Below are 72,089 nucleotides of genomic sequence, written 5' to 3' on the forward strand. Positions count from 1 at the left end.
TTGGACCGGTACCGAATGACGTCGCCCCACGTTGGGCGCCAATTGGAGTTCTGGACTTTTTGGTTCCGTCCAGAGGTGTCAGGGAACAACACCCAAAGACCCCGGAGTTCCACCTGCCTTGGTGCACAAATGAACAGAAACACGGGCTTCTCGATGGTGGCGTCAAAGACCAAAGGTTTATTACTGCAGGGACACAGAAGTCACAGAAACCACACATGGGCGGATTCTAGGAGCCTGTTCAAATTGTACAAAGAGGGTTGCTCCTTATATACTAAATTTTAAGCTGGGGGCGAATTCTTTACATGTAATACATTCTCAAAACCTTTGTGTCTAAAACAATAAATATTTGGTGTTACACAGGAACCGTTGATAATATCTGATGCCAAACATTACGAAGAGGGGTTCCCACTAGTTCATCACAATCCCTTGTCAATATTGCATTCAAGAGCCGGACCGCCTCATCGTAAATTTCGTTACCTCCCCCTAATAAAGATTCAGAAAGAAAGGAACGGAGCCAGGTGTGGAAGATAGGAAAGCGGGATAAGAGATGTTTGTGGGTTGTAAATGGGCAAGGCTACCGGCTTCGGCCGCCTAATCGTGATCAGGACAATGGACACGAAGACCAGTTTAGCAGGACTGGCCTCGGGCAGAGGAGGCAGCCTTTGTCGAGTCATGCAGCTACAGCATGATCTGGTTTAAGGTGCACGTGTCATGAAAGAGGTGAATCTCCGGCTAAGGCTACGTGTCCTTAATCGAAATGAAGTGATCAGAGGTTATTGCGTATGTGAGGGCAAGAAACACAAAATGGCTGCCATGATCTAAGATGGATGCCGTGGGTAGATCAGAAATGTGTTCATAACAGGAGCGCTCTTGCTCGTAGCGTAGCGAAAACACCAGGATATGCTAAATGGATCATTTGCGGTTCGCTGATACCAATATTATGTATTTCCGACAATACTGAAAACACGGGTTCAAATCGTCACGGAACCTCAAAGCATGGAGTGGTGGTGCTGTGGAATCATGGGGGAGTGGTGCTGTGGAAGCATGGGGGAGTGGTGCTGTAGAAGGATGGCGCAGTGGTGCTGTAGAAGGATTGCGCGGTGGTGCTGTAGATGGATGGCGCGGTGGTGCTGTAGAAGGATGGCGCGGTGGTGCTGTGGAAGGATGGTGCTGTGGAAGGATAGAGTGGTGGTGCTATGGAAGCATGGAGTGGTGGTGCTGTTCAATCATGTGGGAGTGGTGCTGTAGAAGGATGGCGCAGTGGTGCTGTAGAAGGATGGCGCAGTGGTGCTGTAGAAGGATGGCGCGGTGGTGCTGTAGAAGGATGGCACTGTGGTGCTGTAGAAGGATGGCGCGGTGGTGCTGTAGAAGGATGGCACTTGGATGCCTGTGGGCACGCGTACACTGCACACACATCATCATTGCCCCCTCACATCCCAGACCAGCGGTCACCTCGCCTGACCCCAGCATTCGTGCTCCCAGGGACCGGGTGCCAAGGTGCTTTCCCTCGAGACATTGGAAATTGCTGACAGACCACAGCTGCACTGGAAGACACATTCCAGACACGACAAAGCGCTAAGAGGCCACGCCAGTGGTAGACATGCTCTCTATATATACACACCACTAACGTTTTCTGACACACAGGGTTCTATAAATTGAGTTAAAATACAGCCCCCCTCCCTGCAGTTTTCTTGGGGAGGAGGCAGCGAGGAGTTAAATTGTTAAGTTAGGGGTAGCGCTGGGAGGGCCGCATTTCGGCTCTTTTGGCCACTGGAGGTTCGTGGTCAGGATGGAGGAAACGTATTTGGGGTTGGGACTGAGGTGAGCCAGGGGGTGCGGTGGGGGAGGTGCCGGTAAATTGGACAGCTGGGGAAGAGGTAGCGAGGGGTCTGGTGGCAGGACAGATGGGGGGGCAAGGCCGTAGCTAGAGGGGACAAATGCGGCTGGGGGGAATGGGGGGGGAGAGGAGTAGATGTAATGACAATGCTCGTTCGGGTTGGGGATTACGGAATGAGCCGAAAAACAAGTTCTGCCCTGAGAAGTGGGGAGTGTTTAGGATCTGCGTGGCCTGTTGTGCAGGGCGCGCGAGGGACGGGAGTGTCTGTTCCTGCTGCTGAAAGTGTGCGCACTGCAGGCCGCTGCCGTGAACCATCACTGCGGCGGGCGGTGGGGTTTGGAGAGTCAGTCACTCACCTGGAGCGCTTCCTGCCCCGCAGTGTCCCACGTCTGCAGCTTGACCCGCACGCCGGGCGCCAGCATCTTCACGTGGAACTCCATGCCCAGGGTGCACACTGGCTGCTCCAGGGAGGACTTCACTGTGTAGGCTGCAGCAGCGACGTCTTCCCCCCCGTGGTGTCCCCCAGCAGGATGACTCGGAACTGGTAGTGCCAGTCGGCTGCGCAGACGGGGGCCAGGGCGGTGCAGTGGTGGCGGTCCATGCCTGCAGAGCGCCAGGGGGCTCAAAACAACTCGACAAAGCCCCTCCCTCCCCACACTTCTCGCTCTGCCCACTCTCCCTGTTTCCCATGGCTTTCCTCTCTTTCTTTCCACCATAGAGAGCCAGTTTGCTTTACCGTGTTTGCTTTTTGTGAGCACAGTTACACTACACACGGACACATTCATTTTTTAGGTACGGGGAGGATAAGTTATTTGCCCAGAATCACAGGCTGTTGAGGCAACGCTGATACTAAAACCTTGTTTTAGCAGTAATACGGTCGGCAGCTCTGGGTGAAACGCCCGCCCGCGGGCCTCATATTTCTCCTTCCTCGTTGTTCATTGCAGATTTCCAGTTGACTTGTTTCCTCAGCAGCACATGAATGATTATAGGAACCCATTGAATATGAAATATGCCTAGTTGTCCCAGCGCAAGGGGGAAAGGACCACCATCTTTCTTCGAGGCGAGGCAGAAATGCCTCGGAGAAAGCATCGTCATTTTGGGATTCGAGGGCGTGGTTTTCGTTCTCTCCTCTTCCCATTGGCTGGAGGAGAGAACGAAAACAAGAAAGAAGAGAGAAAACACGCCCCCGAATCTGGAAAAGACGGGGCTTGAACCGAGTGATGCCCCTCTCGTCCAATGGCTGGCCTCCGTTTAGGAATCCAGCCAATGGAGAAGAGTAGCGGGTTCAAGCCTCCTACTAAGAGACATTAATTCTCGGTTGCGCGAGCACTGCTGCGCAGTGCAACGCTAGTCCGAGACCTAAAAAAGGAGTGAAATGAAAACAAAATAATTGCCCAGGATCATTCAATTTGGTCAAGTGAAGAAGCCGGGATTCATCCTAGGTTTTCTGGTTTCATATTGCACAATTTCATTCAGCCACGAAATATACATGCTTTGCTTCCCCTACACTGACTTTAAAACCCCCGTTGCCATCAGTGCGGCCTGGTCACACCAACGACCAAACTTTGCGGCCCCAAGGAAAATGTGAGTACCCATGCTCTATACCTATGCCTGGTCAGTACCATAAACTTTAAACAAAATATCTCAGAATGGACAATCAAGTAAAGTAACCAGCTAAGCAGAGTATGGTCAAAAAATACCATAAAATGACCTACAGAGCTACTCAAAGCTGGCAGCTTACTGAAATCATATTTTTTTTTTAGAGGTTTATATAGGGCGAACTAGACCTGAAGATATCAGGTATCAAAGCGCTTTACATGAGCACCAGTTTCGTTACACAAGGACACATTCATTTCTGTTAGGCACAGGGATATTAAGCGATTTGCCCAGAATCACAGGATGTTGAGCGTGGTTCAGTGGCGGTGGGTCCATTGGGGGCGTTGGGGCATTGCCCCACTAGCCACCGTCATCACGTCATGCATTCAATTAGAAGTATGTGATGATTCAAAAATAAATTATCCTAAGAAGCGCACTCACAGTCTGCGTCAATGAGAGCCAGTTGTACCGGGACAAGCCCGACAGAATCGGACATCGTGGAAGGGTGTGGGGGCGGGGCTGCGGGAGTGAGTGACAGCGCCAGCTGAGCAGAAACAGCGCAGCAGGCAGCACAGTGTGTGTGCATTTTGGACTAGTCGTTTTTACGACTGGCCCACGCATGCGCACACGGAGTAGTCCCTTCCATCCTCCTCCTCCCCTCTAGCTTGCAGACAGGCAGGGACCCGGGTCTCATATGGGCAGTATTAACCCTGCTCTTTATCCAATCCTGGCGCAGTGGCGCTGTTAAGCTGCGCCTTGATTGGCTGAGTAATACACCGCGCAGAGTTCAGCACTGGTGCCGCGCGTGAGTGGTGGCTGTGCTAAGTATGACTAATCATATGTGGCTTTGCACGTGACGTCACTGCGCCTGGCGTACCACAACAACACGACGAGGCAGAGTCACGAGGAGAGTGTGTATACAGACACTTGTAGTAGACCTCGTGACTCGTGTCGTGACCACTGCTTGTCGTGAGTCTTGCGGCGTGCCTGCCTGCTGCAGTGAGTCAGTAGTGTCTTCTCTGACTTCTTCATCTTGTCCAGTGTCCAGTCGACACAATTTCTCCTCTAACCGTAACGTAAGTTTTTTTGTAATAGTATTGACCAGTCAGTGACTGTGTACAAAAAGTGCGTGTGGTGTGCGGTGTGCGTGGCGGTGGCCCAGGCAGTCAGTGATCATGATGATACTAGATTGATGAACTGGCTGGCAGTGGCACTTGACACAGATAGATTTTATTTTACGCGCACAGAAGCCACAGCCAGCCAGTTAGCTAGGCCTCGGAGGAGGCACCCCTTAGCCCCGGCCCCCGGCACCTCCCCCCCCTCATTTTCAATTTCACCCCGATACCTGCAGCGCCGACAGCGCGGCCGTTCTGGGGAATCTGACCCGGGTCAGGCTCTCCTCCCGACTCCTGGGCCTGCGTTCATGCGTTGGGGTTATTTATTTATTATTTATGCATTTTTAAATATAGTGCAGACTTTACCCGAAGGTGTCAGATCGCTTCACAATAGGAACAGAACTGAAACATGAGAAGTGAGAACATTACAAGTGAACAAATTACAAAAGCAAAAGTTACATTACATGAGGCGAAAGTGATAATCGCGAACAAACAAAATACAAGAGGTAGCAAACGGTGCAGGAGGAAAAAGTGACGTGTGCAGGTTACAAAAAGCGTACAAAGTACAAGTAGAGGTATAATACTGCAGTCAATGGAGGACACTCAAACACAAGAACAAACATTACGTAGGCAGTGGTGGTACTTGTGCAAGTATCGAAAGCAAACAAAATATAAGAGGTAGCAAACAGTGTGTTACAAGAGAACAGTGACGTGTGCATGTTGCAAAAGAGTACCAAATACAGGTAAAGGGTATTACTGCAATAAATGGCAGTCTCTCAAAGCACACAAACACACTGGGAAGGCACTTCCATAGTCATGGAGATTAGAACATAATTTTATTTTAATACAGTCACTGTCTGTCAGTGACTGTGTACAAGAAGTGCCTGTTGGCGTGTGGTGTGTGGTGTGCGGTGTGCGTGGCCCAGGCAATCAGTGATAGATTGATGATGAACTGGCTGGCACTTTTCACTGAATGTAAATTACGTAATGGGATAGTCAGCGCCGACAGCACGGCCGTCCTCCTGGGCATCTGACCCGGGTCCGGCTCTCCTCCTGACTCCTGGGCCTGCGTTTGGGTCGGTGATCGGATCCTAAGTTGCACCGCCATTATTCATCATAAAACGATTTTTTTTAATACAGTCACTGTCTGTCAGAGTGACTGTGTCCAAGAAGTGCATGTTGGCGTGTGGTGTGCGGTGTGCGTGGCCCAGGCAATCAGTGATAGATTGATGATAAACTGGCTGGCTGGCACTTGACAGATTTTATGCGCCCTGAAGCCAGTTAGCTGCTAGCTAGAACTCGGAGGGAGGCGGCACCTCCCTCCCCCCCCTCATTTTCACCCCAACGAGATCTGCACGGTGCACGCACATATAGCCATCCTGCTGAGATATTGCAGGCGCAGCCTTTCACTGAATGTCAGCGCCGACAGCGCTGCTGTCCTGGGCATCTGACGCGGGTTCAGCTCTCCTGGGCCTGCGTTGGGGTCAGAGATTGGATCCTTCTTGCTCCTCCTGGAGTAAACAAGCGTTTTACGCCCCACCACTTTCAAATGTCACAGTCTGCCACTGGCGTGGTTGCCGAGACTCGAACCTGGTTCCCTAGCTTCGAGGTCGACCACTCAAGCCGTAAGGCTATATCCTCTCCCCGTCATTAAACTGTGCGCCTCTGTCTCACAATTCTTCAGCCATCACACTGCTAAGGGCTGAGACCATGACACGATATCAGTACCTCAATGGTCATCACACACAACACTGAAACACTTCCTACATAGGATCAAAACAAAGACACCATACTTCCAGCCACACGCCCCACATGGTGAATCATGCTACCCTTCTAAGCAAGTGCATTAGCACCCCACACAAAGGTAGTAAGCGCAATATAAACATTACAGTACAATACTAAACTCTTCTGGGTGCGCTAATGCAAGATTCTTCCCTTGTAGACTGGATTCAGGTTGCCTGCTGTCATCGGGCCACTCACAGGATGTTGAGCGTGGTTGCCGAGACTCGAACCTGGTTCCCCAGCTTCGAGGTTGACCACTCAAGCCGTAAGGCTACATCCTTTCCCCATCATTAAACTGTGCGCCTCTGCCTCACAATTCTTCATCCATCACACTGCTAAGGGCTGCGACCATGACACGATGACAGTACCTCAATGGTCATCACACACAACACTGAAACACTTCCTACATAGGATCAAAACACAGACACCATACTTCCAGCCACACACCCCACATGGTGAATCATGCTACCCTTCTAAGCAAGTGCATTAGCACCCCATATAAAGGTAGTAAGCGCTATATAAACATTACAGTACAATATTAACTCTTCTGGGTGCACTAATGCAAGTTTCTTCCCTTGTAGACTGGATTCAGATTGCCTGCTGTCATTGGGCCACGCAGGAACCACCAACCACCTACACCATAAGCACACATGGACATAAGAAAATTCTGCTCTCATGGAACAAGTTTTCTTTTTCTCCAAGGCTGAAGACAAATCACTAAAAGATGAGGTAAGATCAGAGAGGCGAAGAGACTCGTATATGCGCCACTGTGGCTATGACGTACATAGCCTTGCCAACTAGCCACTGGTAAATCTGCCGGGGGACAAAGCATTACTGCACAATATTATCCAGGGTGGGTTTATCGGCTGCCTCCGTTTCCTTTGTAAGAATGGGAAATAACATGCCGCTTCTGCCTTCCTGACTGACAGAAGCTGGCAGTATGCCACTTTATGCTCTGTTTTTCCCAAACAAATTCCTACAAGTGTTACCTGAATGGAATTTTCGCAGGAACGCAAGCACAATCCCTCCTAAATTCAGAAAAGTTAAATAAATCCCAAACACGGTTTCTGCTCGACTTGCTCGTCAAGCGGGATGGTTTTTAGTGGAAGACTTTAGAACTAGCTCTCATGATGTCATGTCAGGATGTCATGTTGGGAGTGAGTAAAAAAAAAAAAGCAGTATTTTTTGTGTGAAAAAGGCCGCTTTATTGGAACAGGTGCACATCACAATACAAAAACCTCGGCCAAAGCCTTACAAAACTAAGCCTCACTAAGTAAGACACTTACCTAAACCCTATTCCACGCCCCTAACAGTTATTTGCACCCCGCCCCACCCCAGCATTAAACCATTACAAAATACAATATCATAATTCAATACATAACACATATGCTTATAAAACTAAACATCTATTATACCAACAATACCCTGCCTGCCCCTTCACCACTTTACGATCACCCCACCTCTGTAAATGCCCCAACAATCAACCTGCCCAAACAATCCCTGTCGATGACCCAACTTTAACTGTCCACCACAAAACTCAGCCAACCCTGGCAAAACTTCCACCAATCCCCGCACTGAAAACAATGCACCTGCTCCAAGCGACAATACAACAAAACTACCCTGCGCACCAGAACCAACAAACAAGCCATAATAAACAAGCATTTGCAATGCAATAGGTCTCGCATTAGGAAAGTTTGAGCTATTGGTCTTGTAAATGACAATTTTTTATTTGTGTGTTGTTTTTGAAAATAGCTAAATTAATAGCTTTGTCATTTACAATGCCAATAGTTATAACTTTCGCTAATGTGACACCTATAGCATTTGTAATGCAACATGTTTTGTATTTACGTGACTTAGATGTATTGATATTACAAATAACAATGGCTTTTAATTTTTTTAAACAATTAATACTTAAATAATTTATTTAATTTATAATGGCAATAGCTTAAACTTTTGTAAATAACTTTTGCGAAGATTATGTTCAGTGTATTTTATTGTGACGAAAATCCAAGAACAGAAGTGAAATATTAACATATTTTTGTGACATTTGTAATAAAGCTTGAAATATTGAGAGAACATATTTGAACAAGTGATACTGTGGTGGTGCTGAGTGGTGCTGTGGTTGCACTGAGTGATGCTTTGGTTGCTCTGAGTGATGCTGTGGTTGCGCTGAGTGGTGCTGTGGTTGCACTGAGTGGTGCTGTGGTTGCGCTGAGTGGTGCTGTGGTTGCGCTGAGTGGTGCTGGAGTTGCGCTGAGGGGTGCTGTGGTTGCGCTGAGTGGTGCTGTGGTTGCGCTGAGTGGTGCTGTGGTTGTGTTGAGTGGTGCTGTGGTTACGTTGAGTGGTGCTGTGGTGGTGCTGAGTGGTGCTGTGGTGGTGCTGTGATGGTGCTGAGTAGTGCTGAGAGGTGCTGTGGATGAGCTGAGTGATGCTATGGTTGCCCTGAGTGGTGCTGTGGTGGTGCTGAGTGGCGCTGTGGTTGCGCTGAGTGGTGCTGTGGTGATGCTGAGTGGTGCTGAGTGATGCAGTGGTGGTGCTGAGTGGTGCTGTGGTGGTGCTGAGTGGTGCTGTCGTGGTGCTGAGTGGTGGTGTGGTGGTGCTGTAGTGGTGCTGTGGTGGTGCTGAGTGATAATGTGGTGGTGCTGAGTGATAATGTGGTGGTGTTGAGTGATAATGTGGTGGTGCTGAGTGGTAATGTGGTGGTGCTGAGTGGTGCTGTGGTGGTGCTGAGTGGTGCTGTGGTGGTGCTGTAGTGGTGCTGAGTGATGCTGTGATGGTGCCGAGTGGTGCTGTTGTGGTGCCAAGTGGTGCTGTGGTGGTGCTGAATGATAATGTGGTGGTGCTGAGTGGTGCTGCTGAGTGATGTGGTGGTGCTGAGTGGTGCTGTGGTGGTGCTGGGTGGTGCTGTGGTGGCGCTGAGTGGTGCTGTGGTGGTGCTGAATGATAATGTGGTGGTGCTGAGTGATAATGTGGTGGTGCTGAGTGGTGCTGTGGTGGTGCTGAGTGATAATGTGGTGGTGCTGAGTGATAATGTGGTGGTGCTGAGTGATAATGTGGTGGTGCTGAGTGATAATGTGGTGGTGCTGAGTGGTGCTGTGGTGGTGCTGAGTGGTGCTGTGGTGGTGCTGAATGATAATGTGGTGGTGCTGAGTGATAATGTGGTGCTGAGTGATAATGTGGTGCTGAGTGATAATGTGGTGGTGCTGAGTGATAATGTGGTGGTGCTGAGTGATAATGTGGTGGTTCTGAGTGATAGTGTGGTGGTGCTGAGTGATAATGTGGTGGTGCTGAGTGATGCTGGGGTAGTGCTGAGTGATGATGTGGTGATGCAGAGGGCAGAAAGGCACAAAAAACGAGTCTAACAGAGGGCAGAAGGGCACAAAAAATGAGTCTAACAGGGGGCAGAAAGGCACCAACAAGGAAGCGGAAGGGGGGAAACAGAGAGAAAAGAAGAACGGAGAAAGAGAAGAGAACGAATAAATGGGAAAAGAAAAGTCACCTAATCAAGTTAAATGTAGTATTGTGGCATATATATACACACTTATTCTGGATTAAATTAAAACGGAAAAGAAGAACTAGACGGTCTAACTACTTAAGATCCAGAGTAAAAATGGTGTGTGGTGTGCGGTGTGCGTGGCCCAGTAAAAATGTATGCACCCCGTCTCCTGCGAGGATTTATAAAAACAAAAAGTGTTTGCTTTTTAGGTGTGCGAGCGTGAAAAACATCTGTAAGGAAGTATGATCGGAAGTTATTATTATTTTTGTTCCTGTGCTGTACTGGCACATATCGGGTGAATTCCGACCCTGCCCAGTCTTCTACAAATCCAGTCTGCAAAATAAACCAGCAGGCAAAGAACAACAAGGGAGGAAGGGTGGCGAGACGCATGGGGAGCAGCAGCCTTTGATGTGCCGGCCGGCCATGCAGTGAATAATTAGGGGAGGAGAAATGCCGGCCTGAGGCCGAGCGCAAAGCAACAGATAGCATTTCTCCTCCCCTAATTATTCACTGCATGGCCAGCCGGCACATCAAAGGCTGCTGCTCCCCATGCGGCTCGGGCGGATAGAAGCGTGTTCACGAGACCTCATCGAGGTCTTGTGAACTTCTGGAAATCCGCGTGTGTGTCTATTCCTAAATATCGTACACCCAACCGACATTACCAGGAGTGTTTATTAAGTTTCCATTTCTCTGTAAAACATACAGATGAAGCCGAACTGCAGAGAGGATCGTATTTTTGCTAGGTGTGTGTGCTATTACAAGCTTTCCCTTCTCATACTCGGGAACCGCTGTATGGGAGCAAATTAGACACACAAAGAATTCCAAAGTAAATAAACAGATAACTTCAAATAACGATATTACCAACAACAAACAAGATTAATATTGAATAGGAAAACCGCATTCAGAGAGCTGCTGCACTGTGCGTGAGGCATTCACCGATGCGATCAAGCATGATTACTGTATAGTTCACCCTCTCAAGCTACCATGTCTTTAGATAAGAACCGTTTGTAGCGCGATGTGCGACAGCTGCTGTCTGCTTGCGAAGTGCTAAGAAAGAATCCAATGTACAAGATGTCGCCCTAGGGAAAGTATTTCCGTCTTAGACTTCAGAAATCAAGTTTCTAAATACATCATGCTACAGGAAATGAGACAACACCTTTCCTTTGAACGACTGGGCACAAAACTGTTCTCACGATAAGTGAGGAGGGGGAGGGGTTGACTTCCTGCTATTCACACTGTTCATGTTCTCTAATGACATTTGTAACACACTGTAGGGAAAAGCATAATAGAAATATTTTATAAAAATAAAAAAACAATCATTGGACTTAAGTTATTTTGAGAGCTGACCACGACAATACTGCAATGCAGATCAAACCACAAACAGGTGGATGAAAGAGTGCAAATATAGACACACTCATGTTGTGTGTGGGATGCTGCTATCAGCTCTTGAGGGCTTTTAAATGTGTGTCTCGGCTCTGCGAGGCATTTAAAGCCTGGCGCATACCCCTGTGAGTGGCACATCGGGGATGAATACATTACAGACTGTGTTTAAAACACGAGTATTACTCAGAGCAAACAGAGGCCGGGAGCGAGCTGGCGCAAATTCGAGAAGCAAACAGAGGCCGGGAGCGAGCCAGCGCTAATTCGAGAAGCAAACAGAGGCCAGGAACGAGCCAGCGCTAATTCGAGATAAGATAAACCAGTTTGTGGTTTGTAACGAAATGTAAGAAACTATTAATTCGGCTTGGTGTTTAAGTTCACAGTTTTTTGTTCAATTGTGTGAAAATGCTTCACTGAGCACGAACATTAAAACAAGAAAGAACGTAACAACCAAATCTATGGGCTTATAAAAAGGCATGGCGTTTGTGCGTCTGAAAGTGTGTTTAAGTTGACAGTTTTTTTTAATTGTGTGAAAATGCTTCACTGAGCACGAACATTAAAACAAGAAAGAACGTAACAACCAAATCTATGGGCTTATAAAAAGACGTGGCGTTTTTGCGTCTTAAAGTGAAAGAGTGAAGCAGGGGGTGGGATCGGATCTCTTTGAAGTAGCTCACGGCTCAAGGCCGTGAAAGTTAAAGCAATTAGGGGGGAGGTGGGAGGGAGGCTGACAGGCAGAATGCTCTGGCAAGCTTGTGCACGAGAGCACATGCACTCGTGGAAATCCGCTTTGGGAGAGCTTAGTTTACCTTCTTGGTTTCACTGCTATAGACTCGTCCTATTCATTCCTGCGGAATGGAATAGGCCGAGACCTAAAAAGGGGGGGGGGGGGAAAGGAGGGGCCCTAAAGGAAAAAAACGCCGAAAAAGAGAAAGATAGGAAACTAATGGAAAAACAAAAAACCCATAAAAGGAAAAAAGGAAAACGAAGGGGAAGGAGGGCGGGCCAAAAATTCCCAGCTACTCTCCCAGCCACCAGGTCACCAATGACAAAATGGTGGCCGGGAGAGGCAGCCCAACGCATTTAAACGTTGGGCTGCCTTTGGGCTATCCCAAAAAGAAGCCCAAAACGTAAAATGTCCGCTCGAGCTCTGAGCCCCCTCACCCCCGCCCCTCCCAAACAGCCCGGGGGGGACATCCTGCTGGTTGGTCACCCCCCCAAACCCCTTTGGGAGGGAGGGGTGGGGGGGAGCAGACCACAAACAGCTTGTGAGTGTGAAAAAGGCCGCTTTATTGGAACAGGTGCACATCACAACACAAAAACCTCAGCCAATGCCTTACAAAACTAAGCCTCACTAAATAAGACACTTACCTAAACCCTATTCCCCCCCGCCCCTAACAGTTATTTGCACCCTGCCCCCACCCCAGCATTACAACATTACAAAATACAATATCATAATTCAATACATAACACATATGCTTATAAAACTAAACATCTATCATACCAACAATCCCCTGCCTGCCCCTTCGCCACTTTACGATCACCCTACTTCTATAAATGCCCCAACAATCAACCTGCCCAAACAATCCCTGTTGATGACCCAACTTTAACTGTCCACCTCAAATCGCAGCCAACCCTGGCAAAACTTCCACCAATCCCCGCCACCCAGAAAGCCGGGGGGGGGGGAGCAAAACTACCCCCCCTTTCTGCCCCCCAACCAAAACAGTAAGAACGCCTGACGAAGGACCATGAACACCAATTACATGTAAACACACAATTACAATGCCCCAGAATGGACCTGTACATTAAGACATCTGGAAAGCACTTCTCTCAATTCAAGTAAATAAAGGTCCATACCTACTCTAGATAAATGGACACCATCACTCCTGAAAAACTCCACTGACTCAAACTTAATGTCCCTATGACAAACTCTACCAAATCTTAATGACCTGCAAAATCTAGAAATTTCCAGATTGACCTTCCTGAGCTCTCTATCAACCGCCCTAGGATTCCTCGCACCGCTCCAAATCCTGCGCGGCACCACCTCGGTCCACAAAACGTGGCAACCAGACCACTTCTCCTTCAATAGAGCCAGGTCTCTCTTTATAATTCTTAACAAAACAACTACCTTCATCCCACAAAGGTCATTTTCACCCAAATGGATTAGCAAAACATCCGGACATTGACCCCCAACTAACCATTTATTCAAAGACGGGACCAACTCCCTCCATAACATTCCCCCCTTCCCCTTCCAAACAATTTTAAACAAGCGTTCATTGAAACCCATTATCCTCCCGAAATAACAACTGCCAGCTTGTACATGGGCCCATTTAAGAAAAGAATGCCCCACTATCCAAATGGTCAATTCCTGGTAGTGGGGGCCCACTACAGAACCTTAAACAAGAAAAAACAATATGAGCATCATGAAAAGGAGGTGGACGCAAGCACTTCATCTGCATCGCTCCGCACATAGCGTTCAAATCAGTTGGAGGACCAGCACCCCAGCCGCATAATATCCCCCCTTGACTAACCTCGATTAACAGCTTCAGTTGCTGCCCTGATCCTAAAAGAATGAGTCCCAAATTGTGCCCCATCCAGGCCAATCTCATTCAATGCTTTGTGCATCACCATCCTAAGCTGATAATCAGTCACCCTGCCCCGTCAGCATGATGAAAAACCCTAGAACCAGCCTCTCCCCCAGACGTTCTCTTCCAAAGCCTAGCCCAATGTAAGGTGCAGGTAGACACCGGCGAAGCTGCCTCCAACCAAACCCCCTTACCACGACTCCTCTGATCAGTTTTGGCACTAGTCAACCAAATATAAACACCATTCTCCGCGAAAGAAAAACCTCCTGCCAAGTTAGACCTACTCTTAACCTAAACCCTAATAACTCAGAAACTCGAAAAGCACCAAAAAACATCCCGACCATGAGCCTGGAAAACAAACAAGCCTCAAAACCATCTCTACAAACAGTATGGAGTACTGCCAACAAACGCGCTAAAATCTGCCAAGATAGCGGCCTACGAGACAAGCATACCCTGCCCCGCTCCCTATCCCAACCTTCCAACGTTCTTTTCCCTACCTCTCCTGCAGAAGGGGACTAACTACACAAAAGCTTTCCCATAAAGGAAATACCTGCCAATTTTCCAGCAATGGTGACCTTTGAAAGGCCTTTCCCAATCAACTCAAGCAGGAACTGAATTACATCTTCAGAGCGTCTCCACGATTCCGCCCTCCTACAGGCACCCGATGCTAAGAATTCCTTCCAGGCTAATGCATAGGCTGCGCGAGTAGAAACCGATAAAGAACCTACCACCAGTTGTACAACCATATGTTGCCTACATATCACAGATGTTCCGGCATTGGTGTCGGTGTCCTGTCCGCCTCCTAGGCCAGCCATGGAATCTCTCCCACTGCGAACGAGACAAAGCATCCGCAATGTCATTGTCCACCCTAGGAATATGCAGAGCCCTGAATGCAATATCATGTCTCAGGCAACCAAGGACAAACACCCGCATCAGCTTCAAAACCTGCTCGTCCCTGGCCGACTGTCTGTTGATGATTTGGACCACAGCCATGTTATCAATCCTGAACAACACCTTCTTATGAGCCAGTTCCTTGCCCCACAAAGTCAATGCTACCAACACCGGGAAAATCTCCAGAAAAGCAATGCTCCTCCCACCATTCTTCCACTGTTCAGGCCAACTCTTTGCACACCACTTGCCCTGCCAGTATATACCAAAACCATCACTGCCTGCCGCATCCGAACAAATTATCCCATTGAAAATCATCTTCCCTGACCAATGGTATACCATTAAAGGAATGCAGGAATGTTCTCCACATACGAAGATCTTCCTTCACCCCCACTGACAAGCGTACATGATGGTGAGGCAGATGTTGTCCTGACAAAGCACGTCCGAGTCTCCTGCAAAAAGTCCTACCCGCCCTGATGACCCAGCAGACGAAATTGAGATGTCCCAACAGAACCTGTATGTCCTTCACCGTTACCTTGTGTTTTGAAAGCATTTCTTCCAACAACAAGAGCATCGTCTCGTTCTTTTCCACTGGCAATCGCGCCTGCATTCCAACAGAATCAATTTGAATGCCCAAGAAAGACATGGTTGTACATTCACCCATCGTTTTTTCTGGTGCCAAGGGCACACCCAGCCCACCCATAACCTCCTGGAATCTATCCAACGGCAATTGGCACTCTGCTGAGCCCGGGGAACCCACAAAAAGAAGTTGTTTAAATAATGTGTGACCAGCCGCAAACCAGTGTGTTGTATGAAATACCACTGTAGAAAGGTACTGAAACACTCAAACAGAGCATAAGACATGGAACAAGCCATCGGTAAAGCCTTATCCACGTACCATTGACCTTCAAACTGGACTCCCAAAAGATTCCAATCATCCTGGTGTACGGGAAGCAAACGAAATGCAGATTTTATGTCGCATTTGCCATCTCTGCAGTCGCGCCCGTGGTCACAACAAGTGACATGGCAACGTCAACTGAGGAATAGGACACTGAGGCTGCCTCTTCGTTAATAAAATCATTGACAGAAAACACCTCAGGCCACGATAGGTGTTGAATTAGTCTGTACTGCCCGACTTCTTTTTTGGGCACCACCCCAATCGGAGACACAATCAAATCTTCCAGTGACCAATCATGAAATGGACCCGCCATCCTACCCTCTCGCACTTCCTTATTCAATTTTTCTTGAACCACTGACTTGTGTTCAAAGGCTGATTTCAAGTTTCTTGCTCACCGCCACTGCTGAGGCCCTTCATAACCTAAACAAAACCCTGGTTCAAAATCCTCCAACAGTACCTGTTTGGCTCTCAAATCTTCATAAACCTGCAGACCCGCCCTCAAAACTGCCAATCTAACTGGCGTAGGAGCCCTTGAGCCCAGACCCCTGAGATCCCTTACCTCCCCTAGTACTTTGGAACTGCTGTGAAGGCCCTGCTGAGTTTCCGCCTGCCTGTGGCCACTGTTGATTTCCCTGCGGCCTGAGTCCCCACCATCTAACCAAAGGGTGCTTTCTTCCACACTGAGAGCATTCATGCTTGAATCTACAATACTCTCTTGTGCACATGCCCTTATTAAACTCCCAACATGCTCCTGACCCCACCTGAGTGGCTGATGCAGATCCCACCCCTCCCCGGGTGGGTTTCCCTTGAAAGGGCAGGTACACCAAAGGTAAACTGCTTGCAGTGAATATCGTCTTACCCCCAGCTGCTGCCCCCATAGTGTGCTGCCATATATCCGAATCTAATTCACCCCACTTCGCCTCTGGGTCCCAAGCCATCTGAGCCCTGAACTCCTCAACATACTGGGCCCATGCATAACCACTCCCCGTAATCTGCGCTTTCCGAATCACATCCATATATTTAAATATGGCTACACAGCACTCAGAAAACTTCTCACAATATACACTAGCATATATTAGAAAAGCTGTCGTCCAATTTTCGATCGTTAGCGGCACCTTATGCCGCTTGGCCAGTTCATGCTCTTCCTCCTTAGACCCTTCTTTAGAGCGCAGTTCTCTGTGCAGTAGCTTTAAAATCTCTACATATTCCCCTTTCCATATTCGCTCTTTTGTAGCGAGCATCAAATGAGCCCCCAGGGGCTTCGTAACACCCATATATGGTAACTTTTTAAACTTTAATTCTTTACTCGGTATTGGGTCTTTACCTGACACTTCTGGCTCTGTATTTATCCCAGTCTCCACTTTACAGCTTTGCACCACGTTCCCCACAGTCCCAACTACCTGATCTTTAACATACTTTCCCTTATGGAGCTTACCACCCAGCTCCTCCAGTACATCATCACCCCCTGTCCCCACCGACACCATCTTTGGTTTGGCCCGTAGGACAGCACGCTCACCTGGCTCTAGCAAGGGTGCCCGACCAGTTGCCGCTCTCCATGCCAACTGTTCAACTGGGTCCACCGTTCGAGGAGGCTTCGCTGAGGGGCCGTGCTCTCTCCTGGGTCCCAACGACATCGCCCTCCTGCGCTGCACCACCTGCATTGCCTGTAAAACACTAGCAGACATATGAGAAGGAACCCCCCCCTCCTCATCATCTCTCAACTCCCCTTCTTCTGGGCTGTCGTCATCATAGTCTAATACAATTGCTTCCTCCATCTGTAGAGGATCTGACACAAAACCAACACTACGGGCCTTACTTGACCCAACATTGCGGACACCAGCCCTAGTGGCCCCTGAAGTAAATCCAATTGGGGGAGCCGACTGTACTCGCCGATACTCCCCCCTGCGTTGACCTTCTTGAAGAGTGCTATCCAGTGTGCCAGCTGACCAATGGGTCCTGCTGGTTGTTGGGGCTAGCGAAGTCGCGCCGGACCTTCGTGCGCTGGCCGCATCGGGCCCCGCCGGTACGGGACGTGCCGCGCTAGGCTTCACCCTCCCTTCTCCTCGGCGCAGCTGGGCCACACCACGCCCTACTGAGTTTGCTGTCGCCCGACGATCCCTACCCTGTGAAAAGAAACATTGGACTGGTGTGCTGGGAGCAGGCCACTAACTCGCTGACCTATCCTTCTGACCACACCAAAAAGTTCCCCCCCATAACCTGCGCTGCCTTGACCCGCAGAAAACGCCTTAACGTTACTTACCCGGGGCCAACCATGGGGGAGGGGGTCCCCCTCCTGCTCACCCTCACTCTACTCTAAGCCATTCAGCGCTGCTGGTGCAGAAACTGTGGCCGACTGAACACCCTTCCCTAACCTCACCCCCAACCCTGAAGAATCAGCCTGAACCTTCTCTGAGCCCTGTATGTGGCCAGTCAAACTAAGGGCGCCTCTGTCACGAAAGAGAGTCGTGGAATCATCGCGCTTATCTTCCTCGAGGCCCCGTACTCCTTTCGCCAACACAGAAAAACATCCAAACCCTCCCACGCTTGATCCCCCCCGCCAGATCCCGGTCCTCATCTGATAAATCATATGCCCTTAAATCACCCACATCTGCCCCCTCCAACTGACCCTGACCCATCTCTGAGGGCTGCAACCCCCCCCCCCCACCCCCGACCTGGGCCCATTCCCCCTCCCCAAGGGAGCTACCCCCTACTGAAATGCCTTCCCTCCAGCCAGAGACGGAGAAAACAGAAGAGGGCTAAATGAATCTCTCTCCCCCTGCCCTCCCAGCTAGGCCCTGCACCTGCACCCCTGTCTCTCTGGTCACATACCACCTTCCTTGAACCATCTAGGAAACCAGCCTCCGTGGCCCAATCCACCCCCTCTCTTAACCACTGCCACCTCTGAATGCTCCCCGAAAAACTGATGGGGTGACCTCTGGCCTTGTGAGTCCACAACTTGCTTCCTACTGAAAAGCGGCAAAGTCTCTAACCCCCCCAAGTGCCCTAACTGTTGTTGCTGCTCATCCCTGTGAAACATGTTTATTTGCTGAGGAGCACCGAGGGGGACTGCGGGACTGCAACGTCAACCCCCTGCTCCTCCTCCACTCTCGCCTCCGCACTTCCCTTTACAGACAGGGACGCGGAGCGCTTCTTCCCAACTCGGCCCCCGCGCTTAGCTCCCGCCCGGGGGCCAATAGAGCCCTCTGCTCCTAAACAAAAAACGCCGCCGGCTCCATTGCAGGCACAACCTCAACGGTCCCTCTGCCTGAGCCCCTCCCAACCTCCCGCTCACCAAAGCCCACCTCCTCATCAGCTCTTGCACCATCACCTTGTACTCGCCGCACCGGGGCGACTTCCGCGCACGCGGGCTGCCCCTTCCCACCGCTGCAGTCACTCTGGGCTTCTTCGGCGATGTACACGCCGCTGCCGCCGCAGCGACCCCCGCCGAGGCCCGCCGTGCCGAGTGCGGCAGCCCCGCCACGTCACCCAGCAAAAGTTCCATACGGCTGGCTCCGCTCAAAAGCCGAAGGGCCTCTAACACCTGGACATCATCTGTTGCCATGATCCACCGGTAAGCAGAAACAAGCCCGCAACTAAATAAGGTACTAATAAAACACTATAAACACGCTCACTAAAAGTACACAAAAATTCCCAACTACTCTCCCAGCCACCAGGTCACCAATGACAAAATGGCAACGCATTTAAACGTTGGGCTGCCTTTAGGCTATCCCAAAAAGAAGCCCAAAACGTAAAATGTCCGCTCGCACTCTGAGCCCCCTCCCCTCCTAAACAGCCCAGGGGGGGTGTGGGACCTCCAGCTGGTCGGTCACCCCCCCCAAGTCCCCCTTTTCCACAAGGACGCAAAGTCACAGGTCAAAAGTGATAAAAAACCGCTTGCATAACTGGAAGGTGAAGGGGGTAAACCGTCACAAAGTCACAGGTGATAAAAGCCCGCTTGCATAACAGAGAGGTGACGGCGGTAATCTCGTCTGCGAGTGAGCGACCACAGCTGTGCATATCAACAGAATGTTCACGAGCCCCCAGACTGGAGACACGCGGGCGGAGCACGCACCCCCTTGCGAAATCTGCACCCTTTGTTTACAGACAAGTACACTCCCAGACTGACCCAGCCCTGCTGCTGCTGGCTTGCAGCATTGCTGATTTTTAAACCAATTTCTCTGCGTAGTGTGTGAATACCTGGGCGATTTTGCTTATGCGCTAAAGCGGCGCGACAGACTAACTGTAGGTCGAGCACTGACACCAAACTTCTATGTATGTAACAAGAAAAAACAAGCATGAGCAACGAGGGGGGGGGCAGGACAGCAAGCACTCACCTGAGGACGACTTCTTGCGGCGGCGGTCGGGCTGAAACGGCTTCAGCAAAGCGCCGACATTTTCTGATTCGGGGGCGTGGTGTACGTTCTCTCCTCTTCCCATTTGCTGGAGGGTACAATTCCAGCCAATGGGAAGAGGAGAGAACAAAACAAGAAAGAAGAGAAAAAACACGCCCCCTAATCTGGAAAAGACGGGGCTTGAACCGAGTGATGCCCTCTCCTCCAATGGCTGGCCTCCGTTTAGGAAGCCAGCCAATGGAGAAGAGGGGCGGGTTCAAGCCCCCTTCTAAGAGACATTAATTCTCGGCTGCGCGGGCACTGCTGCGCAGTGCAACGCTAGTCCGAGACCTAAAAAGAAGTGATATATTTTACTCTGAAGTTGTGCGATTTGGAATAAATCGGTTCAGTAGTTTTTGAGAAATTAGCATTTAAAGAGGTGGTCTGGTTGGGCATGAAGGGGTTAACCAACAGAATAAGTTATAGATACATGGACCGTTAATTCACGAAGATACAGTGGAACCAGTGACCGAGTACTTCCGCTGAGCCAAAATTCAAAATCTGCTTATTTCTGATTGGCCACAGGCGCTTTTTCTCCTGTCGTCCATTTTGCTACAGCAAATCCAGAGAAGGATGGTATGGGAATGCTCTGATTGGCTGACTGCAAGATGAGAGAAATGTTGCGGCCACTATTACAAGACTCGGGTACAAAGTCTGGAAAAAAAGTAAAAAGTCATAGCAGAGGGGCAAGGGGAGCATGCATTGATCCAATGTGGGGTGTCCCAAAGGGACTCTACCTTAGGTTAAGTTATATCAATAAAAAAAAAAAAAATATATATATATATATATATATATATATATATATATATCTGCAAATACCTCGCAGCAGCGCTCCTTCCAAAGGAAACTCGAGGCAAGGACCAACTTTCTTTTTCAGCATTCTTTATTTAGCCATTAGGTAGTCTGTCATGACGCGTTTCAGCCGTCCCAGCGGCCTTGGTCACATATATATATATATATATATATATATATATATATTCCTGCTCCAAACACCAAGGTAGCGAGTCACTTGTCAGGCGGGTGCTGCGGCGCGTTGGTGTGCCGCGACAAATATAGAAGCTCAAAATCCTCCCCAATCTACGGGAAAGAAGGCAGCACTCTCGGGAATGTTAGCAAAGCGGTATTTTATTGCACAGACCATTGCGGCTTTGCACATTGGAACCCTTCGGGCACTATGCCCTTTATCCAGACTTGAATGAATGAAGTATGTCTTCACTATCTATGATTTTTGAAAAAAATGCAATTTGCACAGGTGTAACTAATCATGTACTTGCACTTTAAAACCCTCGTTTGTGTCCATGACACTTTATGTGAGCAAGCCTCTCTCGAGGTGAAACGCGTCATGGCGGTGTTGCAGGCTTTAATTTTGGCACGGAATAAATCACTCTAAGAAACTGCACTTACCTTGTGGTCTCGCTTCCTTCGTTGTTCTGCAGAAGGCAGAGTATACTGCGACCTTTGGACATATATATATATATATATATACATATATATATATATATATATATATATATATTCCTGCTCCAAACACCAAGGTAGCGAGTCACTTGTCAGGCGGGTGCTGCGGCGCGTTGGTGTGCCGCGACAAATATAGAAGCTCAAAATCCTCCCCAATCTACGGGAAAGAAGGCAGCACTCTCGGGAATGTTAGCAAAGCGGTATTTTATTGCACAGACAGACACGTTTTGGATGAACTCCCTTCTTCCGTGTCTGAATGTAACGCACTGCGCGGCGCCATCTTAATAGCAGGCAAAACATACTGAAAACAAACGAGAGATATATCGACGACTTGTTCATGGTGTGGAACGGTTCTGTGAATGAGGCAATATGTAAGACTACTTAATATGAATAACATCAATTTAAGATTTACGGGCCAGGTTAGTTTGGTGGCAGCAAGCTACCTGGACCTCAAGGTAGAAATACATGAGGGAAAGATCAAAACAGCTCTTTATAGATATGCCAACAGCGGGGAACAGTATGCTTCATGCGTCAATCAGCCATCTCCAAAGCTTGATTAACAGCATCCCCTATGGGGAGTTTCTCAGGTTGAGACGCAATTGTTCGATTAAATGTGATTTTGTTGATGCTGCCTGGGATAGTTTTGACAGATTTCTGGCAAGAGGTCGCTTTCACCGCACCACTCGTCCCCGGTGCCATCCGCGCGGTGGTTGAGTTGCTATATATTGCTCCACGATAGCACAATTCAGGCAACAAACGGACGCACTCACGGATAGATTTCCTGCAGTTACTTTATTGTGCGGACCCCAGCCCCCGCACCAACAGATGCGTTTCGGCGTGATGTTGGTGTTTTCAAACAATTATTTTGTTTATGTACAAGCCCATTTAGTGTCTCATGATCAACATAAAGATTAGAAAACGGTTTTGTTGCCTTAATTCATGGCAGCCTTCTTTTAACATGCAAAAAAACAATAAATGATTGCAGTAAATTGTGCAAAAACAATAATAAAACCAAAATAAGTATTTGATTAAGAGCTCTATAACGAGTAAACCAAAGTTAAGGACTCCCTGGTGAACAATGCCACCCAACTAAGAGCTCTAGAATGTAAAGTACTTCCCAGTGAATAATTTAGCACTATTAAGAGATCTATGAAGAGTATCCCCTGATGAATAATTCCATCCAATTAGGAACAGTCGAAGGAGAACTAACCCTGTTGAATCATTCCAGTAAAGAAGGCACTTGCTGATGGACAGAGTGTGTACTATATTGCGTTGCCCGGTACATAACCATTAACATGGCCCCCATGTTATGGATCAAATGGACTAACTATCCTGATGTGACTAATGTCATTTCCTGAATAGGAAGCATGGCTGACCTGGGCCTGCTGAAGGCAGTGCTTTATCTGATCCGGTGGTTTCCGGTGCTCGGCACTGACACTTAATTGTCCACACCAGCGCTATTAACAGTTTGCCACAAGGTGGTGCTGCCTGGCTAATTTAGATATGACCACAACAACAGGTTATTAATTCATTTTTTTGTATTTGTTTTTTATTATTTTTATTGGTTTTCTCCCCATTTTATACAAGGCACATTCTATATACAAGGTTATGGCACATTCGTCATCAAGTGTGCGAAACAAAATACAATGCCCAGCTTAGGCTAGCGAGAGAAGAAAAAAATAAAGAGAAAGACTGCATGATTCTCAGATACAGCCGGTATTTAAATCAACATCCTCTATCCCCCCTGAAAATAGAAAACTACAGTAATTAAACAGCCGCAAACATCAGATACTGATAACAAAATATTATTATACCCTTCCTACGTTTGCTGTACCCAATTTGTAAATGGATCCCAAATTTGAGATCCCAAGGCCCTTCCTCTGACCTCTTACTTTATAAATTAGGGATTATAAATGATAAATAGCCAGCGGACTTGACCGCCAGTTAATAAACGTAGGAGGATCGGGGCTTATCCATTCCGAAGTTATGAATAAGCGAATCATAGCCATAGCAATAAACAGAATTGCAGTAATAGATCTCGGCCTAGCATTTCCTTCCCTGTTAAATCCTACACCCAAAATTACCAAGTCAGCAGTAATGCTTTTTGGGGTTCCAAGAATAATAGCAAAAAAAATTCAATCTCTTGGGAAAATAAACAATCTAGGACAGGAAAAGAACATGTGAACTGAGTCTGCTGCTTGTAATCCACACCTATTACTCCCCCGTGCCCCCCGCCCATTTAACAATCTTCCCAGGAGTATAATAAAGATCAAAGATAGAGATAAAATGCTGGCTCCTGAATCTTCCAGTTATTAAAATCTGATTCACCAAGTCCAAAGAGTCCTCTATATTTATTCCGATATTCCCCAACTTATTTTACCACTTTATATTCCAAGTACCTATATCATCCAGGAATACTTCCAGTAAATGTTGATAAATATGTCCTATTGAAGACTTTTTCCTAATATTTCGATCAGGGGGATCTTTTCCAACCATAGCTCTGAGCCTTGCATGTCTCTCCCTAGAAAGCTGTGAATCTGTAGCAATTAAAAAAAATATTGATTGGATAAACCAAATTTCCCCTTCAAATTCAGAAATGATAGGAGTTGGCCACCATCAAGTAAATTACCCAAAAAGAAAAGTCCCCTCGTCCTCCATCTAAATGTGGCTTGATCCTGAAAAACCGATGGAAGAATGCCGGAGGCCGACAAAGGGGTATAGACACTTATATTTGGGAACTTCATCTTTCGCCTAATTTGTTTCCAAACTAAAAAGGCAGCTTTGAGTACCTTAAACATGGTCTTTTTATAACAACTGTTTACTTCATCCCCCAGCCCAAATTCGTAGATGGTTGGTCTGCTAGCTAACGGAATTTCAGCCATGGCCCCAACTAAAGGGTCCCCATATGTTGTAACATGGATGCCCAATAATATAACAAAAAATATTGGATCTCCCATCCTCCTCAATGTCTCAGAAGAATCATCCATTTAAGCGCCCTTCTCGGTCTCCGATAACTCCAAAAGAATCTGGAACAGATCCGCTATACCTTTGCTAGACAGGAAACAGAAAACTCAAGGGGGATAGTCCTCAATAAATATAAAAATTTGAGAAGGACCATCATTTTTAAGACATTACAGTGCCCATGAAGAGAAAGATGTAAATTGTCTAATCTCTCCAGTTTTCTGTTAACAGTATCCATCACAGATGTAATATTGAAATCCGGAATTTGATTTCCTAACGGTGTGATCTTAATTCCCAAATACGTTGCTTCAGTAGTTATTGGCAAATCTACCGGGTATTTGAAATGTGAATGAAGCGTCTGTTTTTTTTCTCCACATTTAGGGGCCGATTATGATCGCGGACAGACGTGAGTCTGTCCGCGACCCCTGAGGAGGAGGGAACGTCCGCAGGGGCTGCGGCGTTCCCTCCGAGCAGATTAGCATGGGTGGTGGTCACATCCTCTATCTTTAACATTGCGACGGGTGGAGCTTCAAGCTGCATCCGCCGCAATGTTAAAAATGCATGCCTCTCATTTGCATGCACAAAGCGGCAGGCACCGTGCAGTGCCTGCTGCTTTGTGCACGCAAATGCAGGGGGGTACCATAGGTACCCCCCATGTGCACCCCTCAGCCCCCCTTCACCCAGGGGGCCCGCAACGGGCCCCCGAAGTGAAAGTCCGTATGCTTTTCCAAGGCGGAAAAGCCGCCGCGGAAAAGCATGTCATTCCCACCATCCTAATATGGCTGGCAGTGTCTGATAGACACCACCAGCCATGTTAGAGCTTTTCCGCCGCGGTCGGAAGGCGACAGCGGCGGAAATGCTGCAGACGGAATTCCAGACCCACCAGCCATCCTAATATGGCGGTGGGTCTTTGGAGGCTCCGCAGCAGTTTTTCCGCATCCTCCGGGCCGGCGGTGGCTTCCGCCGGCCCGGAGGATGCGGAAAAACCGCACTCATAATCGGCCCCTAAGTTTGTAGCCTGAAAAACAACCAAACTGTTCTGCCAGAATCCTAACTGCTGGAAGCGCTGAAGAGGTATCGCTAGTGAGGACCACAATATCATCAGCATAGGCCTATGTTCTTTACTCCATATTGTGTACTCTAACTGGTCTGATATTAATACTCAAATTCAGCTTATTAAGAAATGGATCAATATATAATGCGAACAGCAAGGGAGAGCATGGGCACCCCTGCCTGGTGCCTCTGCTGATGCTAAATAATCTTGACTCCTGTCCAGAGATACGGATAACAGCTTCTGGACATACATATAGAGCCTTGACTACTTGGATAAATTCCAAACAGAACCCCTTCCATTGCAGGACGCACCAGAGGAACCGAAAGGAGACCCTGTCGAATGCTTTCTCAGTGTCCAAAAGGATCACCCCTAACGGAGACTCTGTTGCCGGAGCCCAGTCAAGAAGAGCAATTACAAGTCTCACATGATCAGCTGCATCCCTTCCCGGAATAAATCCATGCTGGTGGACTGATACCAAGGGAGTAACAATTTCAGCTAGCCAACATGCCAAGATCTTAGAGAAAATCTTACTATCGGTATTAAAAAGTGAGATGTGTCTGTACGAAGAAGGGTTCAACTCGGGCTTGTCTTCTAAAAAAATATGATTTTTTTTTTGCCAGGAGTCAGGGATAGAGCTCCTTTGGGCAGATTGAAATAGCATCATAAGATCTTGTTGAAGTACCTGCCAAAATGTCCTAACAAGTTCCAGGGGGATGCCACCCAGACCAACTGCCTTTCCAGTAGCTAGGGACAATATAGCCCCCTCCACTTCTTCCCAAGTAATTGGTGCTGCTAAAACCTCTTTCTGATCATTCTTGACCTTAGTTGCCTCTAGTACTGAACATAATTCCTGCATTCGATCTTCTCATCCTACAATCTTTCCCTCTGTATACAATTGATGATAATACCTATTGAACACATTAAAAATGTCTGCCGGGGAATCCTGTATCTGGTCAAAATGGTCTTTAATCCTGTGGATTCGATTAGCAACTTCCCTCTGCTGTAATCGTTTTGCTAAGACCCTTCCTGGATTTTCTCCTAATTCATATATTTCAGCCCTATAATGCGCATATTTATCACCTTTAACCGCATCGCTGCTGCGGTGAATTTTGCGCTGTGCGGCTGTTTTCCCTTTTCCGCATTACATGACGAGCTCAGCTCGTCATCAGCACACGCCACCCGTGGCTGATGACGAGCTGAGCTCGTCATCAGCATCGAAGGGGTTAAAATAGCAATAGCCTTTTGGGATTCCTCTATGTTTAAACTCCTTGCTATTTTTCCCATGAGTTCGATTTCCACTAATCTTAACTGTTCAATCCAGCCCTTAATTTCGCCCAGTATTTTTCTCTGATTAGATATAGAAAACTAAGAGTCTCCCCACGTACCCTGGCCTTAAAGGCATCCCAGACCATAGAACCGGAGGCTGTGTTTCTATTAATCTTTTAAAAATCTTCAATGCAGCTCATATGAGCACAACATGCTTGACTTACCATCAATTTTTTTCAAAAGTCCCAGACTTCTGTTTAGTCTTGGTGCTCATTGGTAATTCTAATATTACCAGGTTATGATCAGAGATAACCCTAGGTAAGATCTCGATCTTAGCCATCTCTGCAGTTTGGGTGGAAATAAAAAAAGAATCCAAACTAATTTCTTATGTGGGTTGAATAAAAGGTAACCCCTGGATCGTCTTTGTTGTGCCTATACCACACATCCACCAACCCATGCTCCCTAATTAGACTTTGAGTAGCTTTAAAGACTTTGCCTTTTTTACCCTGATATGGGAGATTACTAGTTATATCGAAATCACTTTCTAAATTAATATTGAAATCGCCACAGAGAATTAGAGGGTGAGGTCATGATGGATGCTCAAGTAATGCATCACATCCGGATCCTCTGAATTGGACCCATAAATAGAGCAAATTGAAAAAGGAGAGTCGTTAATCATAATTTCCGTGACAACCCACCACCTTAAAGTTTCCTTTACACGCTTACAAACTCCAATACTGCGTTTTGCCAGAATGGCTACCCTTTTAGTGGTTGTACCCTGTCTGGTACAAGCTAGCACGTCGAAGCCCAGATCCCTCAGCCAGCCCTGATTATTCCAGGATATATGGGTCTCTTGCAGACATAACAAATTAATTTGCATGAACTGAAGAATTTTGGTGGTCAAACCTCTCTTTTTCCTGTCATTCAGGCCACATATGTTCCATGAACAAATACGAATTCTACCCATCATCCCTACATCTAAGATATTCAAACTCAAATCTTCCCAGCCCAAACCCGAAACCAGACTCAATAATAACAAAAGATTTGTTTTTCCTCCCATAGACATGAGCACCATAACAATAGCTAATAAAAAACAGCAAAAAACAACAGTGCCACCCTCTTGCCCCTCCTCCGCTCCCCCACCTCAAGACCAGTCACCCACCCCCTGCCACCTTCCCCCCTCCTCCCATATGAGGCATAAGGACCTAGGTCCTCTGGTGATGGGAAGCAGTTAGTCGACCCCCCCGGCTCCCTCCCCACAGAGCACAAAAAGGGGTTCGAAAAAAAGAAAGAGACATCAGATAGAAAAAAGCATACAAAAAAGACATCTTATCATAGCATTAAACCAAAACCAACATTGGCAATGAGGCGCCTTATATATGTCAGTACATTTATTTTGTTCGGTTATATCCAAATATCCACCTCAGATTGAGATAAAAAATTCTTTAGGTAGGATTTCCGAAGAAAAAAATTGTGTCTGACCCTTATGAATAATTTTCAGTTTGGCAGGATTTAGTAAAAAAGTCTGTGCTCCCTTTGTCTGAAATAAAGGGATCAATTGCCGAAGATACCACCTTCTCTCAAAGGTGGCAAAAATCAGGTCGAACAAAAAGTTTGCATCCCTTCCCTGCTCTCTTCCTATCCGGTCAAGCCAAATCATATATTGCTTCTCGAGCTAAGAAATTATTGAGACAAATCAGAATTGCTCTTGGTCTTTTGGTCGATCCCCCCGCTTTTTTCCATTGATTAAAAGGAAACCGATGGGCCCTTTGCAGTTCCACTTTCCAATCCCATTGTTGAAGTTCGGGGAAAGCTTCTGAGAAGAGTTCACTCACATACTGCCGAATGTCATTACCCTCCACTCCTTCCAGAACCCCCAAAATCGATAGGTTATTTCTTCTGGAGCGATTTTCCAACTAAACCAGCTTCCGGACTGTGTCATCTTTCTGAGCCTTCAGAGAGTCGGTGATAACCTTTTGCTGTGCTAGCTCGTCCTCCGATGTTGAGATTCTGGCTTCAGCTTCTCCAAATCTGGTTGCAAATCTGAACAAGTCTTTGCAACTCTGCGCACAGCATTCTGCAATTTTCGAACCGCGCCTAGAGTCCGTGACCCTTCTGCCCTAGTCTCCTCTCGGTGAGCCTTTATACTCTGATAGATGGCAGAAAGAGTCATTTTGCCTTGCGTTCTGTGTTTGATCTAAAAGCTTCCGTGGAGATTTCTCCATGCCCAACTTCATCACTCAATTTTGGAGAAAACGAGTAGTCCCAGACCAATGAGCCGGCTGGACCCAGAACTTTATTCATCACATTTTTGGGTTGGTGCTTATGTTTCCAAAGAGTACCCGTGTTTAAAGAGGCATCATCGCCCGTCTCCTCTTCTTCCAACCGAAGGCTGCTCGAATCTCTTCCATCCTCAGCCCAGTCTCTCTCAGGACTCTCATCCCCTGAAGAGTTAGAGGAATCCGACATAGAATAAAATGTATCTCCTAAACCCCTTTGTTAGCCAAACCCGTAGCTGACTTATCCGCATTTTGTAAAACAAGAATTCTTTCTTCATCCCTCTCCTCGCCGCTGCCTACACAGTTATGTCTAATAACAACTTGTTCCAGGCCAGTCCATTGAGGAGCAGTGGGAGAAGTATTTTCCAAAACAGATATTTTGCCCTTATTCACAGATGTTATAACACCTGAAATGCCGGGTCCAGCAATAGCCGGCTCTACCTCAGGTGCGGTAGGGTCAATTAAATCGGTTGCATTGGTAAGATCCACAGCACACTGCACGTCTCCTCTCAAGCCTTTCAAGCCTCCCTGGGCCCTCCCTCTCCTCACTCGCAACAGCCACAGAAACAAAGTCAAAGTCAGTACCTTGTGCAAGCGTTTACAGGGGAAACACAACTGCTGCAACATTGTTTCCACTATCTACTGGAGCATCCAAAACCTCCAAGACTCCCGCCACACTCTTCCCCTTGTTGGCTTGTATTTTGAACACCGCGGGAACCATGAGGAGGCTGCAGGTAGAAGCTCCACCCTTCCCTGCTGAAACTGGAGAGAGACCCTCTGCTTGTCGGCATGCTCCGCCATCGCTGCCTTTGCCACTGTTAACCTTCGCAGGGCTCGCAACAGCAATACCTGAACCTGCGGGAGGGCTCCGGGTCTTAGCGCCCTTGGCTGCATTTTTAGAAGGCATCGTACCGAGCAAGCAATTAAATGCGGCTGTGTATCGCCAGCGCAGAAGACCTGAAGAGGTAAGTCTCGAGGGCAGAGGGAGACCAAGCGCCAAGAACGGTACCTCAAAAACATGCCGCTATTTCCCTACATCAGGTTAGCTCTTCGTCACCTAAAACTGGACAGAAAGTAGGGGGGGAGAGTTAATCCGGGAAAGCACCGATAACCAGCTCACTCAGCCAAGCAGGCAGCTGCCATCTTGCCTCCGGTTATTAATTCAATATACATTAAAAAAAGTATTATTTCCTGCTACCCAAGCTATTCTTATAGCTTTGGAGGCCTGAAATACTTGTAGAGTGTGATAGTTTGTTGTTGTGCTGTCACTATCATTGGAAGCATGGCAGGGGCATATGTGCTGCAAGCTGAAGTGGATTCCTGATAAGAGCCTTGGCACTTATGTTTTTTTTAACAAATAAAGCACTGGCTGAAGTTCCTATATGCTTCTATCAAATATGTAGGGGGCACAAATGTGTCTTCTTAAGCGAACATTTAACACGCAATACAAATGAATTCCTTAGTGCCTGCGCTGCAGGAAGAAGAACATTTCAAAGTACTCCAAAATGGATGGCAACTCTAGAGAAGTGGCGACTGGTCAAGAGGAAAGTTGGTAGAGACTTCCAACTCATTTATTCTCAGCCATTACGCAGGTCATCATATTCCAAAACTTAATTACCTCTGGCACTGTCTGGACTTTGGGCCAGATGTACTAAGACTGCACTTGCTAAAAAAGGTGTTGTAATTTGTGTACCAACTTGAATTTGTATTTTGCGACCTGACCTATGTGCTAATTAGGTCAGTTCAAAAGATACTAACTCAAAGTGGGCCATAATTCAGCCTATCTCATGACCAGCCCCATGCTGTCCTATTAGGCTGAGGGGCCTTGCCCCCTCACCTTTTGGCCACTATAAAGAATGATTGTCAGGCTGAGCAAAGGTCAGCCTGACAGACAATCTTTATTTTCAGAACAGGCAGCCAGGAGCAAGACATGCACTAAATACACAGGCTCCTGGCTGCCTGAGCTGAACTTTGCAGGGCTGAAGAAGTCACACCTCTTGTGTGCATGAAATCTTCAGCCTGCCAAAGCAACTCGAGGCACTCCCCCTCATGACGAAGGAGAGCTTTAATGATTACCTTGGAGCTGGACGTTAGCGAGTGGGGTGGGGTCAGTGAGTGTTGGGAATGGATGTCTTTGTGTGCACTCTTTTGAAAATGCATGAGTGTGAGAGAGTGTATACTTGTGCCCCCCCCATTCCCCTTCCTGGTAAAAATACAGACCGCCACTGCTCATAAATAAGGAGGTCAGAATGTGCGGCTCATTAAGATTTGCTGTCACCACAAGGATGGTGGCCTGCTGGGGACAGCAGACCACCATGTCTGAGATTGCTTTTTAAATATAGCAATCTTTTTATTTTTTGATGCCTTTTTTTCCCTAAAAAGAAAACGGAATGAGCTTAGAAATATTTAAAGTTTTACAAACTTTTTAGGAGTACGCAGTTCCTTCATGGGCCACTGCCTTCGTGTACATTTTTTTCTAACATTCACAAAGAGAAGAGGTCCTCTTTAGACACCTTCTTGTTTGTCAAGGTTTACCTCCTCCTTTCAGGTGTTTGTAAAATATTAATGCTTTGAGACAATACTATATAAAATAAGGAATGGATATGCGGAAGGGACAGCCTGAACACACTCCATCCAAATACTGTTTCCTAATCCCATTCAATGAAACCTTTTCCGTATTGTGAAATGGGCTTATTACATTGGAAAACATATTTTGGCATCAGCAAATCCTCTGATTTGCTAAACCAGAAGGTTTGCTGATGCAAAACCTTTTGTACATGTGGCCCTTTATCCACTGACTCCACTATGGCCTGCCAAATCACCTGGCTAATGTCCTACTCCATGCCCCCACCTTGCTGTAAACTCAGTGATCAAAGTAGGCAGGATCGGCAGGACACAGTGTGCCTCTTCTTCTTCAATTTAATTGATTCAGTTTCCCTACTTTTTAGGTCGAGCCTAGAGTAGCGCATGTGCTACTTGTTACTCGACTTTTGGTAAGGGGGTTTCAAAGTGCTACCTACAAGCTTTTCCTGGCCTAAAGCTTGCGTGCATCTGCGCGTGAACGAGTACAGCCCCTATCTGCCTCTCTTATCTCATTAAGCCTTGTTTTACAGTTACGAGCCGTCATGGCTCATTAAGTGCTTTTGCGCGCAGCGCGCGCGCACAAAACTCCCTCCGCCTTTCTCTCCCGCTGCAGCCCCATCTATGCATTCCTCGGGGCCAATGCTTGTTTTATCATATAACCATGTTAATACTCGGATTTGATGAAGACATTATGCAAATTAACCATATATCAACATTCTAAGAGGTATTTGCAAATTATTAAATTTTTTGTGTGCATTTGGTTTTTTTGACCATTACACAATCAATGCTCAAACAATTTAGTGAAGGAAAAATGCAGAAGCAATAAATACTTTTCATTTCCCTTTCAGAGGAAAAGAGAGATATTCTAAACTTTTGATGTCAGCACCTTCATCATAATTGGAAGAGTGTGAGCTCCTGGTTGTGCTCCCGGGTAGCTTATTAATTAGCACTATAACATGAAAGTGCACTTTGTTGGGAGATAGACAGCCAGCAGTGACATGAATATCCACACTCCTGAGTAGCGTAGTTCGCGGTTGCTGATTGGATACGCTGCTCATACATTTTCACTGACAATATTCCACCAGCCTCGCATCTATTATCTGGTGTAACAAGACACAAACAACAGACGCAGTATAGTAGCCATACTCATGCAAGCAATCCGCGTGTGCATCGTAAATGTTATAGCTGCTGTCTGAACAGCGAGTCTTTTATGATGGCACAGCAGGAATTTGGAGCAGTTTCATAAGTAAGTTGTTCTCTAAATATCACGTGGCTCTTTTGAGTGTTAGATTTTCTTTTGCAATGTATATTGTATAATTTCTGGTGTTCTTCCATATTAAAGTTAGTGTTTTTTTTTCTGTGATAAATGTATGAGTTGATCAACACATTATATCTCAGGCTCTAAACTTTTGATGTCAGCACCTTTACCGTAATTGAAAGAGTGTGAGCTCCTGGTTGTGCTCCCGGGTAGCTTATTCATTAGCACAATAACATGAAAGTGCCCTTTCTTGGGAGACAGACAGCCGGCAGTGACATGATTATCCACACTCCTGAGTAGCGCAGTTCGCGATTGCTGATTGTATACTCTGCTCATACATAGTCACTGACAATATTCCACCCAGCCTCGCATCTATTATCTGGCGTAACAAGACACATACAACAGACGTGGTATAGTAGTCATGCAAGAAATGCGCGTGTGCATTGTAAATGTTATAGCTGCTGTCTGATCAGCGAGTCTTTCATGAAGGCACAGCAGGAAATTGTAGCATATTCATAAGTAAGTTGTTCTCTAAATATCATGTGCCTCTTTTGACTGTTAGATGTTTTTGTGCGACGTATATTGTATAATTTCTGGTGTTCTTCCATATCAAAGTTATTGATTTTTTTCTGTGATAAATGCATGAGTTGATCAAACATATTATATCTCAGGCTCCAAGTCAGTAAATATTTCAAGAAATAGTAAATACGATCCAGGGTTGCATGCGTGTGTGTCATTTTCAGGGGTTGGCTGGGTCCATATCTATCTCACTTTCGTGAAAAATGTAAATTTATTTTTCAATTTCCAATATTTGTAACATGGTTGATACAAAAAAACATTTGCGTGAAAGTATAATAGGCCCTCGTCCATGACATGCCATGTAGGGCAGTCCCTTTACATCTTTCCTGCAGGCACATTCTAATCTCTGTTACACTCTTCTCTTTTTACACTCATTTAAACAAGCATTGGCATAGCTAATAGGTCTCGCCTTTGGGACCTTATTAGTGTTTAGTCATGCAACAGTTAATGTTGTTGCAGTAAGGATATTGTGGTGCATAACTAAATACTTATAAGGTCCCAAAGGTGAGACCTATTGGCTAAGCCAATGCTTGTTTATTTTAAACATGTGTCCTAGGACGGCAGAAATATTCAAGGCCTATAATTAAGGCTTGGCGTTCTTAGCGGTTCGGGGACGGGCAAGCAGAGAAGGAAAAGGACTCTATCTCTTCCTTCGTTCCCAGAGAAGACATGGACAGTGTCCACTTCTCCTGCTCTGCCGCTCGAAGCTGCCCCCCTTCTTTCTTACTCTTCCTCCCTCTCTTTCTGTCTAGCCCCTCCTCACTTACTGAAAACCGTAACTTCAAGAAACGGTTATTACTCCATCTTTCCTCTCCTTCTGTTTATTTGTTTCTACCTGAAATGGATCTAAAAAGAAAAACACTCTTCCTGGAACTGTCGTCTTTTTCGGATATTTTTCGATTCCGAGCCTGGGGATGGAGAGAAATAAAAAGTTGAAAATGTGAAAAATAACGAATAAAGCAAGATAGAGGGGTCGCTAAGAGGTCAGATTGATTTTATTCCCGCCCCAAAATAATAGCGCCATTTTACAGAGTTTGCCAGTGGAGGGCTACATTTGTTTTCTCATCTTTCTCTCAGCCGCGGCCCATGGAGGGAGTGTGGGGGTGGTAAACAACGGAATATGGATAATTGGAGGTAAGTAAAAAATTTAGTAAATAAAACGAATTATGTAGCACGCCCTGCATTGCAAAATGCGATGCAGGGTGCGCTACGAAATTCGTTGTATTTATTAAATTGTTTACTTACCTCCAATTATCCATATTCTGTTGTTTACCACTCCCTACCCTGCCCCATCGAACTCCCTTCACGGGCCGCGTCTGCTTTCTCTGAACATTGTTTTCCCTAGGTGAGGAAGTGCACCATTCCTGGAGGTACTGTGCAATACATGCTTGGCGGGTGGATTGAAAAACAAATTGTGTACAGTGGTTCTGTGTTTAGGGATGTGGTCTTTTTAAACCATGCTGCTTACTTTTGTAAGGATATACGCAATGGACATTGAAACGGGCCCCTTCTGGGCTCTGTAGTCATGTCCATAACTTTTCACGCAAAAGCACTCATTGATTTCTGAATAATAAGTGCAAAAGAATGATGGTAACCATGTTGTTCCTTCTTACATTTCACATGCTTTACTTAATCTTACATTCCCTATGAATGTTTGCTTTTTCTAGGATGTTACTTTTTTAGGCAGCATATTACTCTTGTTTAGTGCGTAATTTGAATTGAGTCTCATCCAGGTGTTTATAGCGAGGCACAATTGGGCTGTAGTTGAAGGAAGTGTGAGTTTCTCTCAGTGGGGCAGTATGGTGTTCAGTGGGGGAGAGGATGTGGAATTTGGAACAAGGGAACCAGGTTCAGCCTTCATGGCCAGTCCACCAGACCACTCTCCTGATGGAGTACATTGGGGCACACCAAACAACATTGTCGCACAGGGCTCCACCACGCAAGCACACCAAATTAAGTTCACAAACTTCACGGTCTCTCTGCTTCATGCACAAGCACATTTAACATGTGCTGCCTGCTTTGGGGCAACTGGAATTATTCAGCAATGGGGGATAAACTTATGCTGCAGTGTTGACTAAAGTATGCAGTAAAAGAAAGGCTGCAGCGTAATGGTGTATACTTTCTGATACTTTATTATTTCAACATTTTTACACATGCTAACAGTCTCTGTAAAGATTTTGCCTTATTAGTACCCGTGTAACATACAAATACTGCAGCGAGAAAGGTGATCAATCAACCTTTGCAATGGGCTGTCCACTTTGCGGAAACAAAAGTCATATTTTTTTGTAACTGTTTAACCCTTTGAGCTACAAAAATGTATTAGTTAAATTCGTCAAATCAATCAGCAGATGATCTATTATGTGGCAAATATTACAGAGCCATAATTATATAGAAAACATTTGCAAAAAAGAAAATGTTTCCATTCATGTTTGAACTGCTCTTGTGGAAAAAGGGAGGAGAAGTGCGGCTGACAGAAACTGTATGGACCAATGACAAATGGCTTGCGATTCCGCTTTTAATTGTATGTGTGACATTCTGTGATTGGAAACGAATCCCACTTTGTGAATGTATTTTAATGTCAATAACTCATATTAAACCTTAAATAAACGTGTTTCCATTTGATGAATTAAATAAAGTAATAAGCTGTAACTGGGTAGTGAAATGCCAAACAAATACAAAAAAATTAGAATGATTTTCTCTGTCTGGCCACACCTCTGACTCCGCCCACTGACCCAATCCACAGTTTCCCTACTGTTTTTTCCTCCACTTCGACCACTGCGTAAACCATGAAATGCTCTTGGACCCTCCCTTACCCCAGAAAAGTCTGGAGAAGATTCTTCTGTAGGTGACAGACAGCAGCAATAATGTAGCCAAGGAAATCAGTGTGGAAGTCTTTAGCGCTAATGTGTTTTGGGCGCCCAAATGAAATCTCGTGGATAAGCCTTTAAAGAGCAAGGCCCTGGTATCGAAATTATTTTTATGCGCAGAGGTCGTGCCTTTGATAGTTTCCCACTACAGTATGTTCTGTTGTGTCTTCCTGATGTCTGGAACCTTGGCTGTGGTCCAGTGTAACAACGCCATCTGTGTGGCAGAAATGGAGGCTCTGGGAGGACGAGACCTTCACATATTGTGGCTTCCCTGTACACGCTTAGTTCCAAACAGATCCAAACCTGTGCCAAGTAGGCTACTGAGTCCCAGAAGAATAAGCAAGCCTTAGTGGGCCAAAGGGGTCAATTAAAACACCCGGTCTATACTGATAGTCGCGCATCTTTTCAGCCAGTATCATTTAAAGACTCCATGTGAGTACCGCCACATTTGTGCAAAGTGTGCATTTCTGGTTATTTAGATAATGTTTAATGTCATTGTGTCAAAGCAGTTTCCATTTTGATAGACAAGGGAACTGAGACAAATGAAGATGAAATAATCTGCCCAGGATCACACAATGTGGCCAGGTGTTGGAGATGTTATTGTAAACCAGGAGTTTTGCATCATTCTTCTCCCTGCCCTTCAATGCTCATGCAAAAGGGGGACAAGTACTAAAGAGCCAACATTGTCAGCTGTCCTGGTTTTATGCCACATGCACCATATAGCATAAAAATGGAACTATAGACAAAGAACTTTCGAGTGCTAAAATATTAGAACCTACTATTTCTTGAAATTTGTACAACAAAAGTTTTACTTTTTACTGAATGACAGTCGGTAAGAGAATTTGGATAATTGAATTGGCTCGTGCTTGAAGCCAAGCCAGTAGGCGCCATCGGCGGCAGCAGTACTGGTAAGCTGCACTCATACTAAACAGCTAGGCACAAAACACTGCTTTAATGCCTGTGAGACCATATTAATGTCTTGTGGGACAGACTATTGACCATGTTGCTAGTAGAGCAATGGTGAACAATATGTTCACTGTCTCTGCCTGCGTAAGAGATTTGTGAGCAGCATGTGGTGTTCTTGTGCTTTAAATCCTCTCACTGGGACTACGTACTGGACTGTTTGCTAAAACACCCAGCACTGCACTTGCTCTCCAAATGTAAGTGTATCAAATAAATGTTTCTGTAGGAAGACCTGAATGTCACAACAGATTCCACAGCCAGAAATATTGCCCTGTACGTTTGGTTCAATTAGAGCAATCAGCCAGTTTCTAGTCAGTGGATTACTAATCGATAGAGGTCTCACACCTCTGAGTGAGATATCACCCACTCCTTTTGTAGGTGTTTCAAATCGTGTGATTGATGCAAATGCATGATGCAAAATGGCTGGATGCAGTGTTTAATTTGAGCTGGTGGTTTCCAGTGGGGGCACCAGAACTTTTTTGGGGGACTTGCACTTATTTTTCCCATACGAGATATTTACTGAGCACAAGAGAGGGAAAACACACACAAATCAGAAAGACAGAGGGACAAAAAGGCAGGAAAAGTGTGGAAAAAAATGGCCAGCGAGTATCTTGTAGTGGATTAAAGACTACCATCTTTGGAATTCAGCACTTTGAAGCACTGCTGAACCAGCCCATGCCACAGTCTCCACCATGTATACAGCCAGCTGACATGGACTTACCAATAAGCTTCAGCAGACCGATCGCAGAAGAAATACAGCAAGCCATCAAATATTTGAGAAATGGGAAGCAGCAGGACCTGACAACATTTCTTCAGAAGCACTGAAAGTAGACATTGAAACATCAGTAGACTTGCTCTACCTCATGTTTGGAAGGATCTGAGAAGAGGAAAAGGTGCCCACGGACTGGAAGGAGGGTATCTGATCAAGATCCCCAAGAAGGATTACCTGAATAACTGTGCAAACTACAGAGTACTGATTCTTTAATCAACCATAGGAAAAGTGTCAACAGAGTCACCATGCACAGAATGAAGGAACAAGTCAACGCGCAGTAGCAAGACCAGCCAGCTGACTTCTGCAAAGATAGATCTTGCATAGACCAGATTGAAACATCGTGCATCATCATTGTGCAGTCAATGGAATGAAATTCGCCCCTCTACGTCAACTTTATCGACTATGAGAAGGCATCCGACAGCGTGGACAGAGAGACGCTTTGGAAACTGCTCCGCCACAACGGTATGCCAGATAAACTTGGAAGAATCATCTGGAACTCTTATGAGGGAATGGGCTGCAATATAGTCCATGGAGGACAACTCATGGAAGCCCTTCCAAGTGAGGACTGGAGTCTGCCACGGTTGTTTGCGCTGACCTTTTCTATTCCTGCTTGCCATAGACATTCACAGCAAGGAGAAGAAAGGGGATTCAGTGAACACTCTGGACAGACCTGGACTTTGCAGATGACCTGGCCCTACTCTCCCATACCCATCTGCAGATGCAAGAGAAGACTGCCAATTTGCCAGTCACATAAGCACAACCTGGCCTCAACATCCACAGGGGAAAAACCAAAATCCTGAAGGCTAACACAGCAAGCACAATTGCTGCAAATCTTGCAGGCAACACACTGAAAGAGGTTTAGGCTTTCACCTACCTGGGCGGTGTCATAGACAGCAGCGACGGGCACAGGTTAATGCAGTGGGGTGGGGTGGGAGGGGGTAACCCAACAGACGATGGAATAGGTATGATTAAATAAATAAATAACACCTATTCCGTTGTCTGTCAGCTTTCCCCGCCGCATCCTGCCCTGCCTCCGTACGCTTACTTGTGCCCTCCACCGCTGGTCATAGACAAGCAGAGCGACACTGAAACTGATGTAAAGGCAAGAATAGGCAAAGCAAGGGCTGCTTTCATTCAGCTAAAGAAGATCTGAATCTCCAAGGATCTAACGCTACAAACCAAAATCAGGCTTTTTAACACCAATGTAAAATCAGTCCTTCTGTATGAAGCAAAAACTTGGAGGACAACAGTCTGTTTGGTCCTCTGTGCGTTTTAGACCATTCCAGATCAATATGAAGGCTGACACTGTGACTCTGCTTGGTCTGAAACTGGAATGTTGGTTTGACAGTAAGCCGTAATGTTCGGTAAATTTAAAGAGTTGATAAAATGTGGGATTAGTGGCCTTTCATTATTTTATACAACTGTAAGAGTTGCCATCTATGACTCAATTCTTGTTATACTGCAGATTAGGAATACTCTGAACAATCACACTAGAGGTTCAAGCCTCCAGAAGCAATGAGGAGGTCCCAGGAGTGTCTGAATCATCTGCCCGATTACCAAAGCATCTATGAAGGTAGGGGACAGCATCGGACACACCGCATCTATGGCTTTCAGGCCGGGGGAGTGTGCTGCGCACAAGAGTGAGGCGGCGCCTCGCCTCCCCTGCTAATTAGTGGATCGGTGCGCGACCCAGAAGTGGTTTGTATCACTTCTGGGTCGCGCAACGGATCTATGTCGGGAAAACCGGTTAGAACAGGCTCCAGGTGAAAAAAAGAGTAAAAGGCTTGGGAGTGGCGGGGACGTCCTCTTTTCTCGATGACCCCCACAGCTTTCCACATTTTGAGATGAGACCTTGCATGGATGTCACATCGGATTCCTGGTTTCCCCCTTTTGTCTTCAACTTTGTTTTTACTGCAGGTACAAAGGGGAAGCAGAGCGATTGTGGCAGAGCAGCCAGAAGGACTGGAGGAGTTTATTTGTCTCCGCTTTCTTGTCTCTTTTTCCTTCCATTCAAACTGCAGGTCACGGACAGAGGCTACAGGGAGCTAAGGAGCTGGAGGCCAGGAGAGTTTATTGGGGCATTGCTGGAGCTGTAGTGGAGAAGCACAGAGACTGTTTCCATCTCAGGGCCCACAGAGACAAAGGGAGTTTGTTTTTTGGGCAGGACTAGCAGGCCTGCATTCCACCACTTCCGGGAGCCATGCGGGTTAGAGATTACTCACCTGACCTGCTAGATTAGCTAGTAGGCGTGGCTCTGGTTGTGTGGGTGCTGTTGGCCGGCCGGGGACTGCTACTTCTGTGAGATAATGGTCTGGGCAGTGTGCCAGACCGGAACATCACAGGATTATTGTGTTGAGTGTCATCTGTGGGGTCAATGGTGGGGTTGTTGGGCCTCATTGAGCCTGATTGTTTTCCTGTCATACCGCCTTGGGGCTAGGATGTACTTAAGTGTGAAGCAATGAGGAGGCCCCAGGAGTGTCTGAATCATCTGCCCGATTACCAAAGCATCCAAAAATGCAGGACAGACAGTGAAAGCAGCCACCCCATAGGACTACAACTAGAAACCCTCATTGTAGATGTCTGCTCCAGCCTTAAGACTAAGGGGCCTATTTACAAACTTGCCACGCAGTGCAGTGCAGCAAGTCACCTTGCTGCACTGCACTGCATGAAAGGGAAAGGGCAGGAATGTGCCGTATTTTAGTTAATACATCGCATTACTGCCTTTTCTTATGCACTGGCACTCTTTTGGCAGCCTAGCGCCAATGCAGGCACTCTTGCACCATAGTGCAAAGGTGCCTACGTTGCATGCAGGATTGTTTTTGTGCAGAAAGGTACACATTCCTTCACAAAAAGAATCAAGTAACAGTGAAAAATAAAGATATTTCACCTCATTACGCCTCCTTGTCTTTTTGGTGCATTCCCTTGCTTACCTATTCTGGTAAAACCTGGGAATGCATAAAAAAACCGTAGGAGTTGCGCAGGAACACCCATGGAACGCCTCTCTTGTGTACGATTTTCACTGTGTTGCTTTACTTCAAATTTATTGAACCACTCAGGGCCATGAAAAGTGACCATGTGTGGATTCATAAATCTCTTTAGGACTTGCATCGCTCTTGCACTACCTTGCGTGGTGCAAGAGCGAAACAACTCTGCTTGTAAATATGCTCCACAGTGTACCTAGACCAACTTTATTTTTTCCAAAACGCTTAGAAGCTGTAGTATTATGTTCACCTATGTTAATTGGATAAGTACTTGGTTCTTTTCTTACCTCTGACCGTGCGATTGCAAAACTTACAGGTTCATGATTACACTCTGTAGATGCCTTATATCTGGAGCTCCATATTATTACCCTGTTGGGGAAAAAAATTCATCCTGATGTGGCAGCTAGACTCCTGACGTTATTCCCTCAATTTACCCATGCTATGACTATTCTGTGTAAGATTCAGTGGCTCCCAGAGAGACAGCTCATAAGTTTCAATACCTTGTGTATTGTGCATAAATCTTGATCTGCGACAGCCCTGGCATTTCTTCAGAAGAAACTTCACTGCCATAAACTCCCAAGAGGAGTCTGAGACCCTCCTCTTCTAATCTAATGGCTATTTCAGTTCAGGGAACCCTTCTGTATTTAATTAATGCTCAGAAACTCAAGAACTCTCTTCTCCTTAATCCCTTTCTACCAACTTATTGTAAAGCGCACTGATATCCTTCGGGTTCTTGTTCGCGCTATATAAAACTTTATAAATAAAAAAATAAGGGGAAAAAAAATCTCTGCTCTATTTCACCATCAACTCAAAGCCTGGTTGTTTAGAGACGTGTTTGAACATTATTAGGATGTTTTAATTGGATCTCAATTATATTTAGTACAGCGCTTAGGGATCATTGGTGATAGTGTCCTCTGCAAATAATGAAGACATAACACAAATTAACATAACGTAAAGTAATGTAACATAACAGGGTTCTTTTCTTTGTTGATTGCATTTATATATATGTTGTTGCTTGCCTCACCTGTGCTCGCCTGTTGTCCTTTGTGCTATGCATTTGGCTATAGGATGGAATGGCAGACAGAAAAGGGCTGCAATTGAAACTAGTGCGCATTTAGCTGCATCCAAAGGACTCATACATAATCATCAGCGTGAGCTTTTGTCCATTCTTAAGAAAGAGTACTTGTGGAAACTTACTCTAGCTTTGCAGTGCCCCAGGGATGTTCGAACAGACGTTTGGCAGATTGCATTGCAGGCAAAATTCCTCTGTAAAGAGACATTGTAAATCCAGGATAGACATTGACTTGATGTTGCCAATTTACAACATCCCTTGTAGCCCAAAGAAAACTCTACTAAGGTTTTAAATAAGAATACCATCATGGTTCAGTGCAATGACTGGATTTTCCAGGCCTCTGAAGAGATCTTGAAGTGTCTTAAAAAGAGAAACCTCTAAACATTGTCTACCCACCACAAATCAACAACTTATTATGAGCATCTACCTCTAACTTCCTAGCTACACCATTTCTGTGCTTCAGTACATGGCTATCTCCCCTGACCCATCCCTTCAACCCAAGATCCTAGTCTATTCATTGACTCAGCAGCTTTTTCTTGATCACCTTCCTTTCAACATCTTCCCAAAATCATCACTACACAGCCTGAGGGAAACAAAAAATGATGGGTGGATTGCTTCGGTTAATCCCAACCATATGTAACTACTGTGGGCAACAATCCAGTCCATCATTGTGTTGCACATCATGCTACTTAAAACATGAACCAGTTATGACCAATTCAGTCTTGGTTCTGGTCCACTAGGAACAATCCCTAACTGTCTGACCAGGCCTGCTCTGAACAGGTATGCAAGGAATGTCAGGACTGTTTAGGCTTATTTGGGCTGCATCAATAGAGTACACCTTGAGTCCTAGAGCTGTAGGACCGAAGGTGTACTCTACTGATAGAGCCCACGTCAAGCCATACCTGTTACACTTAGGGCATTGCACTGAGGAAAGCAAAAACTGTGGGAAACTAGAATTAATCTCAGCTACCGGAAACTACTTTGGGACGCAATCCATTCATCATTTTCTTGTCCACCATTACACCTAAGAGAGGAACAAGCCACATGCAAATCGCTCTTCATCCAGCTCCAGTAGGAACAGTCCAGAATGAACTGCACAGAGCTTTTTTTGGGGTAAAAAGGAACCTTAGAGATGTTGGAGAAAGTGGGCTGGTGTTACCCAATACAGTTCCCTAAATTGCTGTTTAATTTGGGACATGCAGACTTTAAATGGTGAACTCTGAAACTGGCAATAACGTATCGTTATTTTTCTATTGTGCGTTGTAGGTGAAATCCACTTTTTTTTCTCACTAATGTATTGGTTTTATAAATTCACCTGCCAAACTTTACATATCTTTCCATGCACTCACCAAACAGTGGGTAAACGTTTTCTAGGTAATGTAACCGATGAAGCCACTGTAAAAAGGGAAACTATTGAGGTGTCAAACTACTTAATGGCTTAACTTGTGGTTGTTATAACCAACGCCACATTAGGCTGTTGGCCCAGATTTACTAATACTCTTGCAGTGATGCATTGCGTAGTGTTGCAGCAGAAATCTCTGTGTTGCGTTGCATTGCTTTTTTACCTCATGGTTGTCCCATATTAACTCTCCAACACACCATAATGCATTGCCAGTGGAAGGTCTCAGTAATAGGGCCAGGGAGTCGCCGATGTCCCATGGCTACTTACTATTACCTAACAAACATCAATGTCAAAGATAAATGTCCTGAGTCCATTTCTTATTTCTTTGGGTTAAGAGTCATAAGCCCATTGGCCCTATTTATTAATTTTTCACACAAAACAATTTTTACCATAACATTTTAGCACAGAGTGAGATCTGGCTCTGTGAGCCTTCCTCTTACACCTCCTCTGTCTTAAAGGATCGTGGCCCTCCTTACGGGAGGGCCGCCCGTTCTCTCTCTCATCCTGGAGGCTCTTCCGCATCAGGGAGTTCTTGTGCAGGGGGGCCAGCTGCCCTTAAGTAACAACCACAGCATCCCCCACAGTCCGGTTCCTTGCCCCCCCAAGGGTCTTTGCTTGCTATCTCTCCAAATGCGCCAGCACGGGTGGTTAAGGACAGCATGTCAGTGAGCACCCCAAACCCCTGCGTCCCTGTCACCTCCATGAGACTTGGTGGCAGCACCCCTTGGAGGGTCCAGTAAAGCGAATGTTAAAATTTGGTATAAAAAGGATGCCGTAAAGGGACCAAAAGTGTCCCCCCAATCTTGACCTCACCTGTTCCCGCTAAATACAACATTTCAGATATAACACAGTACATTGAATGCTATAAGAAAAGTGTTAAGCATGACATTATATACAATACATACATCCTGAAAAAGAAAAACATCATAGTTATTATCCGTTCTCTATCACACTACCCCCGCTACCGAAGCCCCCCCTTGGGCACCCTGCTCTGGCGATGGGGGGGAGGGGGGGGGGGAGAATTCTCTAGCCCATTTGGTTCCCAGCAGGGCAATGCGTGGTGAGGGGTGTAACGTTTAGACAACATACAATAACATTGCAATGAAGTAAAACTAAAAAGTAATCAATTGCAAAACTAAAAAGTAATCTATATAACCCACACTCCTTTTCTCAAAAAAAAACATAGCAAAGATTGCAATGGGTTACATTACATAGCTCCTGAAATGGGCAGGAATTTTGATTTGCCTACCAGTGCGTGTGGTGTTCTGGTTACAAGCAGGTGAGGAATGCGCCAATGCAGGTAAACCAGGAGACAGCAGTTGAGAAGAATCAGACAACTGTGGAGAAGATGCTGGCACATCACTAGTAGAAGGTGCTGATACGTTACTAGTAGAAGCCCTAACAACTTCATTCCCAGTGTTACCACCCTGCAAGACATCGTCCCACAACCATTCAAAAGAGGAATCGAGAGCAGAGTTAGTCTTGAAGCAAAAAAAGTTCCCTTTACACTTTGCCAACCTGTTATGATGCCAGATTTGATTATCACTCAATTTGGCAGACTTTGAGAATAATTCCACAACCTGCAATGGATCTGAAAATTTGCTCTGACCCTTCTTAACCTTAGTGTCAAGTTTAATTCTAACCCAATCACCCACATTGAGATCAGCCTCACTAGTGGCATACTTCTTACCATAATCGCTAATATGTGAATCTTGTATTTTCCTCAGTCTTGAACGAACGAATGCCGGAGACCACTTTCCACAAATTTTCTTGGAATTCCAAGTAATATTATCCTTAGTAAATGGCTCCCTACCCCTAAGGATCCTGAAAGGGCTGTAATTGGTGCTGGTGGGTGTGATTCTATAGGCCCAAATAGTTTCTAGCAATTCCTTTTCCCAATCCTTACCAGCACGAATAGAGGCTTGGATACTCCCCATGATCACCCTGTTAAACCTCTCAACAATGCCGTTGCCAGCTGGATGGAAGACAGGAGTCTTTTTAGGAGTTATACCATTCCTTTCCAAGAATTTTAGGAAAAATTCAGATCTAAATTGTGGACCGTTATCGGTTAAAATGTTTCTTGGGATACCTTCTTGTAAAAACAATCTACGTAGAAAGGCTAAGACAACTTTGGTATCAAATTTTTCAGATATCTCAATTTCGCGCCATTTAAAGTAATTGTCAATTACAACCAGAATATGTTTAACGTTGCCTTAATAATTTTCAACAGGACCCAACCAATTCATGCTCAAATCTTCCCATGGGTACATAGGAATATGTCTAAATCCAAGGGTAGGCTTAAATACACGCAAGGATTTATCAGCATTAGCACAAGTATCACACTTTTGGATAAATCTCTCAACCTCCTTATCCAATCCAGGCCACCAGTACGATAACTTTACTCTTGACTTCAACTTCATGATGCCAAGATGACCTTCATGATTGATGGACAGGATTGTATCTCTCAGGGAACAAGGAACAATAACTCTCTCACCTCTACACAAGTGGTTGGCATCATCTATACAAAGCTCGTCTTTGACTTCCCAAAAAGGTCTCAATTCTTCCCTCAAGTTTGATTTACGTGGCCATCCATTGACAACAAAATTGCGAACAGAGTTCAAGATTTCATCATTATCACAGCACAGTTCCCAGTCATTTTTAGAAATAGCCACTAACCGCTGGTCAATGTCTTCATGGATGACGGCAACTTCATTAGACTCAAAGGAATCATAAGAGTCATCACAACTTGGTAAGGGAGAACGACTTAAATAATCAGCAACTATGTTCCTTTTGCCAGGAATATACTCAACATCATACACATACCCTAATAACTTAAGACTCATTCGTGCAAGTCTCGGAGTGGCTTTCAACATTCCTTCAGAGGTAAGGGTTTTTAATAGGGGTTTATGGTCAGTTCGTAATGTGAATCTGGTGCCCCAAATAAACTGTCTAAACTTTCCAATACCCCACACAACGGATAGCATCTCCTTCTCAATGACTGAGAACTTCCCTTCAAGAGTGGTAATAGACCTAGATGTGAAAGCAATTGTAACTTCAAAACCATCCATGTTAGACTGTGAAAAGACAGCACCCAAACCTTTGCCACTAGCGTCGGTAGTGATGATGTTGTGTAGAGTGTGATCAAATGCTTGGAGAGGAAATGCATTAACTATTTCCTTTCTTATGTTGTGAAAGTCATTTTGTAAAATATCATTCCAAACAAAGTCCGTTCTTAATTTAAGTAATTGCCTACGATTAAAAGTTTTGTCAGCAAAATCTTTTACAAATTTTGAGTAAAATTCAACCATACCCAGGAATGACCTAAGGTCATCTTTACAACAGGGAACAGGAGCATTTTCAATTGCTTCCACCAACTTCTTTTTTGGAAAAATACCTTTTTCACCCACCTCATGTCCTAAATAGGTCCACGAGTTCATCCCAAATTTGCATTTTTTTGGCTCGGCTGTCAAACCATTACATTCAAGTGTTTTTAAAACAGAAAACAATCTCTTATCATGGTCGCTTCTGGATTTGCCCATTACTAGTATGTCATCTTGGAAGTAGGTCACGTATTCCATGCTTTTGAACAACTTATGCATAATTTGTTGAAAAACAGCAGCCGCTGAAGCTAGGCCAAACGGCATTCTTAAGAATTGATAACATCCAAAGGGAGTTATAAATGCTGTAAGTTTTTTGCTAGACTCATGCAAGGGAATTTGATGGTACGCTGATACCAAGTCTATAGACGAGAACCATTTGACACCGCAGCTTTGTGCTAAAAGTTCATCAATCCTGGGGAGAGGAAATTTATCGATTACAATATTTTTATTTAAGTCTCTTAAATCTATGCACAAGTGGAGACAGCCGTCAGGTTTCCTCGCAACGACCAATGGAGCCAACCATTCAGAGCTTTCTATTGGTTCAATGACTCCCTTCTTTTCTAATATGTCTAAATCTTTCATGACATCACTCCTGATGCTCAAAGGAATATTCCTTGCTTTATGGCACACAGGTTTGGCATCATCTTTCAAAACAATCTTATGAGTAAAGCCAATTAGTTCACCAATTTCCCCTGAAAAAACCTTTGATAATTGTAATGTTAATTTGTCTAAGAATTCCTTGTTGTCCTCATCAAGAACCAGGACTTGAACATCATTACTTGCATTTAGGATGATGCCTAGAGCACCTTGATCGATCCAGCCAAGAACGGAAGGACCCACTTCAGCAACATATAATTTGCCTAAACACTTCCGCCCTTGGAATTCAAAAATCTCTTCCACGAACCCCACCATAGGAATTTTTTCGCCAGTAAATGTAACTGGTTTGATGTCAGGTGGGAGTAAGTCTTTTTTTAAAACATGAGCAAATAACTTTTTCCAAATGTCACGTTTGACAATTGTATAAGGAGAGCCTGAGTCAGGTACAATGCTAATCACCCCTGCAATCACCCCTGTTAGCGGGTGATTGCTGAGGGAGAGATGCAGCCACGTTCTCCTCAGCAGTGAGCAGGAACCCAAAGCACTTTAACGCTTCCAGGTCAGTGCCCGATCTGGCCCAATCACGTGCACCCTTACAATTGGGACTCAGGGCAAAAATGCCCTGGTTCCATGCATAGCCCCAGTCACCCTGCCATATTGTCGGCTCTCCCGAGTGGGAGAACCTCTGTTAATCTGGGCTGTTTTGTGACCATGTGCGCTGAAGTAATTCTTAACAAACTGAGCTCGTATGTGCCCCAGCTTTGATTGCTTTACTGTCACCATCACATTGTTAACTGGAATTTTGGAAGCTTTCTAGAATTTAGCTGATCGGAAAGAAACGTGTAATTACAAATACCTGTGATGTGCTAAACTATCCCCAGTAGCTTAGCCAGGTGCCATGGCCTCAGTGTAAGGAGGGAAATGCCCTCCTTGGTTGCTGTTTGAACAAGCAAATACAGCAATTATCAGGGTTCAGTGGGTCCCTTATGTCTCTGGTCCCAGTGCCACTGCACCTACTGCACCAATGGAAGCAAAGCCCCTGACTGTTGTTGCATACAAACTGGTAGAACAGATCACACATTGGTCAATCCACTGCCTTGAATGTACTATGGCTTCAGAAGAGGTTTGCTTGTCAAGAAAAAAGTGTGGCTGCCAATGCAAAAAAAGTATGAACTGCTCCTGTACAATCTCTCTGCAAACTAAAAATACCGGATTTAAACTCCTGAAAATAAAAATTAATATTTAGGACTTTATCTGTATCTAACAAACCTCATGAACATATGTTGTGTTTCGACCTGCAAGATGTAAAGAGAAAATCTGTAACCTATTGTTTGCGCTTCAATGTACTTTGCATCATGCTATGAAACCTACTACCCACTGTTACGGTAGGCATGTTTAATTTCAGCACATGCCTGTTCCTGCACGCTGTATCTACACATCAAACAACATACTGCCAAAACAACAAAGAAGGCATCCAACCTACAATAGACCTGAACTATTGACTTTGCCAATGCACCAGATACTCTCAGTTGCACAATAGTTGTCTATTTAATCAGCATAACAAGTGGTTTAAGAAACCGTTTTAGAGTGGGATAAATCAAGCCGTGCAAGACTATCCAAGCACAGAGGGTCCAGTGTTGTACAAAAAGGGATTGAGACAAGTTTGCATTTGGTGATTTGGACTCCACAATTCCTTTCTTCATCATCAAGGTATCGACTGCACCAATGTCCACTCGTGCTCGGGTTAGTTAATAGCTACAGTGATACAACTGGATACTAATGCGGTCTGTCAGTGAACTCTAATTGAAGTTGTTTAATCACGGGTACCTCTTTCTCTATGTGGTTAGGAAAAGGAGCTCACAGGCATGGTTATACACTTTTCTGTAACCATGCTTGAAAGTCAGGACGGAAGGTCAGGAGTGTTGAGACCCTGTGGCTTTGAGAGGTGGGCTCATAAGGTGCGAAGAGGTGGATGGTGAGGACCTGGATAGGATGTGAAGAGTTGGACCACGAATCTTGGCTATTTGAGGTCATACGATGTGGAGAGGTGAAGCTAAAATGTTGACAACAATGGTACCCTGTGGCCTGCAGAAGTGGTGTCATAAGATGCGAAGATGTGGATCATGAATCGTGGATATCTGCGGTCACAAGATGGTGAGCGTGGCCATTTGGCCTGGGGAGGTGGAGTCATAAGATGGGGAGAGGTGGGACAATGAGGCCTGGAGAAGTGTGACCAAAAGGCTGAGAAAGGTAGGGCCGTGAGGCCTAGAGAGGCGGGGCAAAAGATGTGAAGAGTTGGGACCCACAAGGCCTAAAGAGGCGGGGGCAAAAGATGTGGAGAGTTGGGACCATGCAGCCTGGAGAAGGCGGGGTCATAAGATATGGAGATGTGGGAGAGGTGTTACAATGAGATGTAGAGAGGTGGGATCTTGTGGACCAGAAAAGCAGGACAGGAATTCTGGGACCCTGGACCCTAGCTAAACAGTGAGCTTTCATTAAGATGGGAATGAGGGTGTGACGTCCCAGCGGGAATCGCTACCTCTCCTACTGCAACTTTTGGATCGTTTTGGGGCAGCCTCCGGACTGCGCCTCAACCCTGGGAAGTCCTTGATCTTTCCCCTGGCGGGCTGTGGTGAGGACCCGCGACTGAGTCTCCCGCACCTGGGGCTGCAATGGGAATTGGAGGCCTTCAGATACCTGGGAATCGAGGTGGCCCTGTCCGATGCACAATTGCTGGCCCGTAACGCCGAGCAAGTGCTCTGTGCCCTGCAGCAGTCTGTGTCCTTTTGGAACACACTCCCACTCTCCCTAATGGGGAGGTTAGCTGTTGCCAAAATGGCATTGTTGCCACGGGTATTATACGTCCTACAAAACACCTTGTGCCCGCTCCCCCGCGTATATTTCGCATGCTTAATACACTGCTCACTTCTCTACTCTGGGCGGGCAAACGCAGCAGAGTCACCCTGCACACCGTTGTCCGCCGCTGGGAGGAGGGGGGCCTGGAGGCCCCAATATTTGACCTATATTACTATGCGGCACAACTCCTGCCGGCTGCGCGGTGGTTCGCGGGCACGGATAACTGGGAATTGAGACTCTTAGCGGGCAAGGCGGACGAGAGGACGCTACAGGTGGCTCTGATGCGGGGTAGAGGAGCAGATGGAACTCTACCGTATGTAGTCCGACACACTGCGGGGGTTTGGCAGCGGTTTGTTGAGAAGGTTTTGCGGCAGGCCCCCTTTCATAGGGAGTTACCGGTGTGGATCTTGGCACCTGTGAGACTGATGGAGGAACACATGTCTTTCCGGGACTGGCGAGAGGGTGGCTGTGAGACTCTAGCAGACCATTATCCGGACAATTCACTCGTGACCATGGAGCGGGCTACGGAGGCCTTCGGACTGACCGGGGGACAGTACCTACACTATAGAGGCCTTCAGGAGATGGCGAGGGCGACCTGGCCACAGTATCCGGAGGCGCCTCCGTTGCCCCACACCCTGAACATCCTTTTGTCATGTGGCAGGGGACAACGGCTGATCACATTGTTGTACTCGGCCATGAGAAGCAACTCAGCACCTCCTGTCTCCCCGTCTTGAGCGACCTGGGAGGTGGATCTGGGGGGTCGCCCTAGACCCAGGGCAACGCAAACGCATAGGAACCCTTATCCGTAAGGTGTCGTGCAATGCGCGGTTTAAGCTGATCCATTTCAATTTTGTACATCGCACTTACATGACCCAGGTCTCCTTACGCCGTATCACTGCGGATAGACCAGATAACTGCCCTAAGTGTGGCACGGAAGGGGCCGATTTCTGCACCTGGCCTGGGAGTGCCCGCTGGTCGGGGACTTCTGGAAGGCAGTGGTGGACCACATTCGAACGGTCACAGGCCTCCGACTTGCTTTGACTCCGCTTCATTATTTGCTGGCCCTTGTCCCCAAACCCAAAAAGAGGAACTTATCTTATAAAATGTTACAGTTGCTCCTGGTGTTGGCGAGGCGATGGGTGGCTATCACCTGGATGAGATAAATGGCCCCTGTGATGTCAATGTGGCTCAGGGATGCTAGGGACTGGACCTTAGCTGAGGAGACACACATGCAGCGTACACGCAGGGATGAGAGGCTACAGGAGGACTTGCTTGCATGGAGAATGATGTGCACTGTGGGGTCGCCCTGCAGTAACTCAGACGCAACCTGTGCTGAATTGTTCACCCCCGGGAAATCGGGATCTGAGGGAGAGGATGCTGTAAGCGCGGAGTGGGGGATGGTGTTAGAGTAGTGCCCTGATGGCAACGCACATGTGTTCCCTACTGTATTTGTAGCTATGATTTGCTTGCATTCCGGAGATTTGATTACCAATGTGATATCTGTACCTGCATGGGCCGTAAAGAGGTGGACGAACTGTGTACACGTGTTTTTTAATGATGCCAACTGTGTGGGGGGGGGTGTGTTTGGGGACTGTTTTGTTGCTATCTGCCAAAAAAATAAGTTAAAAAAAAAAAAGATTGGAATGAGGGTGGTAAATTATATTCGAATTAAATTGCCATGCTATGCGAGTTTACTGGTTTAAGCAACTGGGACAAGATTACAGTTAGTTGTGAATTTCCAGTGGTCCATCCAATAGGGCCTAATCCACATCAACAGTTGTAGCCATGGGGGTGAGGGGTGTGGCCCATCCTAGAGCATTTTCCCAAAAAAGCAAAATCCAAACAAGGAAATCATCTATAGGAAAAAGTGTGTAACAACTGACTTAGCGGAGTGCAGTGATCTCCAAAGCTCTCTGTGGAGCCTGCGAAATTAACCATTTGCTATCGGAGCTCATTGCCCAGAGGTAACAATTACTTCTCTCATTAGCGCAGCTCCCCAGCCTCTCATAAAACAACAGTAGGAGTGACTGTGGGGAGAGGGTGGTGCTGATGCTGTTGTCTGATCATTAGCACTAGCAGTGATCCCTGAGAGCCCGTGGAAGAGCTGCCTTCACCTCAAAGCTATCAGCATGTTGTGGAGGAGATAAGCGCCGATAACGTGATCCAGACCTCAGAGCATCCTATAATTACGGGCCGTTGATGAGATCTTCCCAGAAGCCAGTGCGACGGCCCCTCCCCTCGAGGGGAAAGGGAATGCAGAGAAAGCTCCGAGCCTTTGTGTAAATGGATGGCGAACACTTTGCAGTGGAAGTGCAGGATCTTGGAATGGCTGCTAGAGAGTCTCCTAGCCCCCAGGACGCATCAAGAAATATGGAGGCATATTTAAAATAAAGTGGAGAAGCGTGTCGTTAGGCCAAGAAGGCTAAAGGCATGCTCCGTCACTTTAGAAAAGCAGGGCTGCACCATATTTACTAGAATATAGTGCAATAGTGCAGCCCTGCGTTTCCCCCTGCTCTGGCAGCTAAATTAAGCTGCCTAGCGCCAACGCAGGCACCCTTGCACTATAGTGCAAGGATTCCTGTGTTGAGGGGAAGATTGTTTATGTGCTGGAAGGTCCCCCTTTCTGCACATAAACAATCTTTAAATACCGTTGTGTAACTTCAATGTGTGCTGCTTAATGCAGCCCACATAGAAGCTGCAAAACTGCATTTAAAAACATGATTGTTTGTGTGCAGGAAGGGGGCCTTCCTGCACATAAACAATCAGGCAATTTACTGTTTCTACACATAGAACCAGCAATGGAAACAGCAAAAACGAGGAGGAATAAAGCATTTCTCCTTGTTTCGCCTCTTTAAGAACAGGTTTTCCCTAGTCTTCATTTTGGCGCAGACTCCTATTCACGCTCCAGTGGGTGTTGCAGTGGAACGTACCACCGCAACACCCATTGCCCTCCCCTTTCACGCTAAACATAGCGTGAAAAGGTGTCTTATTTAAAAGGCAGCGTTAAGCCACGTTAAGTGCTTTAACATCGCCTTGCAAATAGGGCCCCTATTGCCATCACAACATCACTGAAAGTGACGTTGTAGTGGTGATAGGGGCTTGTAAATATACCTATAATGTCAGGTTTCCACTGTACTGCTTGCCTCCTTCCTCACGATTTATCGGAAGGACGGCAAGTCGACTCTCAAATGTTTGTTCTTTTATACCATCACCCTCCCTCTCCCCTGTTTACTTCCTTTTTTCCTTCATTCTGTCTCTCATCTCTTCACTGCTTTCTTTCTTGTCCTTTGTTATCCGTCTGTTATGTACTTATTCCCTTTCTCCTTTGTTTCCCTTCAGATTGTTTCATCCTAACGATTGTAGATAATGGGGGTCATTTAAGGTTTGCCAGCGTGAGAGGGTGAGGATAAGCTGATGGGTCTACGCCTGTAAAACCTGCAGTTTCACAGCCTCATGTAGTGGTGGTCCCTGGTGTGCAGCCACACAGCCTCAGATGGCCACATCATCGGGGGCCTTCAGCTGGCACCCCATAGGGTTGCAGATGTGTGACCATTAGAAGGCCCACCCTATGTAGGGCACGCCTTCTGACGTTCATTTTGCCAGCCCACGACTTCTATGCAATTTATACATGATACAGTCATGAAAAAGAAAATGTGCCTGATGCACAGGGATAAAATATGCCATGAACATTTCTCCAGCAGGTTACATTAATCATTCATTCAATATACTTTATTTCGGCCACAAGGACTATAAAAGTACACATAAGAACAAATACAATACAAATATTATAAAACAGACAAGGATAAAAATACAGTATAATTTGTAATGAAACTTCTCCAATATGGTACAAAGTTAAACATTTTTTAGGACCATAGACATAAAAATACATTAAACAAGCATTGGAAATTCAATAGGTCTCGGATTTTTTTGAGTTAGAGCTAATGGCATTGTAAATGGCAATGTCTTTTAGCCATGTGTTATGGAGTGTATGCATGTGGTGTGTAGAGGAATTATGTGGGTTGGAATGGAATTGTAGCAATGGTGGCATGCTGCGCTTTAGATGAATATGTTTAAAAGTAAAGTGCACCATACTGGGATTGCTACAATAGTTAATTGTGGATGCATTAACAATTGATGTGTGCACTGATGGCTGGTGGTGTGTGTGTGCCTGGTGGAAGTGTGCACTGCCGGCTGGTGGTGTGTGTGCCTGGTGAAAGCGTGCACTGACGGCTGGTGGTGTATGCCTGGTGAAAGCGTGCACTGACGGCTGGTGTGGTGTGTGCCTGATGAAAGTGTGCACTTACGTCTGGTGGTGTGTGCCTGGTGAAAGTGTGCACTAACGGCTGTTGGTGTGTGTGTGTGTGGGTGTGTGTGTGGTTGTGTGTGTGGTGATGAGTGTGTGGTGGTGAGTGTGTGGTGGTGAGTGTTTGGTGGTGAGTGGTGGTGAGTGTGTGGTGGGGAGAGTGTGGTGTGAGAGTGTGTGTGGTGGTGTGTGTGTGTGGTGTGTGTGGTGTGTGTGTGGTGTGTGTGTGGCCTTATGTGTGTGGTGGACTTAGTTCGGGTGTTCGTACCCTGCACACTCACACACTGCCCCTACACACTCACACACTGCTCACCCTACACACTCACACACTGCTCACCCTGCACACTCACACACTGCTCACCCTGCACTCACACACTGTTCACCCTGCACACTCACACAATGTTCACCCTGCACACTCACACACTGCTCACCCTATATACTCTCACACTGCTCACCCTGCACACTCACACACTACTCACCCTACACACTCACACACTGTTCACCCTACACACTCACACAATGGTGGAGAAGCGTGGCTCAATGGTTAAAGTGGCAGACCCTGATGCAGAGGTCTGGCCCGGGACCAGGGTTCAATTCCCACCTCGGCGGCTCTTGGACTCAATCTCCCCGGACCTGATAATTCTCGCCTCGGTGCCTAGTCTAATCATGGGTCCCACTCTGTGACTCTGGGCAATAGCTTGCTTAATTTCCACAACGGGCCAGCAGCACTTGGATGCCTGGCTTCACCTTGGGGGTGCCCAGGAGTGGACATTTCACATGGAAAAGCCAGGAAGGGTTCCACAGCGGCATGAGTGCAGCACCGGGACGCCCCGTCGCATGGGCAGCCGTCCGCTTTACAAATACAACACATTTACATTTACACAATGTTCACCCTGCACACTCACACACTGCTCACCCTACACACTCACACAATGTTCACCCTGTACGCTTACACACTGCTCACCCTACACACTCACACACTGCTCATCCCACGTAATTTCAAAAAGACCTAGCTCTGCCCTTTGGCCTGTGTTGTAATCATACAGTAGGCTGTGAGTAGTTGCGCTTGATTGGTTGGGGCGTCCCCTCCTTGCAGCTACCCTCACAGAGGGCCGTCTGCCTCCATGAAGCTCCCAAGACACGTGTTCAGCTGTTCTTTGTTTTAGCTCCTGTGTGTCAGTGCATCCTGTAAGCGCACAAGCATACCCTGCTCTCTCTGGAACACTCACACTGCTGAGTCTCTCACTCTGCTGTCACTCTCACTCTGCTGTCACTCTCACTCTGCAGTCACTCTCACTTTGCTGTCACACTCACTCTGCTGTCACTCATGCTATCACTCTCACTCTGCTGTCACTCATGCTGTCACTCGCACTCGGCATTCACTCTCACTCTGCAGTCACTCTCACTCTCACTCTGCCGTCACTCATACTGTCACTCTCACTCTGCAGTCACTCTCACTCTGCAGTCCCTGCCACTCTGCAGTCACTCTGCAGTCACTTCCACTCTGCAGTCACTCTCACTCTGCTGTCACTCATGCAGTCACTCTCACTCTGCAGTCACTCTCACTCTACAGTCACTCTCACTCTGCTGTCACTAATGCTGTCACTCTCACTCTGCTGGTGAATTACTGCAGACCCTGTATCCTGTATCCAGTATCCCAGGTGGGGATGGTGAATTACTGTGGACCATGTATCCAGTATTCCTGTGCTATTCCGATTCTGGCATTGCTGGGTGTTTTTAACCATCTGATCTGGTTAAAAAATAAATGAAAAAAACACCCCAACAGAATACATGGAAAAAATAGCATATGTATAGAACACACAGCGAGTGCTACAGAGGAGACCACTTGTGATGTACCAGGGGCTAGGGTACAGAGGCATTCAACGAGCATGTCAACTTGCTGCGAGAAAAACACATCAGGTAAAAAGAAAAAACAAATACAAGAACTAATATAAAAAAGAAAGCAATAGAAAGACCTAAATACTCTCCAACCAGCTGTAAAAGTAATTATATAGTATAACAACTTCGGGGCAGATTTATGTTAACTGGCGCATCCCCAGGGATGCGCCAGTTAACATGCGCCACAGTGCGCCACAGCTCCGCCAGCCATGGTGCGCCGCATTTATAATGCGGCGCACCATGGTGCAAAAACGGCACAGATGCGTGACGCATCTGTGCCGGAAATGTGGCGCATTGCTGGAGTTGCGTCGCTAGCGCGACGCAGCTCCAGCAAGGCTCGGGGGTGCCCCATTTTAACAATGCTGCGTCAAGACCTACGCCTGCTTCAAGCAGGCACAGGCTTTTGACGCAGCATTGGCTTAAAAGTGACTGAGTGAAATCTCATAGATTTCACTCAGCCACTTTTGCGAGGCGCACCTGCCCCGGAACGCCCACCCTGCGCCGGAACGCCCACAAGCGGCGCAGGGCTTTACAACGTGACGCATCTGCCTAGATGCGTCATGTTGTAAATCGTTCGTAGGGATGCACCACGTTTACGCCGCCTTGCGTGACACAACAGCGGCGTAAACGTGGCGCAAGGGCCTCATAAATCTGCCCCTAAGTGTGCAGGGCCTTTCAGAAGTGCAGGTGCATGGATGTTTTCCACAGTGTAGTGGGAAGGGTATTCCAAAATCTCGCAGTCAACACTGAGAAGGCCCCCTGCCAAGGCGAGCTCGCTTAAATTTAGGAAGTGAATGAAGAAAAGCATCCAGAAGCGAAGAGACCTACTCAGGATATAGATATTGATACTATTCCTCAAATAGAGTGGGCCAGATTTATATATGGTATGATGAACAATGCATAGAGATTTAAAAGTAATCCTTTTAGCAACCGCAAGCCAGTGCAGAAGGGCATGAGGCATGCCAAGGCAAACCATGAGCTAGCTTGACCACAATGGCTTTGAATATGCTTGAATTTGTTCTATACACCATGTGAGGCACCAAAGAAAAGGAATTTACAGTAGTCAAGACGACAAAGTATAGTTAGTTGCCTGAACCACTATCAGGCGAGCTGAAGGAGGTAGGAGCGGAACAGTTAGATCAATCAAGAGAAGGAAACAGCAAGATGTTAGGTGATTTGCCTGCTTAACCAACATCAGGTTCTCGATCAGATGGAAATCAAGGTTTTTAAAAGTCTGGACTGGGAGAGTGGGGGGCGGGTTAGACCAAGTCGGAGGCCAAAGCACAGAAGGAAAAGGCCTTGCCAAAGAGAAATGAGAAACCCTCCACTTTTCAGCTACCTCACATATTCACCCCTCTTCGCTGCCTCACTTCCCAACTGACTACACCTTTTGAGAGGACTAGAAGACAGACATACTTCCTAAAGCCCATTCCATCAAACTGTTCCTTGAAAATCACGTTCATCCAGTGGTTTAGCAAGGGTGTCATAGGTCACAATACGAGCAAGGAAATGAGTCAATTTTCCCCCTCTAAGTTAGTAAATGACAGCCATAATTGGGATGCAGTGGGTTCCTCGCAAACTGTGCCCTGATGCCACTCCATCTGCTAAATTAATAATAATTACAGTCCACCACATTTTGCACAGTCCCATAACATTTTCCCAAGCATATTCCAGGCCACGCCCCCTTAAAACCCCGCCTATTCTGCCTCTCCAAGCCCTCCACTTCCCAGCCCCAATGGGTTCTCACGTGTAGGCACAACCGTTGATGCACACGGGTCACTGGTAGACTTCGAGACAGATAGGGTAGCTGTATTGAGCCTCCAGGCTCTCGGGTGCAGTCTGGGACTGATGCCGGTTCCCGGTCACAAAGCTACGGAACATGGCCATCCTCAGGGAGGGATGCAACAGCAGGCCGAGAATAGAACCACAACAAAGCCGTACATCACTATTTGCGACGCGCCTTTGTGACGTCTTCAGAGAGCGCAGGACAAACAACGGACGCTAATCTCTTAGCCATTACACATGTAGGTGTATTGAACATAGAAATAGGACAAACATTACGGCCCCTTGTGTGTGGTGACAAATGGGGCTGTGTTAGTTGTATTTTGTTACTCTGTATCATCTAAAACGAATCTCAACAGACTGTGGTAATTAATTTATTTTCTGTTAACACATACTAATTATTCCTGCACAAGGACATATGGACCCATGCCTCCCTTTCTGCTCAGTCGGCAGTCCCTGTGGTAAATGTACAGAAATTTACCGCGACGGATGGCGAGGCACTAGAACTGGTCTGACAAATCCAGGACGTGTAGTAGCCCTATCAATGCAGTGCGGGGTAGGAGCGAAAACAGATCGAAAGCGTTCGCGAACTACAAAAAAAAAACACCTGCGAGTGGTACGCTCGTGCCACTATGAGCATATGTTTTAAATTATCACGGCTGTCAAGCTGCGATAATTCAAAACATATGGCCTCTGGTGCGCGTAACAGACACCAATAGGCCATGGGCGGTCGTGTAGCTCCGCCCATGGCCTATTGCGTGTTCTGTTAAAAAACAGCACGCACGCGAAGGCCAATGAAAATTGACCTTGGAAATAACACGCACGAACCGCATGGAATTTCCAGGTCCATTTTCAAATCCCCGGGAAAAGGACTCTCGCTGCGAGACACTGCATGCGCAGTGTACGGCAGGCCCGAGCCCTAAAAAACCATACTAACACTTCTGAGTGTCAGCTGCAGTCACAAGGAATATCAAATACATTGTAAGGGAGATAAAAGCTTTCTAAGCAATATCCACAGAGCCCCAAGGAACTTAGCAACAGGAATAGCAAGGGGTAGTCTAGAGTCCATCCTCAAGATACAGAAATGACTATGCTGGCCTGATTGCCTGCAAACAGGGGCCAGCCAGTATCTACGAGAGCTTGCATACGCAGGACAGGCAAAAAGAACATGGGGTACACTCTCGATTGTGGTAGGGCAAAGGGGACAGGAACCAATGGCCCCTGCAGACGAACACTTTGTGAAAGCCCTCAATGGGAGAGTCCCCGCTCTGAATTAAAAGTACAATTCTCTGTCACCGGGAACAGCCACTTGATCCCAGTATGTCTCATATTCTATCAGGTCCTTAATATACAGGAATTCACAAGATTTTCTAAGGAGGTCTGATCTTCTTTGAGATTTAACCTCAATTGCTGTCCAGAAGAGCTTTTTCAGGACCGATATTGATGGAAAATTAGTATTACTTGGATTCACCCAAAGCTCATGAGCCCCAATATGATATAATAACTCTTTAATGTGCAGGAGCCAAGGGATTTTAACAGAGTGGCCAGCTGAGATGACATCCTGCAGAGTAGCGGTGTAGTGTACAAGTTCTGGCGTGGACCATTTTCGCCTCCAGTATAACTGGGGGCGTAGTCCAGCTTTATCATGTACACTTCTAACCCTCAGAAACGATAAAAGTGTAATCAAAGGAGTGCTAGCAGGACGATACATTAATCACCAGAGATATTGTGACACTTTTATTGTCGTCCAAAAACTACTGAATATACAAGAAACTTTGTAGTTCTTTTAAAACTGATGCACTGCTACAAATCTGTCCACCGAAGACAAAACTGTCCCTTCAACCTTCCAGCCTCCAGGGGAACACCTGATGGCTGGTACTGCCAGTCTGGCATGGCAACCACCCTCCAATGGTAGCCCTCATCTTCGTATAGACCCTCTCTCATGTGTATTTAATTTCTTTTACAGTGCTTCTCATCCCAAGTATGTAGGGCCTGGTGTTGGAGTGTGTTACATCACACACATATTATATAGAGACAATGACTCATATAAATGTATAAGTTAATGTATCGGAAATATCACTTAAGACAATGAGGGCTACAAGGTGTAAGAGTCAGATGTCATCCATACTGGTAGGCATTATATATTAAGAGTGTGTGGCCTGGAGAAATATAAAAACCCAGGATTTAATACATAACATGATGGTTGGGGATGCTTTTACTAATAAGCATTTACTATTATCCAAAAGAACCCTATTTAACATTCTTAGAATAATTAATGATTCTGGAAAAACAAAGGTGGGTAGCAAAAGGAATTATGTGACAACAGCAGTTACCCACTGAGATATTCACATTAAAAACAATTAGTTGATCTGCATGTTACACCTTGTGCTTTAAAAGAGGCACATTATCCCTTTGCACTACTTTGAGTCAAACAGGGACTAGGCAAAATTCAGATCTCTCTAACAGATACATTAATCACCATAGTTAAACTGACATTTTTATTAGGGCCTAAAAACATTCTGGCACACAAAGAACTCTCCAGTCAAGGCAAGCTATTTCAGAATGCACACCCACCCATCTTGGCTCCTGGTGCGGAGGAACAATCTCGCGGACAAAAACAGAATGCCCTGCCCTAGACCGAGGCACGAGGAGGCCCACCACATGCTGTAAATGCCCAGACTGACCCATTGATCTTGTATGCGACAATCAGCCAGCATACAGAATGACAATGGGTCCATCACAGTCTGTTCTAGGCCGAGGTGGGGCTGCTCTTTAGCACAGAGGAGGAGTGCGAGGGGGGCCCAATACGGAGTTCTGCAGAACTCTCAGGCTTCTTGCAGGGGAGCAGTGCAGCTTGCTGCAATCCTCAAAATCACGAACAAAAGGCGTCCATAAAAGGGATCATCACGGACTACAGACGAGAAATCCAAATAACGGGCAGTCCGTCAATTTTACGGATGGTTGGTAACCCTAGGCGGAACTCACTTTGCGGTCTAAATGGCTCCATTATTACTCCGCCTTTCTTCCTTCGCCCCTTTTGCCTCTTTCTTTCTTCTGTTCCCCCACAGCACCTTGAAACAGTCTGAACAAGGAATAGTGTCTAAGCAGGGCATGAACAAGACATATTCTATTTTATATATTATGTTAAATACCGGGATAGCACTTAAAGCCAGATCAAGGTCATGTCAAAATGCTGAGGGGAGGTCGAAATCTAGATATGGCAAAGGGGGACCAGGAGAGAGAAAAGGGAGGGACTTGATAGAGGGCATAAGGAAGGAGCCTTAGGGATAAAGTAGTATTCTGCATAGAGAGATAATTTAGTTTGGGTAACTGACCTCAGGTATCTGATCTGCAGGGACAGACGGCGAAATAGAATGTGAGAGTTACTTGCCTGATAGAATTAAGAGAAGGCAGGAAGAATCAGAAGAAATGAGGAGGTGGAAGTCAAAGATGGTGAGAGGTGTCCCTAAGAGGTATAAGGGTATGGCAGAAAGGGATAATATCTGATGCAATGCTCAAATGATAATAGTGCAGGACAGTTCACCCTGGGGAGGGAGAAGGCTGCCACCTCCCACCCGCCAGTGTTTCATGCAGACTCTGCCAAATAGATACATATGCCTGTGGTTCTCCAGCTGACGAGGAGCAGGATGGAGGGTGATGGTATCTCATTTGAATAGGCACTAATTATGCGTGGTGTCATCCCAGCTGCAGTATAATTACAAGTGTCTCTGGGTCCAGAAATGTAGACTCTGCGACTGATCACCATGGAAGGCAAGGTTTTCAGTTGGTTACCGCCTCTGCCAGACCACAGAGACAGACGAGTTACACTGTGGTAATTCCTATTAGGCCCTCTCATGAGAAACAGTATTTTGTGTTGCCTCGACGAAAACCTTCCTCCCAATACAGTGGGACTGAATTAGTTACAGTGACAAGCCAATGATAAAACCTATATGCGTGATTGGTTCTCTGGCAAAGGTTATGCCTGATGCCATAGGTCTTATGCGTTTATTATTAATAGCTATGACAAAAGCAGCAGGTCTAGTCTTTTTATTGTGAAAATTATTTGTTATGACCAATTTGTCTTTTACAGCTGATTATGTTCAGGGCTGCAGATATGATTTTGGACCGTCAAATCTCACAGATTACCACAGTATTTAAGGGGTTTGCTATTAGCACCCCGTGGGACTTGGCCCTTGCTGCAAAGTCATTCCCAAACTTTTTTGCCTTCTCCCTCCTGTTTTTTTAACCCATTTTCTGTTGGCTTTTTGGACTCTGCACACTTTACCACTGTTAACCAGTGCTAAATTGCTTATTCTTGCTCCATTAAACATGGTAAAATTGGCTTACTCTCAATTGGCACATTTAATTTACTTGGAAGTCCCTAGTAAAGTCATCTTATGTGTACCTAGGGCCTACTAGAGAGCCTGCAGCACAGATTGTGCCTCCTACTTAAGTACCCTTTTAAATATGGCTCAGATTTGCCATTTCATCCAGTGTATGCGGTTTTAAACAACCATTTCGATCTGGCAAAATACAAATTTTCAACACATATAAGTCACCCTTAGGGTAGGCCCTAAACAGCCCATAGGGTAGGGTGCAGCATGTTCTAAAGCTTGTTCATCTATTTTTAGCTTTTACATGTCCTGGGAGTTAAAAAATCCTAAATTAGTTTTTCACTATCGCAAGACCTACCTCTCCCATAGTATAACATTATGTTAACTTATTACACTTAATAAGTGATCACTTTCAATTGGGAGCAGGCAGGAATGTTGAGTTTGGGCGTCTAAATAATTGTAATTTAAAGCATTTTTTAATAGTAACATTGTATTTTAAGTCACAGTTCCTAAAAAAGCTACTTTTAGAAATTTGGCATTTTCCTGTTCCCACCATTTGGTGCCTGCAGCCTGTTTCCTGGGTCACATGACTACGTGTAGCTGGGAGTTGGTCTTTGTACATTGCTGCCAGATATAGGGACAAAGGAAAATATGCGTTGGAAAGATGGGTCATCTCTGACTTAATGAGGGGTAGGAGTTGTCACCTACCACTCTTGCATTTCACAAAGGCTCTGCCTGAGCACACTCGCAAGGGTTTGATACTAGCCTATTGTGACCCCAGACAAACTGGGGCCGGGGCAGGGAGGCAGGAATCTTCAAACACCTCTGGGTGTGGAAACCTCCAGAACCTTCTTCTGCTTCAAAGAAGACACTAGGTATAAATATTGGGCATTCAGACCACACTCCTCAGTACACCTCTGGAATTGTGGAAGACTCCGGAAAGTATTGTTGTGGTTGTGCTGCTCTTCCAGAAGGACTGTTGATCTGCTGCCCTGCTGCTTGAGTAAGAAGGACTACGCCTGCTCCTTGATCACAGGACCACAAGAGTGACTCCAAGGGCGAATTGGCTGTCCTCCTGATCAGAGCCACAGGAACAGAAAAAGATGCACACATCCTGACCCATCAACATAACTCTCTATTCTGTGAGTTTTACCTCACAAGCAGTGCCACACCACATCACACCAGTCCTGGACCCTTGGAAGTAAGCACAAAGGTATTCTGCTGGCCCAGTTGTGATTCTGTAAGCAGAACCAACACAACACAATGCATCTCCTTGCAGCCGCATCAGAAGCGCTACAGTTCGACGCATCCCTGACAGAGGACTCCGCATCACAGCCCGCAGCTTCCTAGGAACCGCCGCTGCACGGCGAATCCCGACGTGGGACCTTGCAACGCTCCATCAACCAGGGTTAAAGGTACTTCTGTTCAGTGGGCCTAATTTGGTCCCTGTAGCCGGCCTGAGCTCCATCGTGGTCGACCTGAACTTGTGACTGTATCCCAGTCCGGAGTGACCAAATAACTACAATTGGCACTTTGTGCTTTTAGGCATTATTTTTATGTAAAACTTTGTAATTGCATTTCTCTTGTTTTATTGGTTGTTTTTTTGCAATGTTGATCTCAAATAGTTTGTTCAATTTTACTCAATTTTACTAAATTAGTTTTAGATTTTTCTTGTGTTGTGGTTTCCTTTATTACTGTTGGTATGCCTCATAAATACTTTACACATTGTCTCTAAGTTAATTCTGACTGCTTTTGTCCCAGTCTACCGGAGGGTTAAGCACAGGTTAATTTGGGGTTTGCTTGTTTTTCACCCTGACAGAGAGTGTGGTTGCTGCTTAACTAGGGGTTTACCCCTTCAATCAGTAACCCAATTTCCAACACACACCCTCTGACAAACCTTGAGGGTAGAAGAGTTTTTCTTGATTAGCCAAATTAGTACATTTTAAGAGGGGTTGTACATTCTTTTGCCAAATGTCATTCTGTACATAGTTTATATCTGTACCTATGATGGTTGCATGTTTGTGCGCACTTCTGTAAATATGTGTTATTATGATGAAGGCTATAGGCCTTATTGGTTCATTTGGGAAATTTTATATTAGATTCCATAGGTGTTATCCGTTTATTATGAAAGAGTATGGCTAATCCATTAGGCCAGAACTAGTTATTCTGAAAAGTATGTATTAAATGCTATATGTAGGCTTTTAAGAGTGGGTTGTTATTGCACTGTGCTAAAGCCTATTGGGTATTTGGTTAATTGTCATCTCACAGATTACTGAGGCAGGCAATGGTTTGGTATTGGTGTCCGACTCAAGCAAAGAGTAGGGATAAAAGGATTGTACTATGATGATCCATATTAGGCCCTCTCAGGAAGGATCTTAAATTGTTTTGAGAACTGTAATTTTGAACATATTTGTAACTCTATTATGGAACACCTGACAGTTGCCTTGAGGGCAAGCTTATGGTCAACATAGTAGGCCTGAGTTGGTTATGGTAGCAAGCCAACTATAGAGGCTTAATGCTATTTAGGTCTCGCCTGAGCCAGCGCATGCGCTGATCGGAGAGACATTTAGTGTACAGGTTTTTAAAGTGCTGCCACTTGAGTGCACGCGCCCAGCTGCATCTGCCTCCCTTCCAGTGCGATCACTGCTGCACCGCATCTCTTTTGGTGGTGCTGCGCGCGCACCACTAGCGTGTTTGCCAGAACGCGCGCACCCCTGCTTTCACCTATGCCGTCTTTCACTTTTGCCTTTTTTTTAATGGCACGCGTGTGCGCACCCTTGCTTTTACTTTTGTTGTCTTTCACTTTTGCCGTCTTTTTTTAAATGGCGCGCACACGTGCACCCCTGCTTTCACTTTTGCTATTTTTTTAGGTCGCTTTTCACCCTTCCACTCCTTAACTCAAGCTCCGGCTCGTGGGTGCTACCGAGCTGGTCAGATTAAAAGCCTGCTCTTCCCTTTGGTAAGAGCTTCTGCAAGGCAAGAGAGCCATGATCCACATTGACATGCAGCCGCGTTGAGTTATTAATGTGCGACAGCACACGTCTGCAAACAGATATGCTCCCTAAATGGATGTTTCATGTCAACAGCTTGACGAGTGTGCGTGCCTCGGCTGCCATGGCATGTCCTTTCTCATGTTTGTGTCACTTGTGTGACAGAACAATGGTCGGCGGCAACGGTGCACTTTAATTCACAGGAATTAAACATTTGGAATATTCACTTTTTCCTGGTGCAACTTCTGACTACGTCATGCACGTGCAGCCGGACACGCACTGCAAAGGATTTCGTGAAACATGGAGACGTCCATACAATATGAACAGCGCCGCCAATCAATGTCGGGTGATATGGCCGGAACATGACTTATGAAGCATTTGCTACTCAGAAGCATGCTATGTAGCGCTTCAAATGAGATGGTGTCTGCGGTTGTGTGACTCAACCAATCCCTCCACTGCTAACCAAGGAACACTGTTGAGTAAAATGACTTTAGCAAACGTGGAACGTGCGAGTACAGGAGCCCAGCTCTGGGTCTGAGTGTTACTTCCGTCAGTGACAGATTTGCACTCACTGTAGGTGCAGGGTGTCAACCGGGTCCCTAGGAGTCAGTGCCATAGCCAGCTTCTCTTGAACCTAGTACTAGGGGGGTAACAAACCCCTTGACCTTCGTTTGAACTACAAAATATGGCAATAATGATGGCACAGCGGGCCTTCGGCTCTGTGGGACCTGGTGCCACTGCACCTGTTGCACCCATGATCTTCATGCCATCCTTAGAGATGCCATTGTTTTGGTAGCAGAAGACGTCACCGGGCATCACCTCCTGTGGGTATACGTCCTTCCTGTCTATATGTCACGTGCTGGGACATATACGTGTGGATTTTGTCTTTTAATTGCAGAACTTCATCTACAATCATGGAACTGCGCAAGAGCACACCGGAGCTCAGCGAGCTGCGCACATGTGGCATCTAAGACCAGGAGACATGTCTGCTGTGCAGTGCCGAGCCTCAGGGTGAGTTTGCCACATGAGTGCACCGTGCAGGCAGTTTTTGTTTACATATATAGCGCACACTCAAAGCGCTTTACATGGCACCCTGACAGTTACAGTACACAAGGTTGGATTTGTTTCTTCTGGGGTTTGGGGGAGGGTACTTGGGATTAAGTGAGTTGCCCAGAATCACAGGACGATAAGCAGTTGCTGGGACTCAAGCCTGGTTATGGCAGCTCTGACCTAAATTTACACCCTGTCCCATTTCAGTCGGGTTTGGGGTTTGAATGGGAGATGGGGGCCTGCAAATCCTTACAATAGCAAACAACCCATAAGCACAGATTCCGAGCTGCAAATACTGGAAGGTCAGAGGGCAGATGCCCCTAGCCCCTCTCCTCCTGTAACCCAAGCTTGGCACCAGTAGCACCACCCTACATCCGACCCTGCCAGACAATAAACGTGATTTGAGATAGGGCAATGTTGAACTTGCTGGACTCTACAGGGAGGCCAGTGTCCCTCAGGGCCCAGACAGACACCCGCCGCCAGAGGGCACCCCCCTGTCTACCCAAGGACAGACAGTATCAAACTAGAAGTAAAGGCAGCACTATCAAAACAATGACCTAAAGTTTCCCCAAAACACCACTTTTTTTGTCATCTTTGTTTATAGTGCATCAAAATAAATCATAACTGGCATTGGCATAGCCAATAGGTCTCACCTTTGGGACATTATAAGTGTTTAGCCATGCAACAGTTGATGTTGCACCAAGAATATTGTGCTGCATAACTAAATACTTATAAGTTCCCAAAAGTGAGACCTATTGGCTATGCCAATGCTTGTTTATTTTGTTGGTCAAAGTTATTTTAGATGCCATAGATCTGATCTGTTTATTATGAAAGGAGTCAGAGTTATTTATTATACAAAGCCATATGTTAAAGCCAGTGGGACTTTTGAGCATGTTTTTTTTTACTGTGCTGTGTTAAAGCCTGCAGACATGTATTTTGTTTCTTATTCTCTCACGAATTACTTTTGTAGGCAAGGGGTTTGATGCTGATTACTCCCTTCAACAAACTATGGGGTAGGAGATTTGCACAATTATTGCTAGAATCTTTTGGGCTTGCCTGGCGGTATCATTGTCTGCCAGGATAACACATATATAAATATATATACATACATAGAGAGGTTTTAGGTTGATATAGATATGTATGAGTGCCGTTTAAACTCTGGTTCGATTCATGAAATCATAATGCATGGAGGAAAGAGTCAGCCAAATTCAGCTGTTGGCCCTCTTCTCCTGCCAGTGACAGATTTTGCTCATCACACGTGCAGCTCCATTTGAAAATTAGTGTACTTCAGTACCAGGATTCATGGGCTTGTCCCATCATTTTCCATTATAACCTTTTATAGGTCCTCTTTCATTTATTTTCTTCTTTTCCTCGTCTGATTTGCATTCTTTCAAATATAGACCCGCTCCTCAGACAGTACTCACTGGCCACTGCTTCTAAACCAGACTATCTTACTGGGATGGTATTTTCCCTAGTGTGCCATTGATTTACCGTTCTAAGATGGCCAATGCATTCGTTTTAAAGTGGTGCCCATGCTGGAACTTTGAAAATATACTATGTACAGTACCATGGCAAGACAGCCACCCACTACTATGTTTAATGTATTTACTGCGAGCATATGCCTGACATGTTTTGGTAGCAAGATGTTTTTTTCCTACTTTCACTCTTAATTTATCTTACATTTGGTGTTGAGTTTATCTGTGTTTTGTTGTGGTTGTGTAAGTGGATAAATGCAAGGATGAGTCAGTGATTGGATGGATGCATGAGTTCATGGATAATTGCCATATAGCATGTATGAGTTCCTAAAAAACATGAATTGGAAAGGCACTTATTTATAACCAGACCAATTGGCATTTACAATGCTTGGCCTTGTATTTCACTGTAAGGCGCCCTAAGTGCAGACGATATTGCCACATATGGATTCTGTAGACCATTTTGCAATAGAACTAGAACTGCACTTCAATGATGAGGCACAACAAGGCCAGAGGCGGCCATGACTGGCAGCCCAGGCTCTACTGTTTCTGTTAGAGCAGGACCAAGATAGATGTGCATATGGTTAGTCTCAGTCTGTAGGGGCACAAGGAGAAAAAACACAAGGGGTTGTGATGTGCCGGCTGATGTCAATTCTAGCATTCCACCTGTGTTTTTAATAAGTATGATTTGATGGTGTGCACATTCTGAAGTGCACTTGTGTAAGAGGAACTTTGCATCTGCTTACTGAGCTATGACTGTGTATTTTAGAAAGCTTATACTTCTGCTAAGCATAGTGTACACAGAGGCAAAAACTGGCAAGGACAAGTTGGGCCCAAGCCCAGTGACCAACCTTTATAGGGGCACACAGAGCTGTCTGCATGAAATTCATGCAAACAGCAGCGCCCTCTCACTTAGCTCCAACAATTTAGTTTAAACCGCTTTTAATCTTGTTTTTTAAATGCCACCAATGCCTTTTTAACACCCACTTATCCATTTTTGTTCCCCTCCCTTCTCCCTTCCACACCCTTTTTCCAGGCACCAAGAATATAGTTTGGCCCCAATCCTACAAGAAGCATCAGCTTGTTGAAGCTAAGCTGTGGGTGATTCAGGTGAGGTGGGGAGAAACGGAGATACTGAGTTCAGATGCCAGTCACTGTTCTTATGTGTCGGCCAGGGACTGATCCGTGAACAAAAAAAGGGATATATGATGCCACATTTTATTCACCAGCAGCTGCAAAGGTGCTAAACTTCACTCTGCTCAGGGCACTATCCCAGCAAAAGCGGGCTCTCACTGTACAGCTGATGCTGTGATATGTGTTGGTGAAGCTTACTAAAATAATTTTTCTATTCAAAAGACAAGACATTTGGTTTTGGTAATGCTAGTTATTCTCTTTTTTCATTTCACACTTATGTTTTTTTAATGTCTAGGTAGGTCAAGACATTTTTATTTTCCTAAATGTATATGTATAATATATTTATAGGGTCTTTCAGGCAGCCCCCTTCATCCATTGGTGCATTAATATGTCATTCATGTCTTTCTTCCTCCCGCCGCAGCATAGAGCATGGCACAGTGGGCCAGACCTCTCCTCTTCAGAAATTCGCTGGCTTTCCTGTGAGTGGCTGACTTTTGCTCTTTCACAAGGAGCACATCAATGCACAAAGTAGTGTCAGTGACTAATGTTACACTGTGTGCTTTTTGAGACCAAAAAATAATTTTGATTTTATCCAATAGTTTGGTTTTTTTAGGTCCAAGAAACCTGCAGTCTCCAACAATAAAGTTTTTCAACAATGATGACAAAATAAAACAATTATGGACAAAGCTAAAAGGCTGCCAGTAAAGCGCCTGCCCTATTGGCTTTGTCAACAACGCTTGTCTTTAATTGGTAATTATGACTAGACACTTGCTCTAGCTTATGTACACCATGACAAATGCCAAGCCATGCAGCAGAGAAGCTTGTTTCAATATGCCGCACTATATACAAATCGATTACCCTCGGTTACAGCGTGCGTTGGAGCACGGCGTTCACCTGTGGCCAGCTAAGGTTTTCTTTTCACGGCCTGCTCAGTCAAAATTAACTATCGCTGGTAATTTAGAACCTATTGTTTGTCTAAGTGTAACTCAGCCCTCACTCTAGCTGCATTTCATAGCGGCCACATCAGAAGTGATAGAACTCAGTCAGCGTGTTGTGGCCGGACACGCCGAGGTCTCGCAGGAGCTATTTATTCCAATCTCTTCCCTCGTGCTCAGGTGCCCCGGGCGGCCAGGCTCTAAATCTTCAAATCATGTCGGAAGGATCTCCGAGCGTCCCTACAAAGTGTCAGGTGCACGTTTGATCCTCAGATGAGAGATAGCAGCGCGCCTAGAGGGGCAGGCAGCTGAGAGGCGCTCGGTGCTATCAGATGACCAGTCAATGGGACAGGGTCAGCGTCATTAGGGGGAAAGCTTGTAATTTCTGGTGCTCAAAGCTCAATACTTCATGTTCCTGGGTGATAACTGTGTGTTTGTTTGCAAAGTCAACACAGCCAGAAGGGATGACATGCAGTGGCTTGAGATAGCAAGATCATCAGGCTGGGTGATCTTCCAGGTGAGCTCTTCACAGGGTGGGTTGAAGTCCAATAATTGTTTATCAGTCTTCATTATATTGAACAATCGAAGGATGAAATGCTGAGTCCATCTGTGACCTGTGGAAATGATTTTACCACTGCTGTTCCGAAAAGATAATTAAGGCACATGACACAAAGCAGCAGGACAATATTGCGAAAGGAAATGATGGGCGAGCAAAAGGAAGGAAGAAGGTGGTCAGAGGAAGGGATTGAATGAAGGTAGAAAGGAAGAAGAAAAAGAAGGAAGAAAGAAACGAGTGAATGAAAGAATAAAATGAAGCAAGAGGTGTGAGAAAAGAAAAGGTGAAGGGAATAAAAGCAGCAAGGGGTGAAAGAGGAGGAGGGTTGGAAGGAAGCAAAGTTAGTAAGAAATGTGAGAGGTGGAAAGATATGTGAGGGGGAGGAAGGAAAAGAGAAGACAATAAGAGAGAAATGATGGATGAAGATATGAGGATAAGAACAAATAAGAAAGGAAGTATTTAAATAAGTTATGGGAGGAAGAAGAGAACTGAAAGAGACCAGAGTGGAAATAATGGAAACATGGATAAAAGGAAGATAGGTGGAAGGAAATGAAACAATGATGTATACACAGAGAAACAAAAAGGAAAGTTGAGAAAAGGAGGAAAAAAATTATGAAAGATGAGAAAAGATGCAGTGAATGAAGAATTGAGAAAGGAAAGAATGCAAGAAGAAAAAAAATCAAGGAAGCAAGAACTTAGTGCTGAAGAAAAGATAAAGAAGTAAGGGGGAGCAATAGAGATAAAAAGAAAGATAGTTTGATCAATGCACAGACAGACAGACAGACAGACAGACAGACAGACAGACAGACAGACAGAAAGACAGACAGACAGACAGACAGACAGACAGACAGATAGATAGATAGATAGATAGATAGATAGATAGATAGATAGATAGATAGATAGATAGATAGATAGATAGATAGATAGATAGATAGATAGATAGATAGATAGATAGATAGATAGATAGATAGATAGATAGATAGATAGATAGATAGATAGATTGATTGATACCCCTTCCAATCCAATGGCATTCAAGAAGCGCAGCCATACTACAGAGCACCTGAGCGCTAACAGTCATAGGAATGGAAAATAATTCACAGTAATCTTTCAGTTCTTTGATTGACGGAGGAAGGCTTTTCCATACTTTTAAACACCCACCTATCTGCCCAAGCTTACTAAGATCGTAGCTCTTAACAGGGTGTGTACATTTGTCCAAATGAGACTCTTTTAATACCTTACACGTTTGTTCCAGCAGCCAATGTCCCTGTCACTGACGGAGTGAATGAGGAGTATTGGTCTAGACGTGCCTTGCACAAACTTGGAGGCATCGCAAGTATT

Source organism: Lissotriton vulgaris, unplaced genomic scaffold (genome assembly GCF_964263255.1).
Source record: "Lissotriton vulgaris unplaced genomic scaffold, aLisVul1.2 SCAFFOLD_495, whole genome shotgun sequence".
Lineage (NCBI taxonomy): Eukaryota > Metazoa > Chordata > Amphibia > Caudata > Salamandridae > Lissotriton > Lissotriton vulgaris.